This window comes from Triticum urartu, chromosome 2A (genome assembly GCF_056163025.1).
Source record: "Triticum urartu cultivar PI428250 chromosome 2A, HENAU_Tu73, whole genome shotgun sequence".
NCBI lineage: Eukaryota > Viridiplantae > Streptophyta > Magnoliopsida > Poales > Poaceae > Triticum > Triticum urartu.
In genome coordinates, this window is record NC_141874.1 from 70,556,579 (window position 1) to 70,628,667 (window position 72,089).

Genomic DNA, 72,089 nt, shown 5'->3' on the forward strand with positions numbered 1-72,089 from the left:
TTTTTCAAACTTTGTTTGCTTTTGGTTGAGGTACTTTGATATGCTTGTGAGACATTGATGATCATGTGTTTGATCATAAGCTACACTTATGCATGCTTGATATATCTTATCTATCTTATGTGATCATTCACTTTCTTGGTGATGAGTGCATGTATTCAATTCTTATCATTTTGAGCGCTCAACCAAGATGTATGTGACATGGAAGAGTAACCCATGATTCTAACTCCTTGTGCATTTGCAGTCCAAAGCAAATTTTAAAATATGCACAAAATTAGGGGTAGCTCTTACTTATCACATACTTCTCAAAGCGACGATATATTTCATTCTTATTATCATTTGTCGAAGCTTTGATCTATATGTTGTCATCAATTACCAAAAAGGGGGAGATTGAAAGTGCAACTATCCCTAGGTGGTTTTGGTAATTCATAACAACATATAGCTCATTGAGCTAATGCTATTCCAAGATGATTATTTCAGGAAAGCTCAATGATTGGCATGGCATGGATGTTGAAAGTGGATCCCTCAAAATGCTAAGGACAAAGGATTGGCTCAAGCTCAAAAGCTCAAGACTCTTCATTTTATATTTTAGTGATCCAAGATCACATTGAGTCTTTAGGAAAAGCCAATACTATCAAGGAGGGATGAGGTGTTGCTTAATGAGCCTCTTGCTTCATGTGCTTAATGATATGCTCCAAAACCCTCAACTACTTTCCCATATCCACATTCGACCTAAACCCAAAGCCAAACTCGGCCCTACCGATTCTTTCAACCCGGCGCCACCGAGTTTCACTTGTCATAGCCATTGCCAAACCCTAGCAAATCGGTTCTACCGATAGGGATCTCGGTCTCACCGAGATGGGATTGCAATTTCTCTGTTTCCTTTTCGTAACTTTTCGGTCTCACCGAAAGAGCGGATCGGTCCCACCGAGATTGCAATGTAAACTCTCTGTTTCCTTTTCGTAACTTTTTGGTCTCACCGAGAAGAGCGAATCGGTCCCACCGAGTTTGCCTGACCAACCCTCTGGTTAGCTTATTACCAAATCGGTCTCACTGAGTTTGTGTAATCGGTCTCACCGAGATTACGTTATGCCCTAACCCTAACCATATCGGTCCTACCGAGTTGCATGTTAGTCCCACCGAAAATCTCTAACGGTCACTAGGTTTACTATTTCGGTCCGACCGAGTTTGTTGATTCGGTCCCACCGAGATTGGTAAATTGTGTGTAACGGTTGGATTTTGTGTGGAGGCTATATATACCCCTCCACCTCCTCTTCACTCATGGAGAGAGCCATCAGAACACATCTACACTTCCAACTCATATGTTCTGAGAGAGAACCACCTACTCATGTGTTGAGGCCAAGATATTCCATTCCTACCATATGAATCTTGATCTCTAGCCTTCCCCAAGTTTCTTTCCACTCAAATCTTCTTTCCACCAAATCCAAATCCTGTGAGAGAGAGTTGAGTGTTGGGCAGACTATCATTTGAAGCACAAGAGCAAGGAGTTCATCATCAACACACCATTTGTTACTTCTTGGAGAGTGGTGTCTCCTAGATTGGCTAGATGTCACTTGGGAGCCTCCGACAAGATTGTGGAGTTGAACCAAGGAGTTTGTAAGGGCAAGGAGATCGCCTACTTCGTGAAGATCTACCGCTAGTGAGGCAAGTCCTTCGTGGGCAATGGCCATGGCGGGATAGACAAGGTTGCTTCTTCGTGGACCCTTCGTGGGTGGAGCCCTCCGTGGACTCGCGCAACCGTTATCCTTCATGGGTTGAAGTCTCCATCAACGTGGATGTAGGATAGCACCACCTATCCGAACCACGGGAAAAACATCCGTGTCTCCAATTGTGTTTGAATTCTCCAAACCCTTCCCTTTACATTCTTGCAAGTTGCATGCTTTACTTTCCGCTGCCAATATACTCTTTGCATGCTTGCTTGAATTGTGTGATGATTGCTTGACTTGTCCTAAAATAGCTAAAATCTGCCAAGAACTAAAATTGGGAAAAGGTTAAGTTTTTATTTGGTCAAGTAGTCTAATCACCCCCCCTCTAGACATACTTTCGATCCTACAAAGACGGAGCAAATTTGAGGTTGAGTATTGAAGATGTCGTAAGGCTACCGTAGTTGCATGTCGTTACAAATCCTTCCACGTTTGGCTCCAAGTTGGGAAGCTAATTATGATCATGGGCTCTCCTTGGGGTGGGCGCTGAGAAATTTACGCCAAACTCATAGGTAGAGAGGGAGTAATAACATAAGAGTATCTATAGCCAGGCACCCCAACCCCCCTTATACGTCCAGGCGAACAGCCCGGTTAGTGATCGGCCACAAAAAAGCGATTCAGATGGATGCCTCAAACGGGTCTCAAATGTCCGGACCGGTCGACACCTCTCATATCTAACCCAAAATGCTCGGCGCGTCCGTCACATCGGACCGGGCCCATGCTGGTCAACCTGGCCCCACATATATTCCTCTACATCCGCTATCCAGGCCAAACCCTAGCCACTTCACACGGCAACCCCCTCCACTTTCCTTCGCCACCCAAGCTCCCGTCCGGCGATCTCCAACCTTCTTCGGCATGGCGGGCAGCGGATCCGACGATGACTAGTACCGATCCGTTGACCGGGGTGTCGTCCTATGCGGTTTGGAGGAATCAATGGCCATCTGCATTACACTCTGCCGCTCCCTGGGAGGATAGCGCCCGATCGAAGGCGGGATCTGTCCGGCGCGAGTCCATTGCGTGGCGCATGGGGCGCTCGAATCCTCCTGCGCTGGATAATTGCGGTCCTCTTGCGAGCCTTCCAATCTCCATTTCCCCATCAATAGTCCACTGGAGTATGATTCCTACTGAGACCAGTGTGCCCGTCGTGGGAAGGAGAGGATGAGGGCGGCGGAGGCCTGCCTCGCTGCTGACATAGCGGCGGCGGAGGCGGCCGTAGAGAAGGAAGCCATCCAGGCCCGCATTATAAAAAAGCGGCAGCAGAGGAACACGCGCGCCCTCGACTGAGAGGAGAATCGGACGGTCCATGCCATGGTCGGACTGCCTCCAAAGAGGAGAAGGAGGACATCCACGGGTCGAACAACTCCGGCTATGAGCAGATCCGGCTCAATATGTACTGCGTCTTCGACAGCTACTTCCGCGAGATGGACGACAAGGGCGCCGGGAAGGGCAAGGACAGTCGTGGATGATCTTCTATTCCAAAGCTAGCGTGCAGATTAAACATGTCAGTTTTTGGTAGTCCGATGTCATGTCCCGATGTAGTAGCCGGATGATGTGTGTAATGCATCGTGTACGTAGTTGCATGATTTTGTATGGGTTTGAGATATGTTAATTGAGGTATCCGGTTGTGAGAAGGAAAACTTGAGACATGACTGGTCAATGTCTGTGGACGCGTTCGTGGGCGTTTGAGGGACCGAATTTGCCAAGTCCGATTGTAGATGCTCTAACGGTCTCCAACTTATCTTGTGGCCTTTTATCAAGACACAAAGAGTCTGCACAAAAGTGTGAACAAATGACGGATAAGCTTGCATTTGCAATCAACATTTGTACAACTTCTATAAGTTCCTTTTTTGCAATACGGACCAAAGATTTGCCACATCTATTAATTATAACAAGGTTTTGACGAAAAGATACCAAAAATATACAAAGAGAGTTACTCCTGGAATTCACATTTCACAATACATCACAATTATCATTATCTCTTGTACTCTCCTAGCTAATAAATACATGTCCGGGCTGCTCCCGAGGGGTATGTTGAACCACTACGGAAAATTATCTGTGCCGAGGACCGGACCCTCTCTCTAAGTTGCTTAGCTATTGCTTCTTGGGCATCCCTGTATGTTGGAAAGAAGCCCCCTACTTGAGGAGGTATTGGGATTCTCTCCACTAGGGGCCGAAAACCACCGAACTGGAACTCTTTCAATTGCCAATTGCCACTCTCTTAGCACCAAAACATCTTATTCTTGCTTCATCACCCTCCTGGCATGGATGTTCAAACATCTGCATTCAACCACCAATACCTAAATTATAAGGGGTTATGGTAGGAGTCTAATCAAAGCCAAAGAGACTACGATGGTGCTTTGAGTCAGATAGACTTGTACACATTTGTTGGAAATATGAGCAATTTACCAAATGATTTTATTAACAGAAATACTAGATAAAGCATGACTAATATAGAAGAGATAAAACAAGTCATGCGTTCTGATAGACAGAAGGTAAATAGCTTCTGCATATATGAACCGTAGCCTATCATATCTAAAGCAGACAGTATAGCAAGTAGCATATATGAAGTAGAACCTAACATGTGTAGGACAAGGACTAGAACAAGGAACTGCGGCAGAACCTTTAACAGGAAAGACAAGAACATGTACGGGACAGCAGCAGCAGAAGCGCTGGACTTGGGGTCGGTGTCCCCGCCTGCCATGTCATCGAGGAGGTCGTGGACGTCGGGGAAGAAGTCCTCGTCGGGGAAGTAGTCGTCGGTGACCGGATCGTCCGTGATGAAGCAGTCAGTAGTCGCGCTGAGCGCTCCCCAAAAACCTTATCATCCTTCTCCCGTACAGGACTCAAAAGGTGCGGTTTCGGAGGCCTACTGTCCCGACCTGCGGTGCATGCCGCAACCGGGATGGGGAAGATCGTAGCAGCAACGCAATGCTCAGGAACTTTGTGGCGAGAGGAAGGGGATCTTCTGGTGTGTCTCTCTGGAGAGGAGCGACCTATCTTATATAGGCACAGGAGAAGGACGCGAAGAGGCTGCGACAGGAGGTGAAGCAACGAAGGGAGACGAAGCGAACAGGCAGCGGCCGAGAGGCGCGCCGTTCGAATTCAGTGTCCACTACAGAAAAACATTTCAACTCCCACATGACCTTTTGTATACCCATCGTGCGTGGCAAAAATTTAGACATCGGCTCGTTCCCGCAACCCGCGGCGCGGCGCGGCGCGGCGCGTCGTGACAAGGCGTGGCGAGGCGGGCGGCGGAGGAGGAGCGCGCGTGGATGTCCCTCTTGTTCTCATGCTCATACATGTGGGGAAAGAACCTCCCTTATAAAGAGGTCCAACTCCCTCTAAACTAGCAATGTGGGACTAAACTTTTGTTCCACTTCTTGCCTTGCACAAATGGGCTGCGTGGGCCTCTAGGATTTATTAGGAATTTCTGAAACTACTATTGGGCTAGGCCCAAAATAGACAAAATTCCAGCAATCCCTCACCAGATCCCAGAGGCACACAAAAATTTGCCTTTGGTTCCAAAACACTGTTTTATATACCGGTACTGCAGTGGAGACTGTTAAGTTGAACTTCCACCTAGAACTCTATGCTACACTAGTAAGCAACTTGAACAGTGGACTGGCCCTTGAACTGCAAGTTTTCTATGAATCTAGCTTCACATAAAGCCTTGACCGATACGTGGCTACCGTGGGTCTTCCCCGCGGGTGGAGCTTATGCGTCATACTCCGTGACCTTTCATGAGTTTACTAGAGAGAACCCTACTCTCATAGATTGCGACGTTTGACAATCAGACTCATATAGGTGTGTTCTTCAAAAGATGTTCTGCAGGACAACATCTCTGCTTAAATAAGCCACTTAGAACACATTAAGATATACATCAACCTGCCATGCAGATAAGGAGAGTATTGCATCTTCATGGAGTGGTATTGTGAATAGTAAGGATACTCTCCTCTCAGTTGACCAACATCTTGTCTTCCACATCTAATTCACGGGATCTCCGATCACAAAGAATAGGTTACCACCATGAACAACTCATATTGTGGGTCTCATACCCATCTCCCTCGATGCATTATCTATCACATTACGTGATAGACCCTTAGTAAAAGGATCTGCCAGATTTTTAGACGTTTGGATATAATCCAATGCAATAACTCCAGAGTTTTTCATTTTCCTGACAGACTTTAACCTTCTCTGAATGTGTCTTGATGACTTCATGTTATCCTTTGAGCTGCTCATTTTCGTGATCACAGTTTGATTGTCGCAGTTCATAAGGATACCCGGTACAGGTTTCTCAACAATCGGTAAGTCATTCAAGAGCCGACGAAGCCAATCTGCTTCGACCGTAGCTGTATCTAGTGCTGTGAGCTCTGCTTCCATTGTTGACCTCGTTAAGATGGTCTGCTTTCAAGACTTTCAAGAAACAGCGCCACCTCCATGAGTGAATACATAACCGCTCGTGGCCTTTATCTCATCAGCATCTGAGATCCAGTTTGAGTCACTATACCCTTCAAGCACCTTTGGATGCCCGATGTAGTGAATTCCATAATTTGCAGTGCCTTTCAAATAACGCAAAACTCTTTCTAGAGCTTTCCAATGCACATCTCCTGGTTTTGAAACAAACCGACTCAGTTTGCTAACAGCAAAAGAGATGTCAGGTCTTGTAGCACTGGCTAAATACATAAGCGAGCCAATAATCTGAGAATACTTCAATTGGTCTCTAGCAATTCTTCGATTCTTTCGAAGCAACACACTAGCATCATATGGTGTTGGAGAGGGCTTGCAGTCAATATAGCCAAAGCGACTCAAGATCTTTTCCACATAGTGAGATTGAAGCAATGTAATCCCACCATCATCCTCTCTCAACAACTTGATGTTCAGAATGACATCAGCCACTCCTAAATCCTTCATCTCAAAACAATGAGATAGGAAATCCTTGACCTCCTTAATAACATTCAGGTTGGTTCCGAAAATCAGCATGTCATCAACATACAAGCACAGGATAACTCCCTCGCCCCCACCATGGCGATAGTACACACATTTGTCAGCTTCGTTCACAACAAAGCCTGCAGCTGTTAAAGTTCTTTCAAACTTCTCATGCCACTGTTTGGGTGCTTGCTTAAGTCCGTACAAAGACTTCAGCAACTTGCACACTTTCCCTTCCTGACCATCTAGTACAAACCCATCTGGTTTTTCCATATAAATTTCCTCGTCCAACTCTCCATTTAGGAAAGCAGTCTTAGCATCCATTTGATGAACGAGAAGACCATGCGAGGCAGCTAGTGAAAGTAGAACTCGAATAGTGGTTAGTCGAGTCACAGGTGAGTAAGTATCAAAGAAGTCTTCACCTTCCTTTTGGGTATAACCCTTAGCCACGAGCCGAGCCTTGTACTTTTCAATAGTACCATCAGGCCTAAGCTTCTTCTTGAATACCCATTTGCATCCTATAGGTTTGCACCCATAAGGACGATCAGTTATCTCCCAAGTTTCATTTGCCAAGATGGAATCCATCTCGCTACGAACCGCTTCCTTCCAGTAGTCAGCATCTTCAGATGCATAGGCCTCTGAAATAGAACTGGGAGTGTCATCTATGAGGTACACAAGAAAATCATCACCAAAGGACTTTGCAGTCCTCTGTCTCTTGCTCCTAATAGGAACTTCATTGTTCTCCTCCATAGGACTTTCAAAGTGTTCCATCGAAATTGTAGGTTCGGTAATTGTAACTGGTTCCTAATTCGATGAACTAGGCATCTCCTGATTAGATGAGGTAGCCATACCCTTCATGGGAAAGATATCTTCAAAGAAAGTCGCATCATTCGACTCCATGATCATACCGACATGCATGTCAGGCACCTCAGATTTTACAACCAAGAATCTATAGCCAATGCTATGAAAAGCATATCCCAGGAAAACACAATCCACAGTCTTTGGTCCAAGTTTCCGCTTCTTTGGAATTGGAACGTTGACTTTTGCCAAACAACCCCATGTTCACAGATAAGAGAGTTTTAACCTTTTCTTCTCCCATTCCTCGAATGGAGTTATCTCTTTGTTCTTTGTGGGAACTCGGTTTAGGACATGACATGCAGTCAATATCGTCTCCCCCCACCATGCCTTGGAGAGACCCGAAGTGTCTAACATGGCGTTAACCAAATCTGTTAGAGTACGGTTCTTTCTTTCGGCCACCCCATTTGACTGAGGTGAATAGGGAGGCGTCCTCTCATGGATTATACCATGTTCCGCACAAAAAGCATCAAATTCATTGGAAAAATACTCTCCACCACGGTCGGACCTAAGCCTCTTGATTTTTCGATCAAGTTGGTTTTCCACTTCGGCTTTATAGATCTTGAAAAAGTAAAAAGCCTCATCCTTAGACTTCAGAAGATACACACGGCAGTATCTAGTGGAGTCATCAATTAACGTCATGAAATATTTCTTTCCACCTTTTGTCAACACACCATTCATTTCACATAGATCTGAATGTATGAGCTCTATTGGTGCAAGATTTCTTATTTCCGCAGTCGTGTGAGACTTACGAGGTTGCTTAGCTTGCACACACACTTGACACTTAGATCCCTTAATGGTGGTGAAACTAGGGATTAAGTTCAACTTCGCTAGTCGCGACATGCAACCAAAGTTAACTTGACAAAGACGTGAATGCCACACACTGGATTCACTATTGTTGCATATATGATTAACAACTTTATTGCAAACGTCTGATAAGGATAAACGAAACAAGCCTCCTGACTCATAGCCTTTACCAACAAAGGTTCCATACTTGGATATTACAAATTTATTCGACTCAAAGACAAGCTTGTAGCCATCTCTACACAGACAAGATCCGCTAACAAGATTTTTATTGATGGAGGGGACATAATGCACGTTCTTCAGCCGCACGATCTTTCCCGAAGTAAACTTCAGATCGACCGTGCCAACACCACGAATAGAAGCACTTGAACCGTTGCCCATCAGCACGGTTGAAGTCCCCGCGGACTGATAAGACGAAAACATGGAAATATCACCGCATGCATGCACATTAGCACTCGTGTCAATCAACCAGTCAGGAGAATGACATACTGAAAGAATAGTGGAAAATATACCATACCCAGCATCCTTCATGTCAGTGTCTCCAATGACAACATTAGCGGTCTTGCCGCCTTTCCCAGGATGACGCTTGTCAAAGAGATTAGGGCAACTAGGAGCCCAATGATCAGGATCCCCACACACATGACAAGCACCTTTCTTCTTGCCATTCTTCTTCTTGAAGTTCGTGTGTTGCACAGCCTTGTTCTTCCCATCAAACTTTGCTTTTCCATCAAACTTGCCCTTGTTCTTGAACTTGTGGGGTTGGAAGTTCTGCTTCTGTACCACATTGGCACTAGATCCTCCCTCAATACCTCGAGTACGTGTGTCCTTTGCTCTCGCCTTTTCTTCCACATCAAGAGTGCCAATGAGATCCGGGACGGAAAACTCCTGCCTCTTATGCTTCAGCAAGGTAGCAAAGTTCCTCCATGAAGGAGGAAGCTTAGTGATGATACCTCCGGCAACAATCTTGTCCGGTAGCATACAACTGAAGTGCTCAAGTTCTCTAGCAAATGACTGTATCTCATGAGCTTGCTCAACCACGGAGCGCTCTTCAGTCATCCTATAATCATAGAATTGCTCCATGATGTACAGCTCAGTGCCAGCATCCAAGACCCCAAACTTGGCCTCGAGTGCATCCCACATATCTTTTCCATTATCAATTGACGCATAAGCATCAACTATGTTCTCACCAAGAACACTCAAGAGAGCAGCCTTAAACAGAGGATCCATTTTCTAAAAAGCTTGTGCCTGTTGAGCATGAAGCTCTCCTTCAGGTTTGCCGAGAGTGGCGTCATAGCAATTCATGGTTTAAAACCATAAGACTGCTCTCACGCGCCACCTCTTATAGTGGATACCCTCAAACATAGGAGGTCTCATGGAAGCAGCAAAACCACATGGGGTAAATTGCCTATAATAAGGGTTTTGGATTGTTGGAAATATGAGCAATTTACCAAATGATTTTATTAACAGAAATACTAGATAAAGCATGACTAATATAGAAGAGATAAAACAAGTCATGCATTCTGACAGAGAGAAGGTAAATAGCTTCTGCATATATGAACCGTAGCCTATCATATCTAAAGCAGACAGTATAGCACGTAGCATATATGAAATAGAACCTAACATGTGTAGGACGGTTTCCTCGCCTGCCATGTCGTCGAGGAGGTCGTGGACGTCGGGGAAGAGGTCATCGTCGGGGAAGTAGTCGTCGGCGACCGGATCGTCCGTGATGAAGCAGCCAGTAGTCGCGCTGAGTGCTCCCCAAAAACCTTATCACCCTTCTCCCGTATAGGACTCAAAAGGTGCGGTTTCGGAGGCCTACTGTCCCAACCTGCGGTGCATGCCGCAAGCCGGGATGGGGAAGAGGCTGCGGCGGGAGGTGAAGCAACGAAGGGAGCGCGCGTGGATGTCCCTCTTGTTCTCATGCTCATACATGTGGGGAAAGAACCTCCTTATAAAGAGGTCCAACTCCCTCTAAACTTTTGTTCCACCTCTTGCCTTGCACAAATGGGCTGCGTGGGCCTCTAGGATTTATTAGGAATTTCTGAAACTGCTATTGGGCTAGGCCCAAAATAGACAAAATTCCAGCAACATTCTAACTAAAAGTTGAAAAGAATGAGTAGAAGTACCTCCACTAGTAGAAAACAGGGCTATGGTCCAGGCCGGCTCAGCCCATTAGTCCCGGTTCAGTGTAGAACCGGGACTAATGTGGGCATTGGTCCCAGTTCGTGAGCCCAGGGGGCCGGCCGGGCCACGTGGGCCATTGGTCCCGGTTCGTCTGGACCTTTTGGTCCCGGTTGGTGGGACGAACCGGGACCAATGGGCCTCGCTCCTGGCCCACCACCATTGGTCCCGGTTGGTGGCCTGAACCGGGAACAAAGGCTCCCCTTTAGTCCCAGTTCTTGCCACAAACCGGGACCAATGAGGTGCCTATATATACCCTCGCCCGCGAGCAGAGCACTCCAGTGCTCTGTTTTTTTCTGGCCGGCGAGGGGAGGGGTTTGTGGTGCTCTAGCTCACCTCCTATGCACATGAGGTGTTCGATGGAATGCCCGAGCCACACTACTTAAACTTTCTCCTCTCGAAGCTCGACCTCCAAGCTCCATTTTCCTCGAGATTTGTCTAGATTTAGCGGTCCGTCACGCCCCGTCCCCGTCTTCACCGCCGTCGATCACCCGCGCTGATCTCATCACCGACACCACCGTGGTGAGCCTCTTGTTCTTATCTTCTTTCTGAAAGGAAAAATATTCTTACTTGTCTGTTTAGATAGATACTTGTATCATTTTCTTACATTTATTATTGCATCTTATATAGTGCGATGGTTTTGGTATTCGCCCCCGTCGGCCCTCGTCCTGTCTATGATTCGGATTTGGTATGTATATTATCTTCATAACTATTGGTTCATTTATTGTTTATGAAAATTATGCCGACCAACGTGACATAGATTTTATTTATCTAGGATGTATGTGAATCGGAAATGCCAACCGACCCTATTGTCGAGAGATTAAATTTAGTTGAAGAAGAAAACAATTTGTTGAAGGAAAAAATAAAAAAATTGAGGAGGAGAAGATGATATTGGAGTTGCATGTTGCGGATGTCGTCGATGATCACAAGATCAAGATGGATGCAATGCGCTTGAAGATTAGAAAGATTAGAAAATATGCCATTCATACCGAGGCTTGGTATCATTATGCCGTTGGATCAATTGTTACCTTGGTTGCGATTATGATCGCATTTGTTTTCGCATTGAAATGTTTTACATAGTTTCAATGTATGGTTTAATTAATTAGATGCTCTGGAGAGCTATATGTTGTTAGATGAGAACTATGTATGCACTTTGGTTTTAATGTGATGATGAACTTCTATTAATTTGGACACTTACTTATATATAATGCACGCAGATGAACCGGCAATGGATGTACGGTGACAGACACACCCGCGAGTACATTAAGGGCGTGCATGAGTTTCTCGATGCGGCTGAGGCAAACAAGCAGAATGGTTTTATGTGTTGTCCATGCACTGAATGTGGGAATACGAGGTCTTACTCTAACCGGAAAATCCTTCCCTCCCACCTGCTTTACAAGGGTTTCATGCCACACTATAATGTTTGGACGAGGCACGGAGAAATAGGGGTTATGATGGAAGACGGCGAAGAAGAAGAGTACGATGACAACTATGTGCCCCCTGAATACGGTGATGCTGCAACGGGGGGAGCTGGTGAAGATCAAGAGGAACCAGACGATGTGCCCAATGATGCTGCCACGGGTGAAGCTGCTGAAGATCAAGAGGAACTAGACGATGTGCCCGATGATGATGATCTCCGCCGGGTCATTATCGATGCAAGGACGCAATGCATTAGTCAAAAGGAGAAGCTGAAGTTCGATCGCATGTTAGAGGATCACAAAAAAGGGTTATACCCCAATTGCGAAGATGGCAACACAAAGCTCGGTACCGTACTGGAATTGCTGCAGTGGAAGGCAGAGAATGCTGTGGCTGACAAAGGATTTGAGAAGCTACTGAAAATATTGAAGAAGAAGCTTCCAAACGATAACGAATTGCCCGACAGTACATACGCAGCAAAGAAGGTCGTATGCCCTCTAGGATTGGAGGTGGAGAAGATACATGCATGCCCTAATGACTGCATCCTCTACCGCGGTGCATACAAGGATCTGAACGCATGCCCGGTATGCGGTGCGTTGCGGTATAAGATCAGACGAGATGACCCTGGTGATGTTGACGGCGAGCCCCTCAGGAAGAGGGTTCCTGCGAAGGTGATGTGGTATGCTCCTATAATACCACGGTTGAAACGTCTGTTCAGAAACGAAGAGCATGCCAAGTTGATGCGATGGCACAGTGAGAACCAAAAGAAAGATGGGAAGTTGAGAGCACCCGCTGACGGGTCGCAGTGGAGAAAAATCGAGAGAAAGTACTGGGATGAGTTTGCAAAGGACCCCCAGAATGTATGGTTTGCTTTAAGCGCGGATGGCATTAATCCTTTCGGGGAGCAGAGCAGCAATCACAACACCTGGCCCGTGACTCTATGTATGTATAACCTTCCTCCTTGGATGTGCATGAAGCGGAAGTTCATTATGATGCCAGTTCTCATCCAAGGCCCTAAGCAACCCGGCAACGAAATTGATGTGTACCTAAGGCCATTAGTTGAAGAACTTTTACAGCTGTGGAATGGAAACGGTGTACGTACGTGGGATGAGCACAGACAGGAGGAATTTAACCTTAAGGCGTTGCTGTTCGTGACCATCAACGATTGGCCCGCTCTCAGTAACCTTTCAGGACAGACAAACAAAGGATACCACGCATGCACGCACTGTTTAGATGACACTGAAAGTATATACCTGGACAAATGCAGGAAGAATGTGTACCTGGGCCATCGTCGATTTCTTCCGACCAACCATCAATGTCGAAAGAAAGGCAAGCATTTCAAAGGCGAGGCAGATCACCGGAAGAAGCCCGCCATGCGCATCGGTGTTCACGTGCTTGCTATGGTCAAATGATGATTTTTTTGTTCATAGATGATAGATGATCAAATGATGTTTTTTTTGTTCATAGATGATCATATTATTTTTTTAGGTTATTTTCATTTGTAGAAATTTTTTATGTATCTAGGAATATTTTTGTTCATAGATGATAGATGATATATATGATGATGTTTTTTTCATATATGCATTTTTTCATATATATGATGATGTTAGTGGAGAGGAAAAAGTAAAATAAGGAAAAGGAAAATAAGTAGAGAAAGAAGGAGAAGAAGAAGAAGGAGAAGAAGAAGGAGAAGACGAGGAGAGGAAGAAAAGGAAGAGGAGAAGAAGAAAGGAATAGAGGAGAAGAAGAGAAAATTAGAATATATATTCTATTTTCTCTTTTCTCCACTATTCCTTTCTTCTTCTCCTCTTTTTTTCTTCTTTTCTTCTTCTTATTCTTCTTCTTCTTCTTCTTATTCTTATTCTTCTTATATTTCTTCTTCTTCCTCTTTTTTTTATCGGGAACGAGGGTCGTCGAGGGACATAGATGTAGTGTCGTCGTTGTCGATATATACCCCCTCGCGATAGCTTACTATGATTAGGTAGCTAGTTCTACGTTTGGCACTAATATATCCATCTGTCATGTTTGAATAATAATTGCCATGTTGTAAATATTTGTAGAAACTATGGACACCGCCCTAGACGAAGCAACAAAAGAAGCGTTGTTGAGGGACATAATCGCAGAAGGAAGTGATGCCATCTCGTTGTTTCTCAACGAAACCGATGGTCTGGAAGGAGAGGGTGAACAAGCTGGCTACGGTGACCTAATGCCGGTGCAAGAAGAAGAACATGAGGACGGCTCCGGTGACCCAATGCCGGTGCAAGAAGGAGACCGTGATGACGGCTCCGGTGACCGAACCGAGTCCGGCCAGGTATATATATTAGTTAAGCCTATGCTGACTAGCTGATTGATGCATTCATTGTTTTGGTATGTACACATATTAATTAAGTCTTTGTTCTTTTTTCTTTGAAGGGGTTAAAGCAAAGAAACATCCACCTCCGGAGGAGAAGGTAGATCGGGTGATAGTGAAGCGCACTCTGGCTGCCCTGACAAAACCACCGAAGTCTGATTCGCCGAAAGGAAACTATGACCGCATTATTGGAAAGGAATTTGCCGAAGCGGAGCGGTCGGGGAGTACTGTCAGTGATCAAAGGCTGAAACAATGACGAGCTGGGAAACAAATTTCCCAGCTCGGCGAACAAGCGAAGCAATCGAGCCCCCCGCTCAAGGTGCCTAGCCACAACGTCGATAATGATCCGAGGATGGTGCCCGGTTATAGCAATCTTGCAGATTACCTGCCCGACGAAGTACATTATGAACCCATGGACGTGCAAATACAAAGATACGAGTACGGGAAGCCTCTCGTCAAAGATGAAAGATCTCTATCAACGATGATGCGAAGATTGCATGATTGGTACTTGAAAATCTGCAGAGACTCTGGGGGGAGGAGTACTTTGTATGCGAGGGTTAAACCGGAGCATGACCTCGTTGGAATTGATCTGTTGCCTGTTCCATTTGAGGAGTTCTATCAGTTCTTCAATCAATTGGCCCTCGATAAAGCAACTGTCACCTGCTACTGTCTGTAAGTAGTACTACTTCTGTCATTAAGTTTCTCTATATAGCTTAGCTCTTTCATTGCATGTATTTATAATCATCCTCACTATATTATGCAGATTGAAGATCATCGAATTGAAGAAAAGACAAGTCGGTGATATTGGGTTCATTAACACAAATCTCATAGATGCAACTCAGGTTAAATTTCATGCCGCAGAAACCGAGGCCAGCATGCTAGAATCGTTGATAATAAATCAAAACAAAGATATAATACTCTTTCCTTACAACTTCAAGTGAGTGTTACTGTCTTGTGCGTATTCGGTTTCCCTTATATATTAGTCAAGGTTATAGTAATGTAATTGATGAGTTATGCATGCGTGTGCAGTTTCCACTATATTCTCCTACATATTAAGCTTGAGCAGGGACTAGTAACCGTTTTAGACTCAAGACGAAAAGATCCCAAGGACTATGCAGACATGACTCAAATACTCGAGAAGTAAATTAAATCGATCATTATCCACCATATCAGCAACTTTGTTCATTTCCTGATATATCAAGTAATTGTTTTCTTTGTCCGGCAGGGTTTGGAGAAAATTCATCAGAAAAGCTCCGGGACTGCCGAAGGAGCTGCAATTTAGACACCCGAAAGTAAGTACTAGCTATAGTAGCATTTTAAGCGCATCTACTAGTCATTCAAGCGCTAGTTTCATCAATACCATTTGGCATTCTTGCTTATCAGTTTGATTAACCTCTATTTCTTGTAAAGTGGTTGTGGCAGGAACAAGGGAATGATTTCTGTGGATACTATGTTTGCGAGTCCATCCGCCACACGACCTGTGAGCGGTGCTACACTGACGAACAATATGCAGTACGTAAATAACAACATTCACAATTTTATTTTATTATCATCATTTGTGTTGAGTTTCATTCATTCATATATATATGTATTGACCCCCTTCTTTAAATTAGATGTTTCGGAAGCGGGATGAACTCCTAGCACCAGCTCGCATGCGACGAATTCAAGAGGAATTGGCGGCATTCTTTCTTGACCACGTGATCCCTGAAGACGGAGAATTCTATGTTAACCCTGAGTCCGTATGATTATATTTGTAAGAGATAATTACTGTATATATGTAGCCGGTAGTGTCAGATAGATATACGAGAACTTGTTGTTCGACCAATCTCTCGGAGAAGGAGAGGTGGTCGATATCACTTCTCTCTGTATATATGCATATATGTTCATGACGATCTTCTGTTTCCTTCGTTTGCTTACTAGCTAGCTAGCGTGTCTAGTCCTCTCTATATACGTATGTATAGTACGTAGCGTCGACCAAGCACAGACATAACAGAGGACACTTCTCTCTATTAATTATAACTAGCTAACACAATATATGAAACACCTAAATTAACCTCCCAAAACCCCCAACCCCCCCCCCCCCTTCAAAAAAAAACCCAGCCACAGAAGTGCTGACGCGTGGATGCCTAACCGGGACCAAAGGGTCTCCTGACTGGGCTCTGCGCACTACCCACGTGGAGGGCCATTAGTCCCGGTTATGGATTGAACCGGGACTAAAGGGTGGAGGTATTAGTACCGACACTTTAGTCCCGGTTCCAGAACCGGGACTAAAGGCCCTTACAAACCGGGACTATAGGTCCTTTTTCTACCAGTGCTCAACATCAAATGTCTCGACAGATGGAGCAGCTTCGATGAGATTTAATGTCCATAATAGGTCAAATTTTATAAAGACACCATGAATAGTCAACTTTCTTAGCTTGTTGAATGCAGTGCATAGTTGTTTTCCTTCTGGTTGCATCCAAATCTGATGAACACAGAAAAGGTAAGAATAGAATAATTGTACATTTGTATGTTATAGATGCAAGTTATGTGTGCACCAGGTTATAGTCATTTGCTAAGTAATGGGATGCTTCATGGCAATTATAAATTGTAAATAAAAGCAAATAACATGGTGAAGGAATGAACCAGCAAAACTAAAACAATCCTAGTGCTAGTCCAACATTAAGTTCGTACGAACGAAATAGCACAAAACCACAATATAACAGCTATCGGCTAAACTTACCTTTTTTCCTCAAAAATTTAAGGTCAGAGCATGTATGTTTGTGGCACCATCTAGAACCTGGCTTAAACATAAGTCTTGATGCTGGAGAGTTGCATCACAGACGAGGGACAATTCATTGAGTGACGGGATAGAACCAAAGCACAAGGGGGCCTCATAAAACAACCAAGCCTGCCAACGGACACGCTCTAGTTTTGGAAGGCAGAGCACCTCAGCTCTTTTCAACTTGGATAAGTAGACTTCTAGAACTCTGAGATTCGAATGTGGCGCATTGATCTTCGATACAGAACAGTCCCCGGTGTCACAGTGGTCCAGACGAAGGTGCAGCAGTCGAACAGAAGGTGATTCATGTCCCATTCGGCCAAGCGAACATTTTGTAGATGGAGTCTTGTGAGGCAACGAAGAACGCTAGGGTATGCACTGAAAAATCCATCCATATCCTGAGCTTGCTGCACCATAACCTCATGTTTGGTGTCCTTGGGCTCTTTCTCGGTTAAAATGGCGAGCTGCAAATCTTGTACCATCTCGTTGTCAATGGCGTTGCTGACTAGCAGGCCGATGTCACGCGTGTAGTTTTCCATGAGATAGAGCCCAAGGCATAGCTTTTTGATGGTGCGTTCCCTGCGGGACTGAGCCAAGAGGTTGCTCGTAGCTCTTCTTAGAGACGCCATTGCTTGATCGATGTGTCGTGTGGCCCCTGCACATGGGGCACTAAGGAAGTCCATGGCATGGAATTTGAGAGCAGGAAGTAACCACGGCAAGTTTCTCCACCGCGTTGATAAAACGCTACTTCTTGCTGCCGTGGCAATGTCGACTCTTACCAAGATAGATATTAAGATGTCGTCGGTCAGCGCGCTGAGCCTATCTTCCACACATTTCTGCAACAGGAAAAATATATCATCCATGGATACAGTCAAATCAATGTGCTTTAAACAAAACACGGTTTTAGAAAGTTTGATGTGTTTTGACTTTTGACATCAACAAATATACCACCGTTTTACAAATCATAGTATCCCTAACACCGTGTTCTTTTTAGTATTTGAGAAGGAGATCTCAACCTCTTCTTTCTGAACCAAAGTGAGAAAAACGGTGGTTTTTAGAAACTGATGAAGTATTCATTGCCCAGGCATTTCTACGGTGAGGTTTTAGATTACTATGGTTTTGGAAAAAAAATGAGTTGCCAAACTGGGCGAGAAAGTAAACGTAACATTGCATTGCATTCTTGTGGCGCCGGGCTGGGCGTGGCAGGACGCGGCGGCGCCGGGAGGGGCAAGGCGTGGCAGGAGGCGGCGGCGTGGGGAGGGGTGAGGCGTGGCAGGAGGCGGCGGCGAGATGGAGGTGCAGATGGGATCGGGAGGCAGGTTCGTGACTCGTGGGGGTGTCTTTTATTTTTTTTCTCTCGTGTGTACCGGTTCGATTGACTTATCACGAGGATTGTGGGTTGAATACCCAAAACAGCAAGGACCTTTTCGTAAAAACACCGCGACGGTGAACCCAATAGACTCAGTCCGTACTTTATTATTAGGGAAAGACTTCAATTACATATATAGGGTAGCCTGAAGCTGAACAGCAGGTTGAAGGTGGAGAGGCTAGCAAATCAAAAGGAGAAGCTGGCCTAGAAGAACTTACATGGCAGCGCACATTATCTGACTCCATGGGTAATACCCTCTGGGTCCAGGAAGCCCTGAACAACACGCTCATCCTTTGTTTCCGGAGCGCTCGTCTGTATTGGTTCAGAGAAGAGAAGCAGAGAATCGCCGACTTCTCTCTCTCTGAGATGAAACCGAGTGCTGGTGGAGGAGATTGAAGCCTGTAAAAAGGATCGGGATGGTCTCACAGTCACGGCCTTGAAAATCAACTGCCCCGTCTGTCTTCGCTAGAGGCATCTGGTAAACAGATGCTCTAGCACATGATCAGACCCTGCCGACAGAGGGCATGCAGAAGCCAAGCGAAGAGAGGCCTCACCTTCGCGCCTGCTGGACGGCGGCCGGCACAACTCTAAGGTCTCTTTTGGTTCATAGGATAGGATTATTATAGGAATAGGAATCTTGTAGAAAATGAGATGACATGTATCTCAAATCCTATGAGTAGGAATAGGAAACAAGATGTCATTTGGTTGACATCAAAGGAATTTTTTCATTGAGTCTAGGCTCTTTTTTATTTTTCTATAAAATGTGGAGGATAGGAACCAATCCTATATAGGAATAGGAATCCATTCCTATAAACCAAAGGGCTCTAAAGGAAAAAATCTTATAAAAATTCTATCATCTAGAATTTCTATGAAATTCCTCTAAACCAAAGGAGGCCTAAAAAGGCAGACCTTTTAAAAAAAACGCAAATATTTATTTCATGAAGAAAAAACAGATCATATTCACGGGTCGAGCAGAGAGTTTTCAGAAGCAAAGCTAGACTCCTCGTTCCCTCAAGCCTCGCCGCCGCCTCTTGTAACCCACACCCCATCCCGCCGTCCGTCCTACGGTTACCGAAGATTCCGAGAAGACGATGGATTCCGAGAGGAAGATGGACTCTGTTGTACTAGATCGGAAGTATTCTGGTCTGACACCGAGGTTAATGGATTCTCCCCTATACTCAAATCGGATGGATATTGAGAGAGGAATGGTGGGCATGGATCCGACGTGGAGGGACAAGTCTTTTTTTAAGCATCAGTATAGACACAAGCGCTCATATACATGCACGTACATGCACACACGCACACCCTACCCCTATGAGCACTTTCGAGAGACTGAGCCGACATATCATCTTGAGATTTACGAAGTCACCGTAGGCGCCTCGTTGTCGACGGGAACGTCTCCTTTCATTGAAAGCGCATCGCCGGAAATCCTGAAATAAATCCAGGAATAATGCGAGCATCAGGATTTGAATCCTGATGGGTTGAGGATACCGCTGTTCACCTAACCATCCCAACCACAGGTTGGTTCGCGGAGGGACAAGTCTTTTTATCCCAAGAGGACCATGGATTTGCCCTGTTTGGAAAAGTCTGCTACGGATTCGTCTTACCGTCTGCAACCCACGAATCTGTGGAGAGGATTGTTAAGCTCAGGGAATACAATGATGTTCCGAAACTGCCTTCGATGCAAGTCATTCTTTACAATGGTATATATGAGGAGTTTATATATATGCTTCATTCTTCCGTTTAAGATTGAGCCTTGTTACCTATACATGTTTGGAAGTTTAGAACTATTATATCTTTATTACTTATACACATACTGTTGTATTCCACCATCTGACCTAGCTAGTATTTTTCTTGTCTGATACTAATATATTGTGAGCGCCACATGGGACTGGGAGAGGCTGTTGCCGTGGACGAGCGGTTCTCTTCTTTTCGAAGACTACTTTGGTTACCTTGAGCAGTATTATTGCCGAAATGAAAACGCTGTTTTTGCGCGTCTCGGCCTGAGTGTCGGCGATGGTTCTAAGGCTCATCGCTGCAGGAGCTAAAGAGGTACTAAAGGATCAATGAATAATGGAAGTGGAAGCGAAACCCACCCCTATGAACACATACCCTCACTCCTATGAACACATACACGCACATCCTACCCCTATGAGCACCTCCGAGAGACTGAGCCGGCATATCATCTTAAGATTTACGAAGTCAACGTAGGCGCCTCGTCGTCGACGTGAACGTCTCCTCCCACTGAAAGCGCATCGCCGGAAATCCTGAAATAAATCCAGGAATAATGCGAGCACCAGGATTTGAACTCTGATAGGTTGGGGATACCACTGTCCACCTAACCAACTCAACCACAGGTTGATTCGCCGAATGATACTTTTACCGGTGTGCAGGAATGCTAGTGCTGCCCTCTTGGGCCGGAGTGGGCCACATCTTAAAACAAATTCTTCTCTTAGAGTCCTCAAAAGAACAACCCCTAAAAAAAGGCCCCTCTCTCTTCAAAAGAAAGTGAACTTACAAAAGATTCTTTTACTGTACTTAAAATCATGTGTGTTATCTATCAAGTGTTTATGATACGATATGGATACAATCGTGGACAGTTGTTTGAAGAAATAGAAAAAAGAACTAAAGTTCCACAGTTCCATTGCCAAAGCCGAAACCTTAAACTTTGTTGCTCCTCCATCGCAACAGTCGACAGATGACAACCATGGCACAAATTGAATGATTTGTTGAATATCCATAGCATCAAGGCATTAAAAACCGCAAGAACATGCCACCTCAAGAGGCGGAACTGTGCAGATAGACGAAGAACATTTGTTGTGTGTCACCATAAGGTTGTTGTGATGCAGATGCAATGAAGCAAAAGAACGGGAAGAAGGCTCATTTGACGCCATCGTGCTTGGTTGAGACATTTTGGCAAACAGTGACCAGACACGACGGATGAGTGCTTCGCAATCCGCATCCGTGACATGACAAGCGCTTGTGACTCTGTGAAGACGTAGTCGGCGTTGAGTTCAAAGGTGAAAAACACTCGATAGCCAAAAGTGGAGGAGGATGCGGACTGCTGCCTATCGGGTGGTCCGAGCTGCTGGGTGGCATAGTAGTAGGGCGCCTTCAACTGAGAGGGCCAGGTCTACGACTGACCGGGCGACACCGTCCTGCCCTTGTGCTTTGTCTTAGGAGCTCCTCGTTGACTGGCCGCCGCCGCATCCTCCGCCTTCTTCCTTGCCTTGACATGCTAGGCATTGCGTTCCATGGACTGAACCTTGCAGGTGGCCGCCTCCGGGTCCGACGGGGTGATGAATATCGTTATTGACTCCTCTGACGGCTCCATCACGGTGGTCGAAGGCGATGGGCCGGAATGGGGGGGGGGAGGGGGGGTCGATAGGGGGCGGAGGTAACAAAAAAGGGTGGGTTTCGCTTGTAAACAATAAGTGCGACGTGGCAGACATCTGGACCCCTAGACCTCCCCCAGTGGGGGGAGGGGGGGGAGGGTCGATAGGGGGCGGAGGCAACAAAAAAAGGGTGGGTTTCGCTTGTAAACAATAAGTGCGACGTGACAGACATCTGGACCCCTAGACCTCCCCCAGTTTGGTATCGACTTGTGGGATTTCGGACGTTAGGACCGGTCTGAACAAATTTGGTGACTACCGTTGGATGGCCAAAAATGTCTGCACCTTGGAGTTGCCCTTAGTCACCTTATTTTATATATTTGAAGATCGGGTACCCTTGCAAATGTTTCATTTCCATTTTGCCGTGGATATCTGTGGATGTATTGGTCAAGCCAGCGGAGACGAGATGATGAAAAGCAGAACTAAAGTTAGGCATGGGCGGCACACTGATGAAGAGTTCAGAGTGGCATCTCACTTTGTTGGCCTTTATCCTGCATTTTAGGACCACTTGCGCACCTTCAAATCTAATCTCATTCAGGAAAAAAAGCTGTCACTGTGCGTCTTATGAAGGTTATACATCATGTTGTTGATTACACCACTCACGAATCTGTTAAAACTCGCATTCAAGGATTGTTATGCAAGCAAGGCGAGGGACAAGCGTCATCATTAGACGTGCTTTATACTTCAGAGCATCGTTACACTTTGGAAGACACTGACATTGTGCGATCATGTGTAAGCTATTCATATCGGCGGGAGGCATTGTCAATGCTGGCTAAGATGCCACGTATGGCAAGCAATCCAAACAATTCAAAAAAAAAATGCCGGCTAAGATGATCTTCACTTGAACTTTAGCACCCAGATTTATGAAATACGATTATCCAGCCAGAATATGCACACTCGTACGTATTCGAGAAACGATTATCCATCCAGTTGCTCAACTTAGCCAACTTACAACGACACTTACGTCAAGCGTATGCAGCTCCTGCAACTTGCCATACATTTTCATTTCAAACCAAACTAAAGATAGACAAGAGAAGAGGTGATTAACCAGATCTCAGTGTGCTGACATCGTTGGACCGACGACGCAATGAACTACTAAGTTCATCGGCTGTGGAAGGAGAAGCCGGCGGGGAAGAGGTGGAAGATGCCGCCGAGCAGCCTGGTGAGCGGGCCCTGCAGGTAGGACACGAGCTTCCCCACCGGCGGCAGCTGGGCGTCGCACTTGATGAGCGGCGTGTCCACCACCAGCGAGCACCGGCCGATGAACGCCGCCAGCGCGCTCGTCAGGTCCGCTTCCATCGTGAACGACCCGTTGGTGTTCGTCGTCGCGCCGGCCACCACCTGCCCCGCGCACCGCAGCTCCACCTCCGCGTCTGCACAGCATATAACAGATCAATTTAGCCTAGCCAGATGTGTGTCGCTGTCGCCGAGATTCAGCAAGGCATGTGTAGCGTACGTACTCGGGAACACGGGGGAGGTGGCGATGTCGATGAGGCTGCCGGTTTTGCACGGCACGACGCCGCTGACGACGAGCCTGCCGAGCTTCGCATCGGCGCCGCCGAGCACGCACGCCAGCGCGGCCACGAGGAGGAGAGCCACCGTAGATGCCATTTGTCGGGGCGCGTCGGAGCTTTGATTCCTCTGGCTTCTTGCTTCAGCTATAGGACAACACCTATTTATATAGTCACTCAGAAAGTGGACGTACCACTGTGCTACCAGCGTCCATTAATTTCAACCCGAGTTTAAACTTAATCTGGATCAACTGATATTTCTTTTGAGCCGCTGGATCATCTGAATTACTTCACTTTAATTAGTCTTGTCCAGTCCTGCAAATCTTCTGTCACTGGGAAACTTCTACCCGGGGTAGTGTTACAAAGATCGCCTTATGATGGAGTCCTCCCTTTTTGAAAAAAAATGATCGATGAAGAACCTTTACGCTTTTCTGGCGGGCTAAAATCATTACGCGCGGTTTTCCCCCCTCTGAAACAGACCCCCATGGTAGTTAGTGCGTCCAAAAACAAGCTTTAGTGCAGCGCTTAGTGCTGTGGAAAAGAGACGCAAATCATAATGCAACGGCGAAACGGATGGGCGTGCCATGTCGGCAATTGTTTATCCCGCGGTGACAAGTAGTGCGACGAGCTCTCGTGGTGCGCTTTTGTTGCCGTAGTGCGTTAGCAAAAACGGTCAGTAGCTGGCAGCTGCTGAGAGTGAGCTGATCAGCTTATGGTTGCGTACCTGTTTATTCTCACTTGCGAGTGAACAGTAAGGCAAGCCAGGGACGAGTGTCGTCTCCACTGGCGCTTTGCGCGTTACTCCGCTCGTGACTAGGAGTAGCTCGATTACATATGTCCTCCTGTAGATTAGTATAGATGTACGTAGCACATAGTTACATAGGTACAACCGTCTGACACAACTAAAACTGGACCGTGAGCAAAAGATCCGGTTTGCTTTGCTCCCTCCGTTTCTTTTTACTCCACGTATTAGTTTTGTTTCAAGTCAAACTCTTTAAAGTTTGATTAAGTTTATTATACAAAATATTATTGGTATTCATGATAAAAGTTCATTATCACTAGATTCATCATGAAATATGTTTTTATATTATATTTATTTGTTATTGTAGATGTTTATATCTTTTAATATAAGTTTGATCAAACTTTGAAGAGTTTGACTTTGGATAAATCTAATACGCGGACTAAAAAGAAACGGAGGGCTACAATGCGAGATGCTTCAATGCTTAGCTATTACTCGTCTCTCCTCTATAAATAAGCATCGGTGCTTATAGAAAAATTGATTTATTTCTCTAAACACCTCTCTTAAACATCTTGCATGTAAAGGGCCTTAGAGCATCCACACTGGTTGGAGGCCAACTCTAGCTGGCCGACCGATGCGGACATTATCCGCTTTTTATCCGTTTTGGTCGACAGTAGGGGCGTCGTTCGAGCCCATTTGATTCGCTTGGCCGTTTTTCTTATCTTCAATAAACATATTTCATCATCAAACATAGCAAGTCATCTAGCATTTGTTTGCATAGTACCATATACCATGCCGGCATACAGCATTGCACCAAAAGAACCACACGAGCCCCGCAAGTGGCACGGGCATAGTTCCTGCATCTCGGCCATAGTTCATGAAAAACAAGCAAATAAGAGATGATCATGCATCTTGGTCCATCATGAACTTTAGCTTCCTCCCAAACCAAGTCTTCTTTTTTGGGGTCATCTTGTTTGTGTCGGTCCCCATGATTTTCACTTCCTAGGAGATTAGCGTGAGCTCCAACTCCTTTTGCTTCACTTCCACTTCCTTGGCTCTTGACCAGGCATTTTCTTTATCGACCGGGAGCTTCTTCTTTTGCAGGTCCAAATAGTTCTTCATGGCCTCTTCAATTTGAGATTTCTTATTAATGGGCCTAGCTCATTTATTTCTAACAGCAAGGAAGGCCCAACCAAGCACACAAGTTGATTGAGGCACTAGCCAGGTTTCGGGCACAATCTGTGGTATGTCTATAAATGGCCCAGAATTAGGTAGAGAATAGGAACACTTGTCAAATCTTAAATTTCACCCATCTAGGATAGAAATAGAATCCGCCGATTCAGGCATCAATTAGGTAGGTTGCTCGGTCTTAGGCAAGTTTTTTTAGGCCGGCAGCCTTGCGAGTACCTTGCGCTACCTAGCTTTTTTAGGCCAATCGGCCTCCATATATGGGCCAACCATAATGCCTCCCGAAACACACGGCACAACATCTGCAATGTGGCCTGCTGCACTTGGGTCTGGAACGTAGTAGTATTACCGTTTTTTGCGGGTTTAGTATTTTTTTAACACGTAAACCCTCATATACACGTGCATACATTCATCCCTATGAACGCACACACGTACATCCTACCCCTATCAGCACGAGACTGAGCCGGCATATCATATTGTGATTTTACGAAGTTACCATAGGCACCTCATAGTCGACGGGAACATCTCCTCCCACTGAACACGCATAGTTGAAAATCCTGAAATAAATTCAGAAAAATGCGAACACCGGGATTTGAGCCCTGGTCAGCTAGGGATAGCATTGTCCTCCTAAGCTAGCTTCTATGACATCTAAAATATGCCACTCCTAGAAAAAAATGTTATTGTTGCTAGCTACCTTGGGAAATACCCTCGACTAATGAATATAGTGGTGATTTATTCAAGAGAAAATAAACATACAAGGAATACTACTATCTCAATATCTATGCTTTTATCTATGCAAACTACATACATATATGACTCAAATAAAACATGTCTTGTTACCTTATATAAAACTACATACATATAGTAATAGTTACACTTTTATCATGAAGGATTTTATCATGGGTTTTGCCACATCGAAAAACTTTATAATAACCAGGAAAATTACCCTGTAGATAATGACCATTCCAAGTAATATCGCAAGATCAACCCACTTCGAGTAGCCTAACTCCACTTGAAAGTTGTTCTTCAGGATATATTGACCGGTGATGACTCCGTCGACACCAGCTAAATTTGGGAACACCAAGCCCAAGAATTCATTTTTGTACAGTCCTTGAGTTGTATATTTGTGGTAGGATATGTAGTAAGTTGGGTACTTCCATATTGGTTTTGGGAGGTCATTTGGAAGCCTAAAGAAACCAGCGTTTAGCATTAGCAACCCTTGTACTCCAGATCCTGTGATTATCCCCATGAGAAAATCAGGTACGATGGCTGCAACAATCATCATCAAACCTTCAACCAACATTGTGCAAGCCCATAGTGTTGCAACAAAGAAGAAGAAGTGTCCTATCCCTCTTTGAAGCCCAGTTAGGTAATAAGCAATTATAGCAGGTAGCACACAGATGAGGCCCAAGTATACAGTTGATGAAAGTGTGTTGGCTATGACAAATTCAGTGACCCCGTAGTGTCCACTCCTCCTTTCTTTCTCAAATACCTACATTTTACAAACGATCATGTAACACAAAATCACAAACACAAAGTAGATATGTGTAAGAAAGGATAATGTTCCCCACCTTCATATCCTCGACAAATGATGGAAAAGCACCGATTGCCATCATTGTCATGAAGGTGGATGTGTACATAAGCATGGATGCTCGTGCCTTAAAGGGTCAAGAAATAGTTACTAGTTGTTGTTTTTGTTGCTTCATCGATCGTATAGATTATAAATCAACGACTTACTTGGATTGATGAATAATTGTGACCAACATTGAAGAAAATTGTCCCAATGGTTAGAAAAAGTGCCATGTAGATACCAAAGCGCAACCAATAATAGCCTATGTCTCTGTGCATGTTTATCATTGATCTTTTGGTTAGGACAACTAATTTTGTCAAGACTGTAGCTTGCCTTTGTTGAACTACATAGTCGCCCTGCAGGATCATAAACCATATAAACATGAAGCATATGAGTGAGACATATATACTTCAAACTCAACCTAATGCATCATCTTAGTCTAGATAAAGAAGAAACCTGATTTATTTTCCTTGCTTCCATTTCAGTGTCTAAGATAGCAACAGACCCAAAAGAACCAACCAAAGTCTGGATTACTTTTACAGCATGCGGCACATTAACAGTAGATTCTTTCCCCAAATTCCTATGGAAATATGATGTATATGCCTTTGAATTTCATTGAAGTTAAACTTTAGAAGTATAAAAAAAAACCCCGAGAGATCAATTTCGTACCTCAAAGTCTATGTTTATCATCCTTAAGAAGTGATCTGAAGGATTCATCCTCAATGGGCATGGGAAGCCATTAGCATCAAAGAACTACAAGTTACCCAAATGAGTACCGATGTTTTTGTACACAATCTAGATATTAATTTTCGTGACAAAAATAAATAGCTTACAATAACAAATACATTTTGCTTAGGAAATGTAATGGTTACAAAAAATTGGTGTTTACATTAGTCAACAAATGTTATGTAAAAAGTTCTCAAGATGCAATACTGAGCTCTTGGGGTTGTGTGTGTGCGTGAGGTGTGAGTGTGGTGTGTGTTAGTGCGTGAGTTCAGATACTACAACTGTACTGTAGTCGAGAGGCTTCATAGAAAAAAAAGATGCAAAGTTTAGAAATATTTACAACTTTGATGTTGCTGACGTCAAATGATTTTCTACCTTGTAAACATAGTGAATGTTCTAGTAAACAAAAAATTAATAATTGCATAAATCTCTAAAATTGAGAAATATGTGTGATTTGTAAGACTTGTGTGAGCAGGTTTTACATATTTTGGAATTCTACACATAGTAAGCATGGTGGGATGTCATTCTCACTAAGGATGTCGATCCTAACGGTTTGTCTATACATGACATTCAGTATATATGCAAGGACCTGACGCCTAAGGATATTGAGGCATCGGGAAGCTACACGGATAAATGAGAGGTGTAATATAGAACAAAGTAGGTTTTCAGACTTGGCTAAGCACCGATGTTAGCTAAAACTTCTAGGGATCAAAATCTGGATTTTATTGTTGTAATGGAGACCGTTAGGCCGGACTTTACTGCTCAATTCTTGGGTAATATTTGTGACAACATTGATTTTGAATGGTATTGCCTACCGTACGGAAAGAGTTGTGGTATTTATTTTACTCGGGGTTAATAACACTACACTTGATGTTGTTAGGAAAATGGAGGTGGAAAATTATGTCGTTAAGTTTCACTTGTGTTCCAAACTTGATTGCTTTGATTGGGTTCCGGTGGTGGTCAATAGGATAGTGCAACACAAGCACACACCCGCTTCCCTGGGTAAGTTGGTTTAACTTTGATGGAATGAAAACATACTATTGATTGTGGGTGGGGGTTTCAATATTTATTTGGTAGCAAGATTAGAAGAACAATGCTAAATTTCATGTTAGATGGCCTTTTATCTCTAGTTGAAAACCTTAACTAGAGGGAGATCGCTCTGTCAAAATGTCGGTTACTTGTGCTAATAGTCTAGCCACACCAAAATATGAGAAGTTGGACCGTGTCTTGGCTAGCATCAAGTGGGTGCAAAAACAATTCCCCGAGTGATGGTGCATGCGTTGAAATGAGGAATATCTAAACACGCGCCCCTTCTTTTGCGATCTGGTGAGGCCACTCACATGGAGAATAGAGGATTTCTCTTTTGGGATATCATGGTTCGAGACGGAATGTTTTCTTGAGATGGTGGCCGCAAAATGGGAAAAGGAGACACCTGGTGCCACCAATGTAGAGAAGTGGTGGTTTAGAATCCAACATCTTTAGACAATATATTCCTATAAGGATAGACTAAGAGTGCTAGTGGCAATTAAAAGAAAGACAGATAAAGGATATTACCACTTATTGATGACATTAAAGAAGACTTAGATCCCCTTGTTCGGACAAAGTGTGTTCCCAAATTAGAAGACAAAGAGGACCCTATCAAGCTCATGTGTGAGGAGGAGATCAAAGCGTAACAAAGCGAGGTACATTAGGGAGGGTTACAGTAATACTAAATTGTCCACTTGATCATGTAAGGAAAGCACCACAAAAAGGAAAGTGTTCAGCTTGAACAAGATGAGTGTACGATTGCGGGCCAAGAAAACCTTAAATCATATATTTCGGATTACTACAATCAATTGTTTGGATCTCCAATGTCCAACTTTGTGTCGATAGACGAGGACACCACGGAGGACATCCCTCAACTCTCCAAAAAAACTGTGTTGACATCGTCTTCTGGGGAAAAGGAGGTGTATGATGACATCTCTCAAATGAAAAATAATAAAATGTTGGGGCCTGATGGATTCCCGGTGGAATTTTATCAAAGATGTGGGGGGTTATCACATAGACCTAATGTCTTTGTTTAATGACATATTCAATGGGGAACTTGAGTTGTTCAAGTTAAACTACGAAACTATCAGGTTGCTTCCAAAGAAGGAGGATGCAATGTGAATTGAGAAATTCCAGCCAATCTATTTGCTTAATGTTAGCTTTACTTCTTTTTTGTACTAAATTGGGTATAAATAGGCTAGGTGCAACTATGTAATGTCCTACTTAGATGACCTTCATGCCCATGCAGCATATCTTGCTGGGTTGGTTCTCCTTCATGAAACTATTCACGACCTACATACTAAAAATCTCGACGAAGTTATCTTTATACTCGATTTTGAGCAAGCCTATAATAAAGTCAAATTGTCTTTCTTAGAAGGAGCTTGGTGTATTGAGGGTTTTGATCCGAACTAGAGGCAATGAGTGGAAACATTACTACATGGTGGTAGTGTTGGAGTGAAAGTTAATGATGAAACCTGTGAAATTCAAACCTAGAAGGGGTAGGGGCAAGGGGACCCTATGTGGCCAATTCTCTTCAATATCACAGTTGATCCGCTGGTGGTTCTGAAAGTGAGGGCTAAGGAGGATTGTCAGGTGGGTAGGCTCATCCCACATTTAGTTAACGGTGGTGTTTCTATTCTCCCTTATGCATATGATGCTATCATATTTATGGAAAACAATTTGGAAAGTGCAGTAAATATGAAATTGATATTATGTATCCTTGGGCAACTGTCGGGGCTAAAAATGAACTTCCACAAGAGTGAACTCATCTCCTTTGGGCGTCCCAAAGAGGAAGAGCATCACTATAAGCATTTTTTTGCACATGAGGTGGGAAAGCTCCCATTTTGGTTTCTTGGGATACCCATTCACTTTCAAAAGCTTATAAACAAAGAGTGGACGTGTATTGAAGAGTGGTTTGAAAAAAAAAACTTGGTTGTTGGAAAGGAAAACTTACGTTCTATGGAGGACGTCTCATCTGTCAACTCTCTACTAACCATCCTACTAGTTTTCATGGTCTCATTCCTTGAAGTACGACAAGGGTTATGGAAAATACATGATTATTAATGGTCTAGATTCTTCTGGCACATCCGCAAACACAAGAAGTACCACTTAGTGGAGTCGGATATTTTATGTAGGCCAAAAGACCAAGGGGGACTAGTACTTGAAGATCTACAAATGAAGAACAAATGTTTTCTTAAAAAATGGCTACATAAACTTCTTACGCAAGAGGAGGATGTGTGGCTAGAGTTGTTATGCACCAATTACCTCCACTTAAAGATTGGTACCAACACAACTGACAGCTGACTCACCCTTTTGGATGTGTTTGATGAGAGTAAAGTCCATGCTGTTTAGTGTAGATGGTTTTAAAGTTGGTGATAGTCCTACTACATGTTTCTGGGAGGATACCTAGGTAGGGATACACCATTGTCTTTACCGTACCCGACCTTCTACAATATTGTGCAATGGAAAGAAGTTTCTGTTAATATAGTATTAGGGCAAATCCGTTGAACATTCAATTCCAACGTGCTTTGATCGAGGATACGTGGATATCAAGGCTCGATTTAGTATGTTGGATCAACTTAACTAATGAATCTGATTCCTTCCGAGGGCGGTTGCATTCCTCTTGGATATTCTTTGTTAAATCTATGTATTAGGATCACATAAATACTAGGCATGTCAGTTCGAAAACTAAGGTTCCGCTCAAGATAAATAAGTTCCCATGGTTTGTTCATCGAGGGATAATCCTAAGGATAATTTGGCAAACATAAGTGACAAGGGAGTTAAAACTGTTGTCTATATGATAAAGGGTAAATAAATCACCATCTTCTTATTTCATGCTCGTTTGCCGCCTGTCTTTGGTTCACGATCCATGTAGCCTTCAACCTGACTCGACCTACTAGCGTAGAGAATTTGTCCGGGAAACTGACTGAGTGGCTTTTTTCCTAAGTTAAAAGGCACATATTGGAGTGAGAGTTTGTGCATTTTTATCCGACATTATGGAACTGTTGTAACAATTATGTATTTAACAGAACAAAGATACCAAACTTTTCAAGTACCCCATGGAACTTTTGATACGTATTTATTAGACAGTATCAAAAGTTTGAAATGCATCTTTGAACTTTCTAAAACAGTGACACATGTGCATATATAAACAGTGACCCATGTGCCCATCGCTCAGTTGGCACATTTCAGAACATTGGTTGCATACCTGGCCAAACGGGCCGGCCCAGCCCGTGGTAAACATGCCTGGCACGGCACGGTCCACGACGGCGCGACTAATAGCCGGGCCGTGCCGTGCCGGCCCATGGGCAGGAGGTCGCAGCCCAAGCACGGCCCAACTACTAATCGGGCCGGCCCACCGGCACGCCAGACTCGCTAGTTCGTCTGCTATTTGACGCACTGGGCGTTTTTAGCCTATTTTTACTTGTTGGGCCATATAGAGGTGTATAGAAAAAAAATGAAAAAAACAGAAGATTGCACTAGATATGAATGTTTCATAAAAGTTAGCCGAGATGTTTTTCTAAGTAATACTAACACTAGAACGGACACGTACCTCCATTGCTTTGGAAGCTGGCCCGAAATAAACCGTCTTCCCGTTGGCCAGCAGGCAGAGGCCATGGAAGAGCTCGAACACCTCCGTGCTTGGCTGGTGGATGGCAGCGACGACCGTCGTCCCATTCCTTTTGGCGATCCCGGCGATGCGGCTCATGACGTGGTACGACGCGGCGCTGTCAAGCCCGCTGGTCGGCTCGTCGAGGAAGATGAGCGGCGGCGAGGCCAGCAGCTCTATGCAGATGCTCACTCGCTTCCGCTGGCCGCCGCTGATGCCCTTGGAAACGCGCCCGCCGATCCGGGTTCCGGCCACGGCAGCAAGCCCCATCTGCTTGATAACATCGTCGGCCCACGAGCGCTTCTCAGCTGGCGTCAAGGAGTCCGGCAGCTGAAGCTCCGCCGAGTAGTGCACCGCCTCCGCTACCGTCAGCGTCACCATCAGCACGTCTTCTTGGGTCACATATGCCTTTAGTGCATGCAAGCGATCGGTCGGAACTTGTTATTAGGTAGTTACACGCAAACGTCGAGGCTTAATTACATCTCTATCAATATTGTACAGGAGCGTTGCTACACGATGGCATTTTCTGGTAGATTTTAGTACGACAACCTTTAGTAGCCATCCGTCATGTCACTTGAGATCGGCCAAATCATGTGAACGGACCGCCAGAAACGTGTAAGTCGTGAGAGGGCTGTGATTTGGTTCAGTAGTTAGCCATTGACTGAGAGCGTCGTATGAGCATGGGCAACTTACAGAGGTTCTGGATGCAATCTTCTGTCGGCAACCGTTGATCATGATGTCTCCACTCTCTTTCATGTTGGGTCCAAGTCGTCCTGTTTAAGCATACATGTTATGACCATATTCGTAAATGTAAACAAGGAGAATATACCCAAACTTGTGTGCAAACTTTAGACTTAGAACCGAAGGTTAAATAATCTTTTGATGTATTTATTTTATCGTCTTGGTCTCCGGACATGTTTTCTAAGCAATATCACAAACTGCAAGAGTATAAATACCCCAAGACCATGACTGCAACAAATTAGCAGATAACCAACATATCTCCTATCATATGTAATTTTTCCTGAGCACTTTAAATTATGGTTACCTATAGTACCATCTAGATGCAGAGACTGGAAGATAATACAAGCATTACTTTCAAAAGTTTCCTTTTTCATTTCCCTAGCAAGTTTACTTCAATTGTGAATTGAGTCCTTTTCTCAATAATGGAAGGGCAGATACAATATCGGCAATGATCTACTCATTTTCAGCTAATATAGTTATGCATTTCTAGACAGGATTGAAGGAAGTAAAGCTATGTTTTGAGCAAAAAGTTGAGTTTCATTTTTCCGAAGATGAACATGTCAAGTTACCAGCTTATTTTGTTGGGTAGGCAAGCCATACCAGCCAAGGTATCAAGTAGAGTAGTTTTGCCACAGCCCGAAGGACCCATGAGAGCCAGCACTTCGCCAGGGCGCGCGTACCCGCTAAGCCCATCAAGGATCACAGCACGACCCTTTCTCCCGTTCATGGCCGTCACAGAAAGGTCTTTCCACGTGAGAAATACCTCCGTAGTACCGGGCTTTGCATTGTCTACCACCCCACTAGCCGGCGGCTCGGAGTCGGAGAGACAACGCGGGAAGAAGATGTGGCTAGACGGCCACGCCGACCATCCGCGCCATGAAACCATGGCGGTGCTCAACGACGTCGTCGACCGGAGTGGCTTGGTAGGGCTCGGCGTCGGAGCCCATCTCGGCAGCGGTGACGCTGCCATGTATATTCTCTCTGTGTTTTCTGTGTGTTAGGGGTTTCAGTGTGTGTCTAGTGTCTACCAGCCCTTTATATAGGTCGTCCGAACTTGTGGGGATGTTTAGTTGAATATTCTGGCCTGTTAGGTAGCTAGTCATATTGCATGAGATGTGTCTTGTTAACAACCAGATATTTTTCCTTTCTAGCGCCGCTAGAATAATACGCATGTTTTAGATAATTTAATCAAAAAATGAAGTATTTTTTTTGCATCGACAAATAAAGTTATATATGATGGTGATCTTAACGCTGTTAACGAACGAAAGTTCCGTTGAGAATAATACTGCATATCTATCTTGTTTTTCACTGGTTTTCAACCCGACTTTGACATAAATAGCACCAGCTTGATCCACATCACCACCTTCTCTCTTCTTTATAATACACCACCTAAATTTAGATTTTGGTCCCGAAATCACTTGTTAAGATGCTATCACATTTCAAAATACCTCAAAAACTTTATACAATCGGCATAATTCAATTATTAAGCTGAATTTTCTCTCTTGTTTTGGCAAACCGTTTACGACAAACCCATTTATTAAGTATTGGTAGGGTTGACAAGTCATGGAGACATGACATGATAGCACTAAGGGTGTCACAATCTTGCAACGATAAACATGCTGTTGAATTGGGTTTCGTCCTTCATGGGCTTACTTCGTTTTTATAACTTTTTTTCTTTGACTTGTAGGCCATATTTATTTTTCTAACACGAGATTGACGAAGTCATCACAGACGTCTTGTAGACGAAGGTAACCTCTTGTCCCACTGAGTGAGCACCGCCAGAAAGGCTTAAATAAGTACAAAAAATGCAAGAACCAATGTCAAGTCTAGGGCTTGAACCCTGGTGGGTTGGTTCCACCACAAGGCACCTAACCATTTGAGGTACAGACAGTTTGTGTTGACCATGTCTATTGGTTGGGCCTTAGTTTATTTCACATGACTTTACTTTTAACCATGTTGGTGCTATGTAGGACCGGGTGAGACCCCCTAGGTGAATTTTACTATTTCCCTCAACAAATAATAACTAGCTAAATACCCACGTGTATTGTTGCGGAATGGGCAAAGACCATCTCAAGATATCGAATGGAGGTACTTACCTCAACCACCATCCACCTCTTTGTTTTATTCCTTTCATTTATGTGTCAGCACTGCTATACAGACGACCGTACGTAGACTATTTATGAACGACAACCCATTGAAGCCGTCCATGCAAAGCATAAGTTGTTTGCAAACCGCTGGATGGACCATCGTGCAAGGGTCATTCGCCCTATATGTCGTGTGCACAGCAGTTTTGTTTATGTGTCTTGTGGCTTTTGCCCACGGCCCAAACAATATTGTGTCATCATGTGTACGCACACTAACGGTAGTATCATAGGTAGTATCATGCATGCTAACTAGGCAAATTTGATGAGGTGACATAGAATTAAATGAAGAAAGAGAGGGTTGAATATCATATCATGATACCATATCATATTAAATGATGTGCTACTATATGTCATGCATGGCAATAAATGAGGTTAGCTATGATACTGACTTATGATACTATGCACTACGGATGTAGTATCATGCACTAGTATCATATGCATGATACTAGTATATGATACTCGCCATTATGACCAGCCTAATGGCGTGTGTTGTCACATTTTTTCACGCACCATCATTCTATTTGGCATTCAGTAGTAGTTGAGGTCAAGGATTTGGTTACCGAATGAGGCGTTTTTACCGAGGGGGACGGATAAACGCGGTTACCATGGTTACCGAGAAATACCGAGAATATTTCGAACGAATTTTATAATTGAATTTTGAATTCAGATAAGTGAATGAGCGAACATTTTGAACCAGAGACCTCTCAAAACAGAAACTAGGTTGCTACCAACACGCAGTACCAACTCTCATGGCATTAATTAGATCCTACGTACTTTACTATAAATTGAGTGTTTAAATTCCAAAAATTTAAAAAACTGGTATTGTTTGCTTGGTACGGGGATTTACCGAGGGGCACGGAAATACGCGGTAACCATGGGAAATCACGAAATTTCGACCGGTAACCAAAACCTTTGTTGAGGTCATCTATGCATTTAATTCAATAATATTTTATATTTCCTCCTATCCACACGAAACAAACCGAGGTTTCGCTCCACTCAATATCACAGCTTACTTTCGGCACATGCCCATCTACCAGTTCACCACAAATTCACTATTTCGTTCCTCACTCAAACTTATGATAAAGAGCGTGGTAAAACAACCAAGGGCTTGTGTGATTGTTTAGTAAGAACGACTTATATATGAATAGCATGGAATTCGAAGGCCAAATTGGAAAGTCTAGGAAGCCTGATGTCTTGAGCTCCAGTCACCTGGACCAATACGTACATAATGTCATATTTAGAGGATTACAATATATAATATCCAAAAGAATAAGCTCCTTTTTTGTGCGGTTACCAATTTCCTCGAAGGGAAAGGGTCATTGCCGTCGGGTGTGAGGACGTTGTGCCAAGTTATTCATCGCAGGGTGCCAACGCGTGGAGCGCCGACCATTGTTGTCTTAGGCGGATGCACCGCCGGGAGCCGCAATGTGACTATGTGAGGTTGTCGTCACAGGCGACGCCACACCACTGCCTTTCTTGTCCTTCTTGGATGAGAGACACTACACACATCCGTGCGTCCATGAGGAGGCGGTGCAGAGCGGGCGCTAGGATGTCGTCCTGCATTGAGCTCGTCTCAAGGGATGCTTTCATGATGCCAGAGGATGGACGCCGATAAGGCTCTTGTGTGTCGCACCCGCCGCTTGGAGTAGCGGGTCGAGAGCAATCAGGGCTGTAGTTCTTTTCAGTTTAGCATTCAGATTCTATGTTGTGTGTAAGTGTGTACCTAGTTTTACATTAACAAGGAAACAAACACTCGAGTTATTTTTACCGCCTCTCTCATAAGTTTTAGCGAGGAAGAAAGTGATGATTTAGCAGTGATCGAGTAAATAAGCGAGTACCGATTGTATCATTGTAAGCATCGATAGTGAGGGAGCCAGACCTCAAGTTATTTAATGGGGAAATATGGAACACAAAAACCGTTGAATTCTCTCGTGACCCCCTCGGGACGCCTCCCCAAGGCGCCGCCAGGGGACGATCTCAAGACCGCTAGAAGCCAACAACGACGCGGCCTCTCCTCCATCGCCGCCGTCGGCGGGCCTGGCGCCGAAGGGGCCAGGGTGCTGGATGCAATAGCGTCTCTCATGGATCGGCTGGGGCGAGTCCAACAAGGAGCACGTGCGCAGCGGCCAGGGCAACGCCGCTGGTCATGCGGCGGCGGTGCTAGCCCCCATGGCCGTCGTTAACCGGCGGGTTCTCTGGCAATGGTGGGCATGGCGGCAGCCGTGTATCTGGATCCCACCTAGATCCGTCACCGATTCTTCACGTGGATGGTCGGCGGCGCAATGAGGGCTCAGGTGAGGGGATGGAGGATCTCCGTCGGAGTACCGGCGAAGGCATACGTCTTCATGGCGAGGCTCCGCACGGTTTCAGTTAGCCGCGAGATCGAGACGACTCCTCTTCCGTTGAAAATCGCGCCTGACTGTGGTCTTGGTGGATGATGGCAGCATGTCTGACGCCGTTTCCTTCTCGAGGCATTGTCATTACAAGTCACGTCAAGTCGATCGAAATGTTCTGGGAGAAACCCTAGATATGGGTCTACCAGATCGGACGATGACGATGCCTTGGGTGTAGTTCTCCCTCTCCGGGGCATCGTTTTGGAGCAAGTGCTGGCTGGAGGAGACAAGAGAAGGAGCGGTGTTACATCTACCGCAAGGCCGATGACGGATCTCAACGGCATGGCGCTGCGGAGTTTCGTCAACGGGCACGTGTGGATGGATACGTGTAGGATGGCAGCGTTGTCTGGCCCCGTGATGGCGTTGACGGTAGACCTAGCAAGGTCGGTGTGACAGTTCCTGCTCTAGAGATGGTTCGATAGAAGATGGCGACGGCGGCCTCTAAGAGTGTGCCGGTCCGGTGTGTGCCCCAGACCCGGCAATGCGGCTTGGTTGGGGCATCCGGCTTTAGATGTTAGGCTTTGGTGCAATGTCTGTTTGATATTTGGTTCGGACAATCGTCACCCCTTTATCAAGTAGACAGGAGTAGCGACAAATGTTGTCAAGATGGTGGCTTCAGACTTATTGATGTATTACTTTGTAAGGTCTTTATAAATAATAAATAAAATGATTGCATGAATCACGCATATGCAGAAGTCGGGGTCATCTTCCTTTAAAAGAAAAAGTGGAGCGATAGTTGCCCTAACTAGTATGAAACATCATTAGAGCGATGACGAGTGTGTGAGCAAGATAACACATCATGTAGAGCGGGAGAAACAGGTGGAAAGACGTGATAACACACATCAAATGGTATTATGCAAAGTGGAAGGACATGACGACATAACATTTGCTGAGATAGGGGGAAATTAAAAAAACAATTCACCAGTGTCTTGCATGTTTTTTTTGAAGGAAGGCCATCATGGCTAGCTTTATTAAACGCAAATAGGAATTACATCGTCCAATATCTTGGAAACGAGCCAAGACGAAGGTTCGTCAGTCCAAGTGTTACAAGATTTATTACAAAAAGCATAATTAGCTAGCACATGTGCTACTTGGTTCGCGGAGTGAACACAGTATTTAAAGATAACCTTCCCAATTAAAGAAGACACATCCACGCATTGTGCGAAGATTGCTGCTGCAGCATCCCTCCAAATTGTTTGTCCCGAACAATACTCACTCACAATAGATGAATCTGATTCAGCTTCAACCCGGTTGAATCCAAGTGAGTTAGCAAATATGAGGCCATCCCTCATTGCCAAAGCTTCCGAAGAGACAACATCAAGCGCATTCGGTATATATTTGCATTGGGCTGCCAGAAAATTACCTTTTTCATCCCTGATTACTGCCGCCGAGGCCCCAGACCCTTCATCTATAAAAAAGGAAGCATCAACATTTAGTTTGACAAGCTTTGGGTTGGGCTTTATCCATTTTTGCTCTCTCGGTTCGCTGTTTCTTGAGTTTGCTTGTTGAAAATTGTTTGTAATGGCTAGGACCGACATGGGCCACCTCACATGCGGTGGTGGAGTTCCATCATGAGTATGTTGTCGTCGGATCCACCAGAGATACCAACTCCCAACTACTATGATCTGATTTATATTCAGATTGGGTTTCAAGGTTAGCGATCTCTCCTCCTCCAAAATCAATTGTTCCAAGACCACCGATCCTGAGCGGTCAGTCTCTTTTGCTTTTTCAACAATCTCTAGTATACCTAAGCCCCTCCAAAGTTCTCTAGCAGATATACAATCAAAGAGAAGGTGCTTGATGTCCTCAGGAGCTCCATGGCATATCGGACAAGAGTCAGCCAACCCAACATGCCTATTCATGAGTATGGACTTTAGAGGGATGATTCCGTGCAAAGCCCGCTAGCAAAAAATCGAGACTTTAAGTGGAATATTAAGTTTCCAAAGCTTACTCCAGACCTCCGGTTTTTGTGATCCACTTGGACAGACAGAATTGTGTGCATGCGATCTGAAAGATCGATACCATTGAACTTTGTAAGCTGATCTGACTGAAAATGTTCCATTCCTCTCTGGATGCCAAGCAATAAAGTCGTCAAAAGCATTCATTGCAATTGGTATTTGCATAATTCTCCTCACGTCCACAGGGTTCATTATTGATCCAATTAGCTCTTCATCCCATGTTCCTGTACTAGGATCAATTAATTCGCTGACATGAGTTAGTACCGAATGTCCTCTAACTGAAATCACTTTTCTGTCTACACTGCCTGGGATCCAAGGGTCAGACCATATATTCACTCTTTCCCCCGTTCCAATTCTCCAGATATATCCCAACTTGAAGTTGTCCAACCCTTTCACGATACTCTGCCAGGTGAACGATGAGCCACTCTTTAGTGTTGCTTGGAGTAAGCTACAGTTAGGATAATATTTCGCCTTAAGAATCCTGGCACAAAGAGACTCCGGGTCCTCTATCAGCCGCCAGCACTGTTTTGAGAGCATGGCAAGATTAAAAGAATAGAGGTCCCTGAATCCCATTCCTCCCTCGCATTTTGGGTAGCATAGCTTCCACCACGTATACCAATGCATTCTCTTGTGGTCTTCATCATGCCCCCACCAGAATTGGGCGATTAGGTCAGTGATATCCTTGCATATCCCTTTTGGTAAGCAGAACACCGACATAGCAAACATCGGGATGGCCTGGGCCACTGCTTTGATAAGTATCTCTTTACCCCCAGTAGAGAGTTGCTTTTCCATCCAACCTTTCAATCTCTCCTTGATTCTTTCATAGAAATGCTTGAAACAATCACTTCTATCCACCCTTACCATAGCTGGCAATCCTAAGTACTTGTCCGACAACGCCTCTGTATCAATATGCAGCTCTTGGCAGATCTCAGTCCTTGATGCAGCAGGAGTGTTAGGACTAAAAAATACACTTGATTTCGACAAGCTCACCATTTGCCCAGAGCTTTGACAGTAGGTATCCAGAACATGCTGTAAGGAAGCTGCATTTAATACATCTGCTTTCATTAGGATAAGAGAATCGTCAGCAAATAATAGGTGTGATACTGACGGTGCATTTCTGCACACTCGAATCCCCTCTATGCCACCAGCTTCTTCTTCGTACTGCAATAAACTTGAAAGACCTTCCGCACATATGAGGAATAGGTAGGGGGAGAGAGGATCCCCCTGCCTGATTCCTCTCGTTGGATTAAAAGATTCTGTTTCTTGAGAATTAAACCGTACTTTGTAACTCACAGAGCTCACGCATGCCATCATCATCTAAACCCATCAAGTATCAAATCCAAGAGCAATCATCATGTCATGTAGAATGACCATTCCACCCTGTCATGTGCCTTGTGCATATCAAGTTTAACAGCACATAAACCCGTCTGACCCACTCTTTTGTTCTTGATTTTGTGTACGCATTCATATGCTATCAAGATATTGTCAGTAATCATCCTACCCGGTACAAAGGCACTTTGTGTGGGCGATATTATCTCAGGCAGAATGTTTTTCAATCTCTGGACCAACATCTTAGAGATAATTTTGTATAACACATTGCAAAGACTAATGGGTCGAAATTGTGTTACCAAATCAGGAGTGTCTATTTTATCATCACAACTATGGTCTCATTCCACTTGGCCGGTATCTGTTTAGAATTAATAGCCGCCAACACTTCTGTTGTAATATCATTCCCAATTAAATGCCAGTACCGTTTGAAAAAAACTGCATGGAGACCATCGGGTCCTGGTGCCTTTAGATCTCCTATACTGAACACTGCATTCTTCACATCATCAGCCTTATAAGGAGTTAAGAGGAAATTATTCATTTGATCAGTGACTTTGCGCTGGACTTTCTGAAGTAATGACTGGTCTATATGCTGTACTTCAGAAGTAAATAGGTGAGTAAAGTAATTTAGGATGTGACTATTCAGTTCTGGCATACCTTCTAGCCAATTACCAGCGCCATCTTTGAGACGTTTTACAAAATTCCTTTTCCTCCTTGCTGAGGCAAAGGCCTGGAAGAATCCCGTGTTGCGGTCACCGTATTTTAACCAATTAGCTCTCGATCTCTGCATCACCTGTATTTCTTCTAACTCCAACAGGTATTCAATCAGTTCTGACAGTTCCTTTTTCTTTGCATCACTATTATCATCTAATGGCCCTGCCATTACTTTTTCAAGATCCCTTTGCGCCTTCCTGAGCCTTTTTTTGGTTTCTTAATAACTCTTTGATCCCAATCATGGAATTGATCATGCATTTTGTTTAACTTTTCATAGATATTGTTTGCCTCGGGGTCTGCAGCAATATCATTCCATGCTTTTTCCACTTTCTCATTGAAACAGTCCTCCCGTAACCAACTTGCCTCAAATCTCCTTGGTTTGGCGTTATTACTTGACCTCGCAGCACGACTATGGTAGTCCAAATCCACCAATAGAGGTCGGTGGTCTGAATGGTTGAGCTCCAGATTCTCTAAGGCTGCATGAGGAAACAAAGTGCCCCAAGCATCATTTATCAAACCACGATCAAGCCTTTCCTTAATTCTGCCTCTGAACCAGGTAAACCGATCACCAATGAAACCTAGATCATGAAGTTCACAATCATCGATAGCATCCTGGAACTCTCGCATATATCGTGGAGGTCTGGGGTTACCTCCCTCTTTGTCATGTAAAAACTGTATCTCATTCAGGTCTCCTATGAGCAACCAAGGGAGCTTATGTGCCTGGTGGAGTTGTCGCATGCGACTCCACGTTAGATGTTTATTTTCCCACTTGAATTCGCCATACATCCCAGTCAAGCGCCAAACAATATTATTTATTTCTTCAATTCTTACATCAATAAACATAGCATCTAGGGCTAGTCTATACACTTTGATGTTACTATTCCAAAACAGAGCTAGCCCCCCTTTCCTACCATCACTAGGACACACCAGTTTGTGGTCCATCTTCAGTCTCTTGCGTAAACACTCAGCCGGATAGTTATCGAGGTGAGTCTCCGACAAGAACATCACATCGGGGCGACACCGTCGCTGGACGTCCAGCAACGCTCGAACTGCCGGGGCATTCCCAAGCCCCCGGCAGTTCCAAGCTAGTAATTTCATTGCGTCCGGCCATCCCCCTCGCGGTTGGACGCCGATATCTCAGAGTTTGAAGCCTCATTCGAACCGTTGACTGCATCACCACCTTCACCTTTTTGTTTCTTCTTGTTTGCGTTCTTCTGGGGTGTGTTCATCACATCTAAAGATGTATCCAGATGGGTTTCACCCTCTAGACGATCCACTAGCCTGGCCACATATGAAGGCTTTGGTGGTGCATCAGAAATAATAGTAATTGCATTAGAGGTAGCCGGCACCATAGATTCTGCAGTACGCTTGCCAAGGACATTTATGTTCCTAGCATCCTGGTTTTCAATCCCCTCATGCCGATTCCCTGTCTCTGTTTCCATGTCAGTTGCATTTTGTTGGAACACTGCATTATGGCGCCAGCTTGTAGCCGTCCCTCGTGCAGTACCACCTCCAGTGTTACCCGTAGGGCCCCCAGGAGCACCTCGGCCACGTCCACCTCGACCACCAGTTCGTCCGGTCCCACGGCCTCTTCCTCGACCACGGCCACCATCAACTAACATGAAATCCCCCCATTCAAGCTTCGTCTGATCATACTCACCAGTTCCACATTCTTCATACCAGTGGCCTAGCTTGCCACAATTCCCACAAAAGATCGGCATCTTTTCGTACTGAACTTGGTAGTAGTCTGTTACCTCATTCCTGGTTATACTGACAAATCGTATCAATTTTCTTGCCACATTCAGCTCGACTTTCACTCTGACAAATTCTCCTACAAATCCCGCCGGCAGAGTGGTTTGGACTTCAAGGATCTTGCCCATTTTCCTACACATGCCCTTAATAGCTGCAGGGAATAGGTAATTGTCAGGGAGTCTAAGAATCCTCGCCCACACAGCAATTGTATCCAACATCACAGAGCGAGGATTAGTAAATCCATCATATTCAGCAATGAGAAGACCTTGATCCCGGAAAAGCCAAGGTCCCTTGTTCATGGCAGTGTTCCAATCTCCCAAGCAATGAAATTGTACTGTAAACAGATTATCCTCAACCCTTCTCCAGCGTGGTTCCTTCGCAGGATTCCAAGCCGATCTCATATCCGCATACAGGGCAGAGGGACTAAATCCCTTATCTGTATGCACCTTTGCAATTGCGAGCCACTTGGCTGCGATCTGTTCATCCTTGAATTCATCTTCCCACACGAACTGGTCAGCTTCGTCATCCTGCAGATCCAGACGCCGCAGAAGGTCCTCAACTGGCTCAATACGTTGCCGCGAACCTCCAAGCCTTGTAGTCGACGGCGATGTAAACTCTCGGTGGCGGCGCCTCCGGAGGAACTCGATACCCTAAGAAGATAGCCTTAAAACAACAACCATCATTACTTAAAAAGTTGTCCAGTGTCTTGCATGTTAATTATGGATAGGCAAGAAGATACACCAATAAATGGAATTATACCAAAGAGGTGCAGGGTGGTCAGCGATAACGTGAAATACTTAGTTTTACACTCATCCTCACAATAGAACTGCCTCCACATTGGTCTCCTCTCTCTTTTGGTCCTCTCTGGCAAGGCGACTAGAGCAAAAGCTTCCTTCCCTCGATCTTCCTCAGTGAGCCTGTGAATTTGCCTTCCATCTGCTTGCCGCTCCGGCGGCTAGTGGGCAGGAAGGGGAGTTTTGGTCCCTCTGCCTCGGCTACTAGTTAGGTTACAATTTGAATCCTCGCAAAAGTAGCACTTGGGCGGATGGTGGCGCTTCATTTTCGAGGTGGTCTTTCGGGCTTTGATCCTTCTCAAGTCTAGACAGAGCTCCAGCGTGCATACACGATGGTGAGAGTTTGTGTCAGATTCTTCACATCAATTCTAGGGTTCAAGGATGATGGCTGCGGCTCTGGGGCACTGATCCTTAGCAGCACTTGCACGAAGACTTCTAGGCCTTCACCGAGAAGGTCAGGCCAATTCCAGTATTGGAGGGGCGACAACGGCACATTGACGGCTCATTTTGGGGTGCCAGTGGTCGTTCGGTGGTCTGATGACCTTGATGTAATTTTCATTACTTTTGTTGTGTTTTGTACTTCTGATGAACCTTTATAACATATCTCGGTCATTTCTGAAAAAATAAAACTGCCTACACGTTAATGTCTCAAAAAGTCAAAATTATTTTTTTCACTGCATGACGAGGGACAAGTATTCATCTCGTAGCAATTGAAAGCCGGTCGTTGGTGGGTCGCCGGCACTCCCAGTCTGGCATCTTTGTAAACGGTGTACTACCTCCGTCCTGATATTGGTCCCCTTTATAATTTATGCCAAATTTTGATCATAGATTTGACTATCAAAATTTTAATACATGTCACAAAAAATTATATCATCGGATTTGCATTTGAACATAGTTTCTGATGATATCACCTTTGCTACATATAACTTATATTTTATTTGTTAAAATCATGATTAAAGTATGATCCTAAATACAAATGGGAGTAATAAACCAGGACGGAGGTACTCCCTCCGGTCCTTTTTACTCTGCACATTGGATTTGCCGAAAGTCAAACTTTGCTAAGTTTGACCAAATTTATATTAGAAATTATTAGCATCTATAATATCTAATAAATATAATATGAAAATATATTGTAAGATGAATCTAATGATATTGGTGTTGTTATGTGAATGTCTATAATTTTTTATATAAACTTAGTCAAAATTGGATGAGAATGACTTCAGACAAACCTAATATGCAGAGTAAAAAGGACCGGAGGGAGTAGAAATTTCGACGGTTAGGTTGGAGCGTTGCTGGTTGGAGTATCGTGGGCCGTGGCGAATGGCTGCTACCACATTAATTAATGCTGTCAAGGTCAGTAGGTCTTTTCGCCTCGACGGCTCCGTCACGTTAATGGTGTATTGGCTGTCTACGTACGGACGGCCCAACTGGTTCACTGAACATGCTACTGCAACGAATGCGGCCGAAGCTACTACGTTTCATGACATACCGCGTGACGGAACTATCGTCCGACTTTTCATCGAAGCACATGATGAATGCAGTGATGCGGACGCGGCTGCGGGGAGACGCGGGTTCTTGAACTCCCAGTGCAGGGTCGCTGGCAGGCATCAAGGCGGAATCGCAGGGGAGGGGGCCGACGGGGGCCGCAGGGGAGGAGGCGGAATCGCAGGCACCCGGACGCGCCGAGCGGTGGACCTGCCGTCGCGGACGCCATGGGACCGTCTTCATTGCGCGCTCCCGACCTCCTCTGCCGAACTGACGCGGACAACTTTGGCCACACGACACGAGCCACCGCTGTGCGTGACTGAGCATGCGCGCACGCGAGAAACACGGCGTGCCTGAACTTGAGCACGATCGTCAGAGCATCTACCTACAATCACACATACCTAATACGAGTTGCCAAACGCCCGAGGATGCGTCTTCTGATTACCATTTTCTAGGGATGTAAGTGCTAAATAAATGGTGTCCACAATCCCGTTTAGTTAGTTTTCGTTAACTTGATAGTTCATTCTTCTTAAACAAATAAAAAACTTTGTTGAACTATCATATCATAAGTGGACTTTAAACGAGATTAAACGGGACCCGGTTGACATCCCTACCATTTTCATATAAACCCATGCAATGACATGATCTACGTAAACTACTACTATGAACTGTACTAAACTGCGCGTCTTCGTCGTGGGAGATGTTGACGATGTTGGTGCCGGAGCCACTGGCCTCGTGGTCATTGGCAATTGGGCACACGGCCGGCTCGTCCTTGTCCTCCTCAAACTCGGCGAAGAGCTAGTAGATTTCTGCCTTCCGCTGCTGGAGGATGCGGCTGTTTGCCTCCACCTCGTGCTCTGTCTCGAAGGACTTGAGGAGGGGCCTACTGCTCTGCCAGCTCGTCTGCCTGGGCCTCCTCGAACTCTGCCATGGCGTTGGACATGGCAAAGCCCGCATGCGTTGGATCTGCTGTCACCGCCTCCTTCGGCTTCGGTTTCTCCTACTCCTCCTCCGGCTCTAGCGAATCCGGTGGAAGGCCAACAGCGAATCAAGCAATGGCACGGCGCAGATCTCCTCCAGCACGAGCATCTGGTGCTCCGGCACCAACATGGTCTATGTGGTGATCCTCTGTCGGGTACGGCTAGTAGCTACCGTGAGTGGATGGAAGCCGGCGGCGTGGGTGGGAGGGAGATGGAAGGAATGGGGACAAGCTAGGGTTGGGCTGCCACCATGCATCCAGCTTAAATAGCCGGACTTGCTCCCTCGAGCGGCACGCCGGAGCGGCGCCATGCGACGTGGAAGGGAAGGAGGCGCTAGTCAGACCGACGGTCACTGCGTGTCACCGCATGGGCATTGCGGTCAGTCCTACGTGTCGCCCGCGTCTGGGTGTCCCTATATGGACCGGGTATGGGAGTGTCGGTCGGTCCGGGTGTTTGGGCCGGATTTACGAGGATAGGTTGGGTGCGGTTTTTGCGTTCATGTAGTGACCGGGCAGCCCATCCGGACGATTGAGGCGGGTATGGGGTCCGGTTGTAGATGCTCTCACACCCGTGAGTCGTCCTCGCACCCGGCGGGCCGCCTCTGACCGTGCATGCCATTGGAGCTTTGGTGGAGCAAGGAGCAGCGTTATCATGCGATCAACTACAATGATGGCACGCGTTGTCGAACCCATCAATATATTTTATAAATATACTACTTCATCCGCTTCATATTATAAGATGTTTTTTGACATTAGTGTAGTATCAAAAATCTTTTTACATTATAGGACAGAGAGAGTAATATGAATTTCCATAAATATATGTGGCACAAAATATGGATGGTAAATTTTCCATGGCTAAATATACAGCTTATTCTTACAATTGGTTGTCACTCATTGTCAAGGTCTTCGGATATACAGTAGTAACAAGAAAGGAAAAAAGATCTAGCAATCGGGCATTTGATCAGGCCGAGAGCGGAGGAACCCACATGTCAAAAGACCATACAGAATGCCTCTCCAAGAGAAAAGTGACTTTCCTTTCTTCAAGAGCTTACCATTTTCTGGAAAATGTATCAAGTGCAGCTTGTAAATATTACTCAAGAAAAGGAGCAGTGAGGGATTGAAATAAGATGAGCAATCGTCCTGCAGGATAGGATACCAAGATGAGAAATAATTTACCTTCATTACGGAACTTATAGCTGTATTTTAGCAGCCAGTTGTGGACATAACTATATACAAGGTACAGGGCGTCTTGTATAAAAAATAGACTGAATTGCTAAACTAAAGGGATCTCACTTTTCAAAAATCAATTGAGATACAGGGTTCAGATTGAATTGATCACTGGATGGAAATGACGAAAATAATATGCCAAGCCACTTCTCAACATAGCTCACTTCCGAATAAGCAACAATAACATCAACCCTTATATTTTTATTTTCTGAACTAAACTTGAACTTGCTGAACCTGCATGTATCTTAAATCTGCTTCATATGCACACAAGGAACATAATAGTTGAGCTAAACAGATGCAGCCCTTCAATTTTGGTTAACTATAGTCAACTAAACAAGTTTTCAATCCGTCACGTATTAATTGATGCTCAAACGGATGTATCTAGCACTGAAATATGTCTAGATACATCTTTTCGAGCATCAATTAATATGGGTCAGAGGTAATTGATTCGAAGTTAGAATTGGTAAACTGAGTCAAGCTAGATCGGCTTGGGGTAGAAGCTTCATTCAAAGTGTGAGAGCACATCAGTAGAATAAGTGTTCTCATCTACCCAACTATTTGATTTGAGATGTACGTCCTTTGTCTGGAATTAGTTATCACTCAAACAGATGTATTTAACACTATAGATACATTTTAGTGAAGAATAATTAAACTGACAATACAACTACTTGGTATTTGGCGAGGACATATCATTATATTTGATAAAGGACGATACGGACCTTTGACAAATCATACCCACTTTCTATGGAGACCCCTCCTGTACGAGGCTCTCTATGTCGGTTCTCGCGCGTATGGGCCAGCCAATTATGGCACGTCTGTCCGTTCTACGTAGAAAAAAAAACCCCAAAGAAACCAAGATTCGGACTCAGGACCTTGCACTATTGGGACAAGCTACTTGCCACTCGACCAAGCAACCGCTTGTGATTTCATATAGGTTCAATTCCCGACACCCCGCGTCGCCCTTCACGGGCGACACAGGGGAAACCTAGCCGCCGGCGCCGGTAGCCCCCCCCTCCCGCTCAAACCCCGCGTCACCGCTGCCGGAGGGCCTGCCGGTGAAGCCGCGCCGTCCCTGGGATGGCGGCGGCAGGGCACTTCCGCCCTCAACATCGCACCCCGCGGTGCAACACCCCCCTCCCCACCCCCTGAGATCTAGTTCCGGCCAGCCGGGCTGCGGCGGGGCGGATCCCGTCCTCCACCACGACGAGCTGTTGGACCCCCTCATGGTTCCAGATCGAATCTGGAGGACCGCCCTCTCATGGCTCCAGATCGGATCTGGCTGACAATCCTCTGTCCATGGTGTGTGTGTGTGTGTGTGTCACGGTGTGCCTTTGGCAGAGGGTTGAAGATTCGCCGCGGTTCTCTGTGGACACTACTCCGGCCATGACGGTCTCTGGACATGTGGGTTTGCCGCGACGAGGTGGCCTTTTGCGTGTGCGGTGCGGGCTGCCGTCATTGCGAACCTCGGTTGATGGTGGTGATTTAGATCAAATTGGCCAGAGGGGGTGACTGCTGACTGTTCTGCAGTGACTTCCTACGGATCCACGACAGCGAGGTTATCGAAAAGACTTCAGGAGGTGTTATCTCTTGATCCGGTGGATGACTTTCTGTGGTGTGTTACAAACTATGGACAACGACTTGACGCACAGAGATGTTTTGTGGGGTGGCGGCGGTCAAATTGTAGCTGCTAGTATTGCGGAAAAGTGGTGGCGACAACACATGCGTGGCTTTGATGGTGGTGTTATGAGCACCTGGTCTCGAGCTCCGGGGTGAAAGCCTAGGTCAGACCCGAGTGGTCATACCTGGCAATGGTGATGTTTTCTATGTCGTTACCTTGTTGGAGGCATTGCTCGGATATGTTCAGACTATCTTTCAGGGTGAAGACTTTGATTCTGACCTTTGTGGTTGGATCCGGCAACGGCGGCGCTTGAGTGTCGCTTCCATTCCGAAGGCGTTGCTGTTGAAGAACATCGGCCTCCATGTGATGTCAATGGTTGGTGTGGATATGGTCTTAGTTGTAGTTTGTCCATTGCTGATCTGATCGCTTTGGAGTTTTCCTTTTCCCTTTTATTTTCTCTTCTCCACGCCTATGCATAGCTTTTGGTCTTGTGACCTTGCTAGTTGTTGGCGTGTTTTTTTTGCGTGTGAGTGTTGGGTTGGCTGTGTGCATTTTAATTATGCAGAGGCCGGGTGTGTGCTCATATTGTATCTTCTCGATGCTCCGTTTGAGCCAATAAAACTCACCCTTTATCGAAAAAAATATACCGTGAATTATATAAGAACACACGACAGCGTTCATATATACAAACATTTCTGAAAAAAGTTGAAACTTTCTTGGGAAAAATGTGAACACGTTGGAAATGCCGAATATTTTTGGAAAAATAAAATAATTTATGAAATTCCATTTTTTCTGGAAAAAATGAACAATTTTGGAAATTCAAAAACATTTTTGAAATGTGAAGAAATTGGGATTCCAAACATTTTGTATAATCTTGAACAGTTTATAAAAACACAAACACATTTTAAACCCAAAAACATTGTTAAACCCGAAAACATTTTAAACACATCTTTAAAAACATATTTTAAATCAAAAAACCATTTCAGCTGTCGTTTCCATTCGCCTTCCGTGACGCTGATGAACCTTGCCCAAGCCCTGCCCGCCGACAAAGAAAATGAATAAAGGGGTTATTAAATAGTTCATATCATGAAATGACGAACTAAATAGGCTGAGATATATAGTTAATAATGATTGAAATTACCTGTTGACTATCCCAAACAAGATGTTATAGTCACTATTTGCTTTGAGTAGTGAGTCCAGTATTTGAACTGTTCCGGCGTCAACTTTAATGATACACAAGATCCAGTGAAATCTGCATGCACACACGTTTGCATGTCTTAATTAAGCGGGCATATGTAAGCAAAAACATGTAGCTACCTAGTAGGCAAAAACAAAGAATTTGTAGTACAAGAAAGTGTGACTCACTGGAAGTTGTAAGGAAGTAGTATATCTCCATTGTATTTGAGGCGCTTCAAGAACTCTAGCATGCTGTCCTCTACCTGCTTTTCATGATGCTTGTTCATTTTCCATGTGTATTCATTAACGGTGTTTGGGTCAATGAACCCAATGTCATAGCGTCCACCTTTTCTCATTTCATACATCTTCATCCTGCATAATACCACAGAAAAGAATATAGTGAGGATAATTACAGGTAATGGTTGATCAAAAGGATCACTACAGCTAGCTTGAGACTTAAATTACAGAAAGAAATCACTTACAGACAATAGCAACTGACGATAGATTTGTCGAGTGCGTCTTGATTGTATAACTGAAACAGTTCAGAATACTCAACGGTCACAGGTTTCTCATGATAGTAATGATCCTTCTTGACTTGCACCATGAGGGACTCTCGATCGGATCTCTTGGTAATGTCCATGTACCATTGATGCAATTCGTACATTCTCGTTGGGAGCTTCTTGACCTCTTCTGGCTTGACCAAAGGTTGGCCCCGGGCATATTTCCGTTTTATTTCCTCCTCTGTAAGCACAGGCATGTCCTCGATCTCAAGTAGTTGTCCAACAGTGATTTTGAGAGTTTCAGCCTGCATTATATGTTCCTGGGTTATTACCACATCGCCCACCTCGGGAACGTAAACTGTTTGCCCACAATAATATTGGGCGCGCGTACTGTCACGTGTTGTTCGCGGCACAACAAGCGGGGGGATCGATTGCGCCGCCTGTTCTCCCAGCTGGGCAACGGTTTTCCCGCATTTTTTGACAGCTTCTTGTTGTTTGCTCGAGCTCGAGCTCGCCTTCTTCTGTGGACGTTGTCGATGTAACTTCCTGATGTGGCGCTCATAGTCTGTGTCAACAGGCTTAGGAGCTGGTGGTTGAGCCATACGAATGAAGTGGTCAACTATTTCCACAGGCACTTTCTCCCTTGGCGGCGGTGGCGGTTTCGGTCCAAAATGGGCGTCGACTTCTGCCCGCACTATGGCATTGGTTTGCTCCTCGGTCCTGTCGTAAGCCCTCTCAGGAAGAGGAGTAGTGAGGTTTGGACCATATTTATATCGTTTGCTTCCGCTTGTACTTCCTGTACTATGACCTCGACTCGTACCGCTACGCACCATAGCTGCGGGGTGTCTCTTCTACGATTGCTGAGGCGGCGGAGACGGCTGACGGGGCTGAGTTGGACGAGGAGGAGTGGCCTGAAGCTGTGCCAGACTTGCAGTGGCCTGAGGTTGTGCCGGACTTGGAGGAGGAGTGGACGTCTGACGCTGTGTCGGACTTGGAGGAGGAGTGGCCTGACACTTTGCCAGACTTGGAGGAGGAGGAGTGGCCTCACGCGTTGGTGGACTTGGAGGAGCGGGAGTCTGCTGACTCGGTGGCGGACTTCGATGAGGAGTCGGGTGACGCGGTGTCGGTAGCCTTCGAAAGATGATGCAATCCTTTCTCCATAGGATGATACGATGTTTGGCATCTCCGAGTGTGTGCTCCTCGTCACCTCCAGGAATGTCAAGCTCTAGCCCCGAATATTGGTCCACCACCTCATCAACCACGACACGAGCATAGCCTGCTGGAATCGGGTTGCAATGGAAGGTTGCATCGGGGGAATTTGTATAAGCAACGCCGTCCGCCACCTTCAAGGATATGTTCTTAATTTTGAAGTGTAGCTCGCAGTTAGTGTTCTCCGCGATGTCATCCACGGGGTATCTATCCAGCATTGCGTCAAACGGGGCGGAACCCACGCTGCTTCTCGGCATGGATGGGGCGGTGGTATCCAATGCTGGATCATCCGCTAGCTGCTGCAGCTGCTGAGACCCCCTTTGCTGGCTAAGTGAGTCGATCTGCTCCTGCTGCCGCTGGAATTTGATTGCCAAGTCCGCGTGCGCTGATTCTAGGCCTTGAAGGCGTTCATAGTCGAGCTTCCTCTGCTCCTCTTCCATCTTCCTTTTCTTCTCCTCCGCAATCTTCTTTCTCGCACGGGTTCTGTAGTCGGCGTTCCAGTCCGAAAACCCCTCATACCACGGAATAGCGCACATGCCTCGTGTTCTTCCCGGGTGTTCAGGATTGCACGCGTAAGCTCGTCGTTCTCTCTGTTGGGCTCGAACAACCCGGATCGAGCCTCTTCTATTGCAACAAGTAGCTTATCTTCGGCTCCGTCCAGACATGCCTTCTTGGAAACTTTGCCTGTCTTCGGGTCCAACTCCCCCCCATGCGCATAGAACCAAGTCCTGCACCTGGGGGGCTAGCTCAATATTTCTGGAGTGACACTTGCATCCAACATCTCTTTCTCAGACTTATCCCACTTAGGCATTCCCACCGCATAGCCACCTGGCCCCATCTTATGGAACTTATCCTTTTTTGTGGCATTGGCCTCGTTTATTCTTGACCATTCCTTAGATAATTCTGAATTCTTGAATTTCACGAAAACGTCCCAATGAGCACTTTGATTCTCTAGTGTTCCCTCGAATACTGGAGTCTTCCTTGCTCCCTTGACGTACTTGTCCCATTCACGATTCTTGTGGTTCTTGAATGCAACCGCCATCTTCCTAAGAGCAGCGTCCTTGACTTTCTGCACATCTGCTTCTGTGAAATGATCTGGTAGGGTGAAATGTTCCATGAGAGTATCCCAAAACAGACTTTTTTGTCTGTCATCGACAAAAGTAAGATCTGGACGTGGCTTTGCTGTCTCTCTCCATTCTTGAAGGGAGATCGGGAGTTGGTCCTTCACAAGAACTCCGCACTGACGAACGAACTTGTCCGCAATCTTCTTAGGCGCTAATGGTTCGCCATTAGGTTTGATTGCCTCGATATTATACTTTACGCCCTCCTTCAACTTTTTGTTCGGGCCTCGTTTCGTCCTGTTGCCTGAAGATTTGCTCGATCCGGATGGCTGAAAGAAGAAAGATTGATTCGTTAATATATCTTCAACTCATTTAAAACATGTGATGATCACCAGATGCCTGCTTATATAAATATATATACCTCTCTGGTGTTGTCATAATCGTAGTTCATGACTTCATCAATTCGATCGTCGCGGTCGAATATCATATCACCCTCTCCGGTGTTGTTTAGAAATTCGGAGCCGTCATAATCTTCTTCATTCTGATCATCATCTGGCCCGCGTATTATATCGAACATGGTCTGTTCTCCCTCTCTGTCGGTATTGTCCGCCATAGCTTTTATTTAACTATGCCAAAAGAAATATAAAACAATTTAGTATTCAAATTACATCGTCTCGAATAATACATATAATCTCGAATACATCGTCTCGAATAATAGATATAATCTCGAATACATCGTCTCGAATAATAGATATAATCTCGAATACATCGTCTCGAATAATAGATATAATCTCGAATACATCGTCTTGAATAATAGATATAATCTCGAATACATCGTCTCGAATAATATATAATCTCGAATAGATCGTCTTGAATATTATATATCGAGTACATCACTGGCTAGGTAGCTAATAAAGATCGAATACTACAGAAGAATCTAGGACACTCGCGGTTCCTGCGGCGCGGGCGGTGGACACCCAAAGAGAAGGAACCCTCACAGGACCATAGCTGAAGTGAGATCCCTGAAGAAACTGCCAGGTATTGGAGAACCTGCCGCCCTCTAACGCAACCATGTAGCGATGGACGTGCTCGTCCTCCTCCCTGACACGGCGACGTACCACCTCCGGCGGGGCCGGCTCCCTCCGCACCGAAACTGGCCCACGCGAATGCCACCAAATGAGATCAGGGTCGACGATGGGACCCGGGGCCGGATTCCTCATCAAGCGGCGCGCCCCTCCAGGTAGCACCTCCCAGTGCCAGCCCGGCGGAGCCCAGTCCCGGACATGGGTCAGTCGGACGTCGTCGCGGACGGGTCGACGGCGAGGATGCGGGTTGGGCATCGTCGAGAACAAATACTAGCTATATGCCCGCAAAAAGTAACATTTTTTTAATGATTGGATTTTGATAACTAAAATTTCTAACATTTCTATATAACTAACATTTCTATAACATTTCTAATATTTCTAGAACTAAAAAAAGAAAAATTTCTAACTTTTTTATAACTATTTCTATAACTAAAAAACAGAAAAATTTCTAACAATTCTAACTTCTTTATAACTATTTCTATAACTAAAAAACAGAAAAATTTCTAACAATTCTAACATTTCTAACTATTCTAACAATTCTAACATTTCTAACTATTCTAACAATTCTAACATTTCTAACTATTTCTAAAAACAGAAAAATTTCTAACAATTTCTAAAAAACAGAAAAATTTCTACAATTCTAACTTTTTTATAACTATTTCTATAACTAAAAAACAGAAAAAATTTCTAACAATTCTAACATTTCTAACTATTCTAACAATTCTAACATTTCTAACTATTCTAACAATTCTAACATTTCTAACTATTTGTAAAAAACAGAAAATTTTCTAAAAAACAGAAAAAATTCTAACTATTTGTATAACTAAAAAACAAAAAATGTATGTGTGTGTGTGTGTGCGCTCACCGGCGAGGCGAGAGGTGACGGGGGGCGGCGACGGGGACGGCGACGGGCGCGACGACAACGGGGATGACGTCGACGGGGACAGGGACGGGGCGGCGATGACGGGGACGGGGATAACGCGGGACGGGGCGGCGGTGACGATGGGGACGACGGGGACGGGGACGACGGGGCGGCGACGACGGGGACGGGGCGGCGACGGGGGCGGCGACGAGGGATGGAGACGTACGGGGGCGGTGGGCGACGGTGCAGAGGAGAAGAAGCAGATGAGAAACTGAAATTTTCGTAAGTGTTGTTTATATAGGAGGGGCCTTTAGTACCGGTTGGAGCAACCAACCGGTACTAAAGGCCTGTTTTGGTCGAGCGTGAATCATATAGTAGATATGATCAACATAAACGATGTTCACCATTGAAAACTACTCCATCTCACGTGATGATTGGTTATGGTTTAGTTGATTTGGATCACGTAATCACTTAGAAGATTAGAGGGATGTCTATCTAAGTGGGAGTTCTTAAGTAATATGATTAATTGAACTTAAATTTATCATGAACTTAGTACCTGATAGTATCTTGCTTGTTTATGTTAATTGTAGATAGATGGCTCGTGCTGTTGTTCCGTTGAATTTTAATGCGTTCCTTGAGAAAGCAAAGTTGAAAGATGATGGTAGCAATTACACGGACTGGGTCCGTAACTTGAGGATTATCCTCATTGCTGCACAGAAGAATTACGTCCTGGAAGCACCGCCGGGTGCCAGGCCTGCTGCTGGAGCAACACCAGATGTTATGAACGTCTGGCAGAGCAAAGCTGATGACTACTCAATAGTTCAGTGTGCCATGCTTTACGGCTTAGAATCGGGACTTCAACGACGTTTTGAACGTCATGGAGCATATGAGATGTTCCAGGAGTTGAAGTTAATATTTCAAGCAAATGCCCGAATTGAGAGATATGAAGTCTCCAATAAGTTCTATAGCTGCAAGATGGAGGAGAACAGTTCTGTCAGTGAGCATATACTCAAAATGTCTGGGTATAATAATCACTTGATTCAATTGGGAGTTAATCTTCCAGATGATTGCGTCATTGACAGAATTCTCCAATCACTGCCACCAAGCTACAAGAGCTTCGTGATGAACTATAATATGCAAGGGATGAACAAGACTATTCCCGAGCTCTTCGCGATGCTGAAAGCTGCGGAGGTAGAAATCAAAAAGGAGCATCAAGTGTTGATGGTCAATAAGACCACTAGTTTTAAGAAAAAGGGCAAAGAAAAGAAGAAGAGGAACTTCAAGAAGAACGGCAAGCCAGTTACTGCTCAAGAGAAGAAACCCAAATCTGGACCTAAGCCTGAAACTGAGTGCTTCTACTGCAAGCAGACTGGTCACTGGAAGCGGAACTGCCCCAAGTATTTGGCGGATAGGAAGGATGGCAAAGTGAACAAAGGTATATGTGATATACATGTTATTGATGTGTACCTTACTAATGCTCGCAGTAGCACCTGGGTATTTGATACTGGTTCTGTTGCTAATATTTGCAACTCGAAACAGGGGCTACGGATTAAGCGAAGATTGGCTAAGGATGAGGTGACGATGCGCGTGGGAAACGGTTCCAAAGTCGATGTGATCGCGGTCGGCACGCTACCTCTACATCTACCTTCGGGATTAATATTAGACCTAAATAATTGTTATTTGGTGCCAGCGTTGAGCATGAACATTATATCTGGATCTTGTTTAATGCGAGACGGTTATTCATTTAAATCAGAGAATAATGGTTGTTCTATTTATATGAGTAATATCTTTTATGGTCATGCACCCTTGAAGAGTGGTCTATTCTTATTGAATCTCGATAGTAGTAATACACATATTCATAATGTTGAAGCCAAAAGATGCAGAGTTGATAATGAAAGTGCAACTTATTTGTGGCACTGTCGTTTAGGTCATATCGGTATAAAGCGCATGAAGAAACTCCATACTGATGGACTTTTGGAACCACTTGATTATGAATCATTTGGTACTTGCGAACCGTGCCTCATGGGCAAGATGACTAAAACACCGTTCTCCGGTACTATGGAGAGAGCAACAGATTTGTTGGAAATCATACATACCGATGTATGTGGTCCGATGAATATTGAGGCTCATGGCGGATATCGTTATTTTCTCACCTGCACAGATGATTTAAGCAGATATGGGTATATCTACTTAATGAAACATAAGTCTAAAACATTTGAAAAGTTCAAAGAATTTCAGAGTGAAGTTGAAAATCATCGTAACAAGAAAATAAAGTTTCTACGATCTGATCGTGGAGGAGAATATTTGAGTTACGAGTTTGGTGTACATTTGAAAAACTGTGGAATAGTTTCGCAACTCACGCCACCCGGAACACCACAGCGTAATGGTGTGTCCGAACGTCGTAATCGTACTTTACTGGATATGGTGCGATCTATGATGTCTCTTACTGATTTACCGCTATCGTTTTGGGGTTATGCTCTAGAGACGGCCGCATTCACGTTAAATAGGGCACCATCAAAATCCGTTGAGACGACGCCTTATGAACTGTGGTTTGGCAAGAAACCAAAGTTGTCGTTTCTTAAAGTTTGGGGGTGCGATGCTTATGTGAAAAAGCTTCAACCTGATAAGCTCGAACCCAAATCGGAGAAATGTGTCTTCATAGGATATCCAAAGGAAACTATTGGATACACCTTCTATCACAGATCCGAAGACAAGACTTTTGTTGCTAAATTCAGAAACTTTCTTGAGAAGGAGTTTCTCTCGAAAGAAGTGAGTGGGAGGAAAGTAGAACTTGACGAGGTAACTGTACCTGCTCCCTTGTTGGAAAGTAGTACATCACAGAAAACTGTTTCTGCGACACCTACACCAATAAGTGAGGAAGTTAATGATAATGATCATGAAACCTCAGAACAAGATACTACTGAACCTCGTAGATCAACCAGAGTAAGATCCGCACCAGAGTGGTACGGTAATCCAGTTCTGGAAGTCATGCTACTAGATCATGATGAACCTACGAACTATGAAGAAGCGATGGTGAGCCCAGATTCCGCAAAGTGGCTTGAAGCCATGAAATCTGAGATGGGATCCATGTATGAGAACAAAGTATGGACTTTGGTTGAATTGCCCGATGATCGGCAAGCAATAGAGAATAAATGGATCTTCAAGAAGAAGACTGACGCTGATGGTAATGTTACTGTCTACAAAGCTCGACTTGTCGCAAAAGGTTTTCGACAAGTTCAAGGGGTTGACTACGATGAGACTTTCTCACCCGTAGCGATGCTTAAGTCTGTCCGAATCATGTTAGCGATTGCCGCATTTTATGATTATGAAATTTGGCAGATGGATGTCAAAACTGCATTCCTGAATGGATTTCTGGAAGAAGAGTTGTATATGATGCAACCGGAAGGTTTTGTCGATCCAAAGGGAGCTAACAAAGTGTGCAAGCTCCAGCGATCCATTTATGGACTGGTGCAAGCCTCTCGGAGTTGGAATAAACGCTTTGATAGTGTGATCAAAGCATTTGGTTTTATACAGACTTTCGGAGAAGCCTGTATTTACAAGAAAGTGAGTGGGAGCTCTGTAGCATTTCTAATATTATATGTGGATGACATATTGCTGATTGGAAATGATATAGAATTTCTGAATAGCATAAAGGGATACTTGAATAAAAGTTTTTCAATGAAAGACCTCGGTGAAGCTGCTTACATATTAGGCATTAAGATCTATAGAGATAGATCAAGACGCTTAATTGGACTTTCACAAAGCACATACCTTGACAAGATTTTGAAGAAGTTCAAAATGGATCAAGCAAAGAAAGGATTCTTGCCTGTGTTACAAGGTGTGAAGTTGAGTAAGACTCAATGCCCGACCACTGCAGAAGATAGAGAGAATATGAAAGATGTTCCCTATGCATCAGCCATAGGCTCTATCATGTATGCAATGCTGTGTACCAGACCTGATGTGTGCCTTGCTATAAGTTTAGCAGGGAGGTACCAAAGTAATCTAGGAGTGGATCACTGGACAGCGGTCAAGAACATCCTGAAATACCTGAAAAGGACTAAGGATATGTTTCTCGTATATGGAGGTGACAAAGAGCTCACCGTAAAAGGTTACGTTGATGCAAGATTTGAAACTGATCCGGACGATTCTAAATCGCAAACCGGATACGTGTTTACATTAAACGGTGGAGCTGTCAGTTGGTGCAGTTCTAAACAAAGCGTCGTAGCGGGATCTACATGTGAAGCGGAGTACATAGCTGCTTTGGAAGCAGCGAACGAAGGAGTCTGGATGAATGAGTTCATATCCGATCTAGGTGTCATACCTAATGCATCAGGTCCAATGAAAATCTTTTGTGACAATACTGGTGCAATTGCCTTGGCAAAGGAATCCAGATTTCACAAAAGGACCAAACACATCAAGAGACGCTTCAACTCCATCCGGGATCTAGTCCAGGTGGGAGACATAGAGATTTGCAAGATACATACGGATCTGAATGTTGCAGACCCGTTGACTAAGCCTCTTCCACGAGCAAAATATGATCAACACCAAGGCTCCATGGGTGTTAGAATCATTACAGTGTAATCTAGATTATTGACTCTAGTGCAAGTGGGAGACTGAAGGAAATATGCCCTAGAGGCAATAATAAAGTTATTATTTATTTCCTTATGATCATGATAAATGTTTATTATTCATGCTAGAATTGTATTAACCGGAAACATAATACATGTGTGAATACATAGACAAACAAAGTGTCACTAGTATGCCTCTACTAGACTAGCTCATTAATCAAAGATGGTTATGTTTCCTAATTATGAACAATGAGTTGTTATTTGATTAACGAGGTCACATCATTAGTTGAATGATCTGATTGACATGACCCATTCCATTATCTTAGCACCCGATCGTTTAGTATGTTGCTATTGCTTTTCTTCATGACTTATACATGTTCCTATGACTATGAGATTATGCAACTCCCGTTTGCCGGAGGAACACTTTGGGTGCTACCAAACGTCACAACGTAACTGGGTGATTATAAAGGAGCATTACAGGTGTCTCCAAAGGTGGATGTTGGGTTGGCGTATTTCGAGATTAGGATTTGTCACTCCGATTGTCGGAGAGGTATCTCTGGGCCCTCTCGGTAATACACATCACTTAAGCCTTGCAAGCAATGCAACTAAATGAGTTAGTTGCGGAATGATGTATTACGGAACGAGTAAAGAGACTTGCCGGTAACGAGATTGAACTAGGTATTGGATACCGACGATCGAATCTCGGGCAAGTAACATACCGATGACAAAGGGAACAACATATGTTGTTATGCGGTCTGACCGATAAAGATCTTCGTAGAATATGTAGGAGCCAATATGGGCATCCAGGTCCCGCTATTGGTAATTGACCGGGGACGTGTCTCGGTCATGTCTACATTGTTCTCGAACCCGTAGGGTCCGCACGCTTAAGGTTACGATGACAGTTATATTATGAGTTTATGAATTTTGATGTACCGAAGGTTGTTCGGAGTCCCGGATGTGATCATGGACATGACGAGGAGTCTCAAAATGGTCGAGACGTAAAGATTGATATATTGGAAGCCTATGTTTGGATATCGGAAGTGTTCCGGGTGAAATCGGGATTTTACCGGGTTACCGGGAGGTTACCGGAACCCCCCGGGAGCCATATGGGCCTTCATGGGCCTTAGTGGAAAGGAGAAAGGGGCAGCCCAAGGTGGCTGCGCCACTTCCCCCTCCCCTAGTCCTATTAGGACTAGGAGAAGGTGGCCGGCCCCCCTCTCTCTCTTTCCCCCCTTGGGGAATCCTAGTTGGAATAGGATTGGGGGGGGAGTCCTACTCCCGGAAGGAGTAGGACTCCTCCTGCGCCCTCCTCCCTGGCCGGCGCCCCCTCCCCCTTGGCTCCTTTATATACTGAGGCAGAGGCACCCCAGAAACATACAAGTTGATCCACGTGATCTATTCCTTAGCCGTGTGCGGTGCCCCCTGCCACCATATACCTCGATAATACTGTAGCAGAGTTTAGGCGAAGCCCTGCTGCTATAGTACATCAAGATCGTCACCACGCCGTCGTGCTGACGGAACTCTTCCCCGACACTTTGCTGGATCGGAGTCCGGGGATCGTCATCGAGCTGAACGTGTGCTCGAACTCGGAGGTGCCGTAGTTTCGGTACTTGATCGGTTAGATCGTGAAGACGTACGACTACTTCCTCTACGTCGTGTCATCGCTTCCGCAGTCGGTCTGCGTTCGGTACGTAGACAACACTCTCCCCCTCGTTGCTATGCATCACATGATCTTGCGTGTGCGTAGGAATTTTTTTGAAATTACTACGAAACCCAACAGTTGCGACCCTTTTTGAATACTTGCGATTGTGACCATACTTAAAAACTTGCAGTTGAAACCTCTTTTAATACTTGAAGTTACGACCTCACTTGAATACTTATAGTTGCGACCCTACTTAAAAATTGCAGTTGCGACCCCACTTGTAAACTTGCAGTTGTGACCCGACTTGAGGACTTTTTGTTGTGACCCGAGTTGAAAGCTTGTAGTTGCGACATAAAAAAACAACAATTAATCATGAAAAATAAAGTAAAATAAAATCATTGTAAAGAAGTTACCCCTCGAAGCTAAGTAAACAAATGACAATAAAGGAATGCAAAAGCTAGCTACGATTCAATGATTGATTTTCATCCTCCGATCACCCTGGGTTGGAAAAGAAAAGAAGCCCATATAGGCCAGCTCCGTAGACAAAAAACACAAAAGCCAGTTGACGATGCCTGAAAAAACATATTACAAGACGAGCCCACATATAGCCCAACTCACGCGTACGAGACGAGATGCATTGGTACCTCGACGCGTTACTGTTCATACTCCCTTCGTTCTAAATTACTCGTCGCTGAAATGGATGTATCTAAAACTAAAATACATCTAGATACATCCATATACATGCGACAAATAATTCGGAACGGAAGGAGTAGTTTTTAAAATTCTATACGCTGCTCAATAGTCAAGATAGCTCGCTCGGTCTACTGGTTCAGCTCGTTTGCCTGAGTCCGAAGCAGAAGTGTATTTACATAGTGAATTAATAATTACTCCTTACTTTCACAAATATAAGCTGTTTTAAATAGTTCAATATGAATTATATATGGACAAAAATGAGTGAACAAACACACTAAAACGTCTCTATATATATGCATCCAATTCAGAAAAAGTTAGAACATCCTATATTTAGGGAATTAGGGAGTAGCATTTTCTGCTGCCTGTACTTGTTGTAGATGGACTATAGGGGGAAAACATCAATAGAAGGAATCTGAATCATGAGGCAATGGGCTCTGGACCAGAGAATAGGTAAAGCATCAACTTAGACAAGACGATGGTTGCCGACGGTGCTACCTACCAGAGTATGCATGGGAAAAGACAGCATGTGATGCGACAACGAAGAGCGTATATTGCGATCTAAGGAGGAGGTAGCAATAGCAGCAAAGTTGTAACGTAAATGTATGCAAGATTGGGAAAGAGGGGATGTACGATGGGCGGGATTAGAAACCTAAGCATAATCACTCATCAATGCCCGAGGAGAGAGGAGAGTGTCGAAGGAGCAGCACTTGCGCAACAAGATATGATTTGTTGGGTGGACGATTTGTGCTGCTATGCACACGACGTTGGGTGGACGATTTGTGCTCGAGAGCGTAGATCAATTCGTCCATTCATATCACCAAAGGTGCAGCGGCGGCTGGATTGGCTTTCGTGCAAGTTTCGTCTAGGCTGGATCATCCATAGAGCAGTTTCGAAGATCCTATGGATGCGCGTGAGTTAAGGCCTTGTCCGGAACAGGATAAAGGCCAAAGTGAAAGAGACGCTGCTATATAGACGACAGATTTGGACGATCAGCAGACGACACTACACATCAAGCCGTTGATGTGTTAGAGCAAAAGCAGACAACACCGTTCATTCCTGCATCGTGTGAGGTTCGTCCAGCTAGTATCGTCCGTCCAGCAGTTTCGAAGTGAACGCCTACTGACTTAGAAATCGCATGAAAAAGTTCGACTAGTGGTGTACGGAAGGCAGGAAGCCAACATACGAGACAGAATAAACTAACGACCAGACTGAAAAATTAAGAGCAACCGGCCAAGCATGCCTCTTGGTGAGTCATTGTCCCGCGTGAACACAGACCACATGCACCACCCCCGTTTTTGCTTTGGGTCGTTGCATGGTTCACGTAAAACCAGGTCCGCCCTGCTTCTACAATCAAACACGTCAAATCCAGCAATCACAGGGCTGCACCTGTTTGTCTCGGACCTACGTGAAAAATAAGCTCCGGCACATGTTCCCGTGAAAAATGGAGGATAGGGAACGTTTCCTAAGGAATCATTGCAGTTGTCCCTTTGTATCCCCTCAGCCTACTGTTTGGTAACCATTCGGGCACGGGAATAGGAGTTTTCACAAGGGTGTTTGCGAAGGGATTAGGCATGTGATGTAAAGTTTTACTCTCGTTCTCTTATTTGGTATATGATAAGAATTAGCGTGAGATAAAACTCTGCTCACGAATTAAATACCCTGAGAAGAAATGGATGAAAATTGGCTTCCTCAACTCCTATTCCCCTTCGCACTTAAACCCATTCCCTCTAATCAAACAGTAAACTTTTAATATCTTCATCCCTCAACTCTCATTCTGCATTTCTAATTCCCCCTAAACAAACACATTGTGAAGGACAAAAATCCCTAGGAAATGAAACCTCCACAAATCCTGTAAAATTCCTTGTCCCGAACACAACCTATAGGAAAAAATGAATCGACAAACGTCACCAACCTGCAATTATATATCCGTAAGTACCCATGGCTGATTACTCTCAATCAATCCTTGGCAATAGAACTCCAATCGACATAAAATGTTGTTCGCTGCCACAACACCGCCCCGTCTTGTTGTGCAACCGGCTGGACCTAGCCAGGAAACCGACAGGACCGTGTCCTTTCGCCCGGCGATGCGTGCCGTCCGTCGTCACTACACCACGGTTGCTAATTGAAGGTATTTTTATAAGGACACTTTGTAAATGCCTCAAAATCGTGTCTAAAGGTAGTGTTTTAAAAAATACCTCAGATTGATGCAGCTTTGAAGGCGTTACAGAAAAGCGCCTTGATTGATGTAGCTTTGGCGATGCACTTTTGGAAAACGCCTTGGATTGTTGCAGATTGAAAGCGTATTAGCAAAATGCCTTTGATTGATGCAGCGTGGCAGGGCCGGCAGCGGCAAACTGGCCATATATTGCGGCTGATGCGGGTTGCTGTGCTGCTGCAACGCGACCTTCAGTGTTCAAGCTTGCATGAGTCTCTCTCTCTTGGCCGTCGTCGTTCAATCCGCCGGCGATGAGATTATTGACATATCGGAGATGAGCTGCGTAATGATTTTTGATTGGGGGACATGTTAGTCTGCAGATTCTTTGGAATTTGGTTGGGAAGAATCTGACTACTCCAAGGCTCCAGGGAACTGAAGAATTGTTCACTTGTCTAAGGTGGCGTGAAAGTTCCTGGTGGGGACTGGGGACATTAGCGACAGCAGTGGCTGGAGGTTGATGACGACGAGATCATCATTATTTATGATATTGATTCCGTAGAAAATTACAGCTTCGGATTAGTTCTACTGGTTGTGAATGCGAGGCTAGCACCGAATGGTGCGGGTTCAAATCCTGTTATTATTGTCGTTTAACAAGTTTTTTTGTTTCCGGCTGAGCTTTCCACACAACCGATCAATTTAGTCCCATACTGCTTAGCCACAAGAGTTGGACGTGTTTAAAAGGGAGAAATGTGTGCACAGTTCCACAACTACTTAGACATCCAGCTGAGAAGATACATAGCATAGTTTCAATCATTAATTAATCGTGGGTTTTTTACACTTAGCGGCGCTATCTGAAATTGCCAGGGAGCTTCCGAGGCGTTTCTTAAAAATGCCGTTGATGACCAACTCTAGCGTTCTTCGTAAACGCCTCGAAAGAAAATTGAAGGCGTTTTCAATTCATACAAAGGCATTTTATAATGCCTTGTAACCTCATCCATGTTGTAATGCGTGTCGGTCGGAACCCGGCGTTGTGGACATGGGAGTCATCGCTTTCGCGTCCGTCGGAACTCAGCACAATCGCCTGACGCCCATGGATGGAGCCGCCCTGCGAATCACCTGCGAATCACGAAGGTTGTGACCTTGCGATTTTGCGAAGCAAATGAGGATTCCGCCTGCATGCATGTAAGGAAGGCTGCTACAAGCAAATTAGGTCCAGTTTAGTCCCAGAAGCCCAAAGAAGCCACCAGAGCTTGCCTCAAAAAAAAAAAGCCACAGCTTGCCTAAAAAAAAGCCACCAGAGCAGTCGCAGACGCCCAGGCAATGCTTTCGGACGGGACGACGCGAGCATATGTGCGATGCAGAGGTAATAGGATGGCCAAAAACGTCCAAAAATGATGATCGGACAGCTGGAAACATGATGGCCTTGGAGGCCTGGAAAACTTCACGGTTGTAATGTCTCTAATATGTGCTCGTGGAATATAGTGCGGTACCATTTTTTTTTCTCATAACAAAATATGACTAATGCCCTAGTCAGACTGTCCATCTCCATCTGTTTCAGCTGCACTCATCTTGCGGTCTATATGTGTTGGGCACGCAAAGTCTAAATCATTCTACGTAATGTGCTCGAGTGTGGAGGAGGCGGAGCTCCGGCCCATGTTTAGTGGGTCTTCATGTTGCTGGCATTGGCATTATGCAATTCCATCACTTTGGAGACCGACTAACTTTTTGTCAACAACTATTAATCATTTTCTTGTCAAAAACTATTAATCTTTCTTTTTACAAAAAAAAAGTTTTGATCTATTCGTCAACTATCGTGGTAGTACAAGGAATACCAGAAATTACATAAATTACATCCAAGTTCGTAGACCACCTAACGATGATTATAATTGCTGGAGCGAGCCAAAGACGCGTCACTGTCATTGCCATCCCTCACCGGAGCAAGCAAACCTTGTTTTTTAGAGGAAAGGCATACGCCGGACTTTATAAATAAAGCCATAAGGCAGGTAGCAACCACATAACAGAACGTACCACACACCAGCCAGACCCCAACGACGGTTCAAACGAAAGAGAAGACAGTCAGGTACATGGCTCCCTCGCCAGTACACGGCACACAGGCCGAAAGAGAAAGGCCCAAATAAAGCTAAACTGTCGGCCCAAAAGAAAAGCAACAAATCATCCTGCTCTTGTCTGCATAACTGAGAAGCCGAAGCCCGAACTTTGGAGATCAGCATAGAGAGCGCATCCTGGTCGTCGACCTCAGTCAATGATTTCCACTGCTGCAAGAAAGCATATGATTTAAATAAGCAGTCAACAGGTTTAGCCGGAAACACGTGCTCAATAGTAAATTTGTTCCTAGTCGTCCAAAGGGACCAACAAAAAGCCCCCAGGCCCACCCAAAAGATATGTCTGGAGACGCCAGAAAGGTTGCTTGCTAAGCTGCACAGCTTGGCAAAGGAGGCAGGGGCCCAAGAGACAAGAAGCCAATCCCTCACGCAACTCCAAATGAGCTTAGCCAAGACATAGTGGGAAAAAAATAAGCTCCGCATCCTCCACAGCACCGCACAGAGCACAGAATTGGGATCCCGGCCCATTTCTCTTACGAATCTGATCACCCGAAGGCAGCCGGCCTCTGAAGGCTTGCCATAAGAAAATCTTAATCTTAGGGGGAATCTGGGCCTTCCAAATCTGGGGAAAACGATTAGTAGGCGTGCCACCAACAAGCTTAGAGTAGAGCGACTTAACAGAGAAGCGCCCAGAGGCAGACAACGGCCAAAACACCGAATCCCTGTTCGTCGAGAGCGTAGGGAAGAAGGCAGTAAGGCGTTGCCAGTCTTCAAACTCTACAGGCGACAAGGATCGACAGAAGGCCAGGTTCCACCCATGGGAAGCCAACTCCGCAATAGAAATATTCGAAACAGAGCAATAAGAAAATGAGGTGGGGAAAGTCACCGAGAGGGGTGAGTCTCCACACCACCAGTCCAGCCAAAACCTAATAGAGGAACCATCCCCAACTACAAACTTAACAAAAGACTGGAAAATAGGCCTAACTTTGACCAGGGACTTCCAAAACTGAGAGCCACCCCGCGAGTGAGCAAACATCGGGCTCGAGGAAGGGGAATATTTAGCCTTAAGAATAGACAGCCAAAGGGGCTGGTCCTCAGCACTCATAATCTTCCACCACCATTTGATCAACAAACATTGGTTCATGATGGAAGTGTTAATAATCCCTAATCCCCAAGGTTTTTGGGCCTACACATCAACTTCCATTTAACAAAGCGATATTTACGGCGATTATCAGCAGCGTTCCAGTAGAACGCCCCACGGTGTTTATCAAAACTAGCATGTCTCCCAACCGATAAGAGGTAGAAGCCCATCAGGAACATGGGGAGGGAGGACAGACAAGCATTGACCAAAGCCACTTTACCCGCATTGGAATTATACCTACCACGCCAGGGAAGGACCCTGTTGCCCACCTTTGTGACTACCGGGGCAAATTCTTTCGCATGAAGCACGTCCGGGGATATGGGAAGGCCCAAATATCTGAAAGGGAAAGACCCTAGCTTACAATTAAGAAGATGTGCCACTCGCACAGCTTCCGACTCGTCCACACCAGGAACACTCACTTCGCTCTTGGCAAAGTTTATCTTAAGGCCCGACATTGCCTCGAAGCAGTGGAGAATAAATTTGAGATGAGCGAGGCAGGCATCATTCAGCTCAACCATAATGATAGTGTCATCCACATACTAAAGGTGGGTCATCCCTTGGGGAAGAATATTACAGCTAACAGGAGAGATGTGCCCATACGCTGCTGCCCTAGAAAGCAAGCGGGATAAGGCATCCACAACGAAGTTGAACAAAATGGACGAGGCAGGATCACCTTGCCGAAGGCCCCTACCATTGGCAAAAAATTACTAACCTGACCATTAACAGAGATGGCAGTATGGCCTCCCGAGACCAACTGCATGATTCTATGAACAAGGGGCCCCTCAAACCCTTTAGATAGCAAGACCCTATGCAAAAAAGGCCAGCTCACCGAATCGTAGGCCTTCTCAAAATCGAGTTTAAGAATCAACGCTTTCAATTTACGAGTCTTAAGGTCATGCACAATTTCATGAAGGCAAAGAACCCCATCCAAGATGAAACGACCTTTAATAAAAGCCGATTGAAAAGGACTGATGGTACGATGGGCAATGGGAGAGAGGCGAGTGGCTAGCCCTTTGGCAGGGAATTTGGTGAAATTATTGATAAGGGCAATAGGCCTAAACTGCGAAATCAAGTCCACTCCCTTGACTTTAGGAATAAGAGTAATGACAGCATAGTTAAGATGAGAGATATCCACCGCCCCCAACCAGAAACCTTGGATGATCTTACACACGAGAGCCCGCAACTGCGGCCAAAATTTCTTAAAGAAGGGAATCGAGAAACCATCAGGCCTAGAGGCAGCGTTGCCAAACTAATCACCTGCCAGATCTCCTCGTCAGATAAAGGAACCATCAGTCCCATGTTCTCGTCCGGAGAAATCTTACAACCCGCATCCCAGAAGTCAGAGGAGAGGGCAAGCCCAGGATCCGGCTTAGAGCCGAGGAGATTGGAGTAAAACCCATCAATGTGATTCATAATGAGAGACTGGTCCGAGGCTCTGATGCCATCAATCAAAAGACTGTCAATGAAGCATCTCCGGCGTCTACCATTGGCGATCGCAAAGAAATAAGCCGCATAGCATCACCCTTGAAGGTCCAATTAAGGGCACCGCGCTGACGCCAGTAAATTTTCGACTGCTGGTGCAGCAGCATCAAAGCATCTCCCAGGGAGTAACGAGTAGCCCATTGAGAAGCGGAGAGCCCAGACAAGTCAGTAGAGTGGTCCAGATCCCGGAGTTGAGATTCAAGGGTCTCCTTTTCCCTACGGAGCTCGGCTGCCCTATTCCGAGACCAACCCCTTAAGAATTTACGAAGCTCATATGACACCTTATGCCAGTCATCCATGGGGCCAAAGGAACGACGAGGGGAGGAAAGAAGATTAGAGATCTTGGAAGCCACCATCTCACAGAATCCCTCCACTACAAGCAAAGAGGCATCAAATTGGAAGCGGGAAGGCGACACAAGGGAAAGGATGCCCGCATCCACGACGAGGGGGACATGATCGAAGCCAACCACAGGCCTGGCTTTCAGCACCGCACGGGGGAAAAGTGAATCCCACCTATCACAGACAAAGACCTGATCCAACACCGACCGAACAGGAGAGGACTGATGGTTAGACCAGGTGAACCGTGCCCCCACCCTAGGGAGGTCACGGAGCACACAATTACTAATGAACTCATTAAAAGCATTGGCAAGAGGCCAAGAAAAATTAGGGCTATTTTTATCCGCTGGGGAGCGTAACAAATTGAAATCACAACCAATTAGAAGAGGAATATTATAGGATTCAATCTTAATTGAAAGTTCATCCAACAACAAAGGGACAAGAGAGTGGTCCGCGGGGCCATAAACCACCAAAAATTCCCATAATTTGTTAAGCTGGCGATGATGAACCACGCAGCTAGCCCGAAAGATGCCATGATCAAAGGTAATGAAATCAAACAAGTCCCGTTTAGACCCTATCAAGATGCCCCCAGAATGGCCTGAAGTAGGGAGAACGTGTTGGAAATATGCCCTAGAGGCAATAATAAATAAGTTATTATTATATTTCCTTGTTCATGATAATCATTTATTATCCATGCTATAATTGTATTGATAGGAAACTCAGATACATGTGTGGATACATAGACAACACCATGTCCCTAGTAAGCCTCTAGTTGACTAGCTCGTTGATCAATAGATGGTCACGGTTTCCTGACCATGGACATTGGATGTCGTTGATAACGAGATCACATCATTAGGAGAATGATGTGATGGACAAGACCCAATCCTAAGCATAGCACAAGATCGTGTAGTTCGTATGCTAAAGCTTTTCTAATGTCAAGTATCATTTCCTTAGACCATGAGATTGTGCAACTCCCGGATACCGTAGGAATACTTTGGGTGTGCCAAACGTCACAACGTAACTGGGTGGCTATAAAGGTACACTACAGGTATCTCCGAAAGTGTCTGTTGGGTTGGCACGAATCGAGACTGGGATTTGTCACTCCGTGTGACGGAGAGGTATCTCTGGGCCCACTCGGTAGGACATCATCATAATGTGCACAATGTGATCAAGGAGTTGATCACGGGATGATGTGTTATGGAACGAGTAAAGAGACTTGCCGGTAACGAGATTGAACAAGGTATCGGGATACCGACGATCGAATCTCGGGCAAGTATCGTACCGATAGACAAAGGGAACTGTATACGGGATTGATCGAATCCTCGACATCGTGGTTCATCCGATGAGATCATCGTGGAACATGTGGGAGCCAATATGGGTATCCAGATCCCGCTATTGGTTATTGACCGAAGAGTCATCTCGGTCATGTCGGCATGTCTCCCGAACCCGTAGGGTCTACACACTTAAGGTTCGGTGACGCTAGGGTTATAGAGATATTAGTATGCGGTAACCCGAAAGTTGTTCAGAGTCCCGGATGAGATCCCGGACATCACGAGGAGTTCTGGAATGGTCCGGAGGTAAAGAATTATATATAGGAAGTGCTATTTCGGCCATCGGGACAAGTTTCGGGGTCACCGGTATTGTACCGGGACCACCGGAAGGGTCCCGGGGGTCCACCGGGTGGGGCCACCTGCCCCGGGGGACCACATGGGCTGTAGGGGGTGCACCTTGGCCTATGTGGGCCAAGGGCACCAGCCCCAAGAGGCCCATGCGCCAAGAGAAGAGGGAAAGGAAGAGTCCTAAAGGGGGAAGGCACCTCCGAGGTGCCTTGGGGAGGAGGGACTCCTCCCTTGGCCGCACCCTTCCTTGGAGGAGGGGCCAAGGATGCGCCCCCCTCTCCCTTGGCCCTATATATAGTGGGGGAAGGGAGGGCAGCAACACCTGAGCCCTGGCGCCTCCCTCTCCCTCCCGTGACACATCTCCCTCCTCCCGCAGCGCTTGGCGAAGCCCTGTTGGAATCCCGCTACTTCCACCACCATGACGTCGTGCTGCTGGATCTCCATCAACCTCTCCTTCCCCCTTGCTGGATCAAGAAGGAGGAGATGTCGCTGCTCCGTACGTGTGTTGAACGCGGAGGTGCCGTCCGTTCGGCGCTAGGATCATCAGTGATTTGGATCATGACGAGTACGACTCCATCAACCCCGTTCTCTTGAACGCTTCCGCGCGCGATCTACAAGGGTATGTAGATCCACTCCTCCCTCGTTGCTAGATGACTCCATAGATTGATCTTGGTGACACGTAGGAAAATTTTGAATTATCGCTACGTTCCCCAACAGAAAGTGCCAGTCGAACCTGTCCATGCCAGCCACCGCAGACAGTTCAGGAGAGGAAAAGGATTCCTTAAACGTTTCAACCAACCCTAAAATGTCAATATGCTCTCCGCAAACCAAGTCATGAATATGGTCTCGGCGCCCCTAGCACCGAAACCTCGAACGTTCCAAAAGAGAGCCTTCGTTTATAGGAAAGGTTTTTAATACGGAGGATCGATCTGCATGGGGCCAAACAAGGCTTAGAGCGCTTGGAATGGCCTCTCTTAACTTGAGCATTAGGTGGAGGCGACTGGCCACAACCATTTGTCGCTCCACCTTCCCCAGACTGACCCTGGGCCCCAGCAGGTCCGGCAACAGCCGTGGGCTCCATGGCCGCAATAGCTGCCTGGGCAACCTCATTAGCCCTAATGACAGAAAGAAGGCGACAAGGGGAGCCCAACCCCAGTTCAACAGCCACCCCAACATCAGACATAATATGAAGCAAATGATCATCCGACAGCGCAGGTAAAA

At 45.2% G+C, this 72,089-nt stretch overlaps 2 protein-coding genes and 2 pseudogenes across 4 annotated transcripts; all 4 read right to left on the reverse strand.

The window, feature by feature from the left end:
- Positions 1-3,714: 3,714 nt before the first annotated feature.
- On the reverse strand, positions 3,715-17,877 carry LOC125535006 (uncharacterized; annotated as a pseudogene).
- Positions 17,878-22,679: 4,802 nt separating this feature from the next.
- On the reverse strand, positions 22,680-23,438 carry LOC125540996 (phylloplanin). The gene is made up of 2 exons (XM_048704503.2): positions 23,236-23,438; positions 22,680-23,148 (listed from the first exon to the last, which is right to left on the reverse strand). The coding sequence occupies exons 1-2, from the start codon at positions 23,384-23,386 to the stop codon at positions 22,877-22,879; spliced, it is 423 nt and encodes a 140-aa protein (XP_048560460.1). The 5' UTR covers positions 23,387-23,438; the 3' UTR covers positions 22,680-22,876.
- Positions 23,439-25,962: 2,524 nt separating this feature from the next.
- LOC125535681 (ABC transporter G family member 1-like) lies at positions 25,963-33,909 on the reverse strand. Of its 3 annotated transcripts, XM_087543159.1 has the most exons (8): positions 33,487-33,909; positions 32,839-32,918; positions 32,089-32,553; positions 27,453-27,536; positions 27,240-27,386; positions 26,951-27,139; positions 26,785-26,871; positions 25,963-26,705 (listed from the first exon to the last, which is right to left on the reverse strand). In XM_087543159.1, the coding sequence occupies exons 1-8, from the start codon at positions 33,854-33,856 to the stop codon at positions 26,085-26,087; spliced, it is 2,043 nt and encodes a 680-aa protein (XP_087399285.1). In that variant the 5' UTR covers positions 33,857-33,909; the 3' UTR covers positions 25,963-26,084. The 3 variants fall into 3 exon arrangements, with proteins under 3 accessions (XP_087399285.1, XP_048554704.2, XP_048554705.2); XM_048698747.2 differs by lacking the exon at positions 27,240-27,386; XM_048698748.2 differs by lacking the exons at positions 27,240-27,386; positions 27,453-27,536 and having other exon boundaries at positions 33,487-33,908.
- A 7,114-nt stretch (positions 33,910-41,023) lies between these two features.
- Positions 41,024-42,519, reverse strand: LOC147983834 (uncharacterized; annotated as a pseudogene).
- Positions 42,520-72,089: the final 29,570 nt, after the last annotated feature.

Coding starts and splice junctions, on each gene's coding strand:
- LOC125540996 (XM_048704503.2), bottom strand. CDS start 23,386: ATGGCATCTACGGTGGCTCTCCTCCTCGTGGCCGCGCTGGCGTGCGTG. Junction 23,149..23,235: donor CACCTCCCCCGTGTTCCCGA/GTACGTACGCTA, acceptor TATGCTGTGCAG/ACGCGGAGGTGGAGCTGCGG.
- LOC125535681 (XM_087543159.1), bottom strand. CDS start 33,856: ATGGCAGCGTCACCGCTGCCGAGATGGGCTCCGACGCCGAGCCCTACC. Junction 27,537..32,088: donor CAGCTTCCAAAGCAATGGAG/GTACGTGTCCGT, acceptor GGTAACTTGTAG/TTCTTTGATGCTAATGGCTT. Junction 27,387..27,452: donor TGATAAACATAGACTTTGAG/GTACGAAATTGA, acceptor TGAAATTCAAAG/GCATATACATCATATTTCCA.